Source organism: Lactuca saligna, chromosome 9 (assembly GCF_052625555.1).
Source record: "Lactuca saligna cultivar CGN05327 chromosome 9, ASM5262555v1, whole genome shotgun sequence".
Lineage (NCBI taxonomy): Eukaryota > Viridiplantae > Streptophyta > Magnoliopsida > Asterales > Asteraceae > Lactuca > Lactuca saligna.
Window position 1 is genome coordinate 157,530,762 of NC_136425.1, and position 72,089 is coordinate 157,602,850.

Sequence of the window (72,089 nt, forward strand, 5' to 3'; positions counted from 1 at the left end):
GTTCATCTTCGAAGCAATTCACAACCCTTGAGGTATTAGCAATCGGCACAGCGATGGGGTGAGCCTCAGAGTGAAGATTAATTCTATGTTCATCAGAATTAGTCTTGTATTTAACACCAAAATTTTCTTCTAGTTTCTTCTTCAGATCAAAGTAGCTGGAGGTCAAAAGATTGAAGTGAGCTTGCAGCTCAGAAATCTGCTTGGTCTTGATAACTCCATCTTCTTTGAGATCAGAGACTTGAATCTTTAAATTTGTATTTTCACTTAGAAGATCTTCAACTTGGATGCTAAGTTCAATGTTTTTCTGATCAAGCACATTGACCCTTTTCTGAAGTTCGTTGATTACAAAATCTTCATCTCTAGACTGACCCTCATTAAAAACGATCCCTTTCGATTTAGAAGTAGCAGTGGTTTGCTCTTGAGCCAAAAATTGAGCCAAGCGAATTGAAGCTTCTTCAAGATCTGCCCCTCGGGGAGAGAACCCTGGTGGTATAAAGGAGCCATCAGTTTCAAAAACAGTACTGGGGCCTTCACTGAATGGTTCTATGGTTATAATAGCTAGAGTAATAGTTGGAGGAGTAGGCACGCCTTGAGAAAGGCCAGAGTCCAAAAGCCCAACCCTAGGATCTCTTTTTCTTCTTTTTGTTGGAGGTTGCACAGCCTGGTCTGTTTATTGATTATCTTCAAGTGGTTCAGATATAGGCAATGCACTGTCAAGGGGAGGAAACCCTGACAACGTCGCCATCAGAATTGCAGAACCAACCACTTGTGCTTGATAAATGGGGGTTGAATTAAAAGCGTCTTCCTATTCCCTTGTCTCCGTTGCCGGGATAGCAACATCACTGACACTGTCTAGCAAGCTATTGAGGTTTACACTTGATAGGAAATCATCATTTCTTCCAAAAGTCTCAGGAATGTCATCTTGATCAAAGCCGGTAAGATCAAGATCTGCAAATTGACTGGGCTCGGCAGTATTCTTAGATGACCCTTCATTATAATCTCCCTCAACTTGAATATTTTGTAGATTATGCTCTTCTGCAACTGATACATCATGAGCATCAGTTTCTTCCTCTTCATGATCCGATACTGTTACCACATCACCCTTTGAGATAACTTTTTCTGATGAAGTATGTTCTGACGAAATCTTATCTGACGATCCATTAGATTCGGCTGCTTCGTTTGGTTCTGCGAATCGTCCAAACTTGACCAAAGGATATAACCCCTGAAATACCACATTCCCCTTTCTGTTTTGCTTAATGAATCCAATGGTGTGAGGACCTAAAGACTTCATATCTAATGTTTCTCCATCCTTCACCATATTAGGAAACTGGTTGTTGATGAATAGCTGAATAAATCGCGAATACATTAGAAAAGTATCCCGAGTAGTAGCATTAATATTCACCACAAACTCATCCAGAATAAATCTAGAAAAGTTAAAACCTATCCCTGCAACAAGAGAAACAATCGCGCCAGTGTTTCTCAGGGATATCTCATCGGCACCTGATCTTTTGCCGGAGATACAGCTCACGAACACGTGGACTAGAAATCTCCAATAAGGCGACATAAGTTTCTTCATAGTTGGTGGAGAATCGCCTTGGTATCCCATCTTTCATAGAATTCTCTGAGCATCACTAATACCAATCTCAGTAGGAAAGGTCGGAAGGTCGTTTATCATCAAAGTCTCTCTCACAAAGGTCTCGTCAGTAACAATCTTGCATCCTTGAACGATCGCATTTACAGTTACAGCTCCATTATCGTCCCTTGTCGTCTTTGCAGTTTGCCAGAATTCCCGAATGATTTTTCGTATACAACCGTGTTCATTGTGATAGCAGAAGCTAGACAACACTCCCGTAACCCGTGAATCATCGACTTGAAATCCCCATGAGTCAGTGGAAGATCACTAAGAACTATAGCTAGATTGTGCATATCTTCAAATTTTAAAGCTGTCATTTTATCTGCACTGAAACACACCAAGTAAGACAAATAGAATTTTGAATAAATTAATGTTAAACCCAATAATTAATTAATATTTTTTTTATTTAAAATTGAAATTCTGGTCAAAGTCCAAGTTTGCCGTCAAAGAGGGTTTACGACCGTAAACCCTTGACCGTATGCTAATGGTCATTTGGGGAGTTTACGGCCGCAAACACCTTACGGCCGTAAGCTTCGACCGTAAAATCTGAAACTCATTTTTCGTCGATTTTAGCCTTAAAACTCGGTTAATCACAGAATGAGATGCATATTCCTGGTCGAAAACACAATACCTTCAAGACTATCGGATTGATTTTGCAAAAATCGATAATTTTTTTTTTCCGAGGAGAGAGAGAGTATGGGAGAGTTTGCGGCCGGAATCAAGAAAGTGATAAAGATTCCGGCCGTAAACCATCTTTTATACCAACCTTTCATTTACCCGATAACCACACAGTATAAGGTAGGATCCAACCCAGTCCAATATTTTTCAAAAAATTTAAAAACAAATATTTTTGAGGATTAATATTAAAACTAAAAATAAAATAAAATAAATTTAACTTTGCAAATTTAAAATTAAAAATAATTGTTAGATTTTAACAGTTAACAAAATAAAAAAATAAAATTAAAAATAAAAATAAAAGTAAAAATAAAAATAAATTAACTCCAACTAAAATATACAACTTAAAGTTTAATTACTGAGAATGAATTTGTGACGTTGGGATTAAAGTTGTTGGACAACCTTATTCCACTTGTTGGTACCATTATCTTCACATCTTCGTCTGATCGATCACCAATATTGTGGTCCACTTAAACACGGAAAATTTGTGACAATATTTGGACAATTTACCAATGACATGATACACACTCATATAGATGATTATAATTTTATTATCATGATTGGCCCTAATTCTTAAATAAAATTTTCTTATGAGCATTTAACTGTCTACAACCAGGGATATTATTGTCCACCTAAATTGAGCAGCGAGATCTACATACAACCTGTATGTATTCAATTTTAATTGTACTAGAACATTTTTCCCGCTTCTTGCCATGCCCCAGCCAGTAAGGACTTCCAAAATACTCCTTACACCGGGTGAGCAAACAATTATTAAGAGAGAAGATAGATTTAGAATGCATATGATGTACATCCAGGTCGGATCTCTTCCAATCACGCAAAGGATGAAACATATGATTGACTGAAGTTTTAGAGGGATTGAGAAGAGAACGTTGCATATACTGTGTACCAGGTCGGATTATGAGTCACACAAAGGAGACAGTATATGGTTAACAGATACAAAGAATTGCATATATAGAAGATGCAGAGAGATAGAGTTGCATATGTTACAGTCTAGGTCGGATCTCTCGATCACGCAAAGGAGGCAACATATGTCTAACAGACAGAAAGAACGAAAATAACCTTCTACAGACCTAGTTTATCGGAATTCCCCAGTCACCCCATCCGACCGGAATTAAGGACAGAATCCGCACATCGAGGAAATTTGAATCCACAGTTCTAGATACGGGTTATTTAATGTGACCGGTAGATTCCCATGTATATCTCCCTGCTCAACCTATCTGAGCGTCGTGATGTCAGGTTAAACGGATCTAACTAGGTCAAAGTTTGTCAAGTCCTTAAATTCATTAAGTTCAACTCTCCTTATTCAAGTCCATTTAAAAAATTTTCATGCCTACCAGCGCATCGATTACAGAGTGTAGACGATTCAACTTAGGTACGTTACGTAGATTCAGATTCCCGTTATCACTTGGTAATTTCATTTCCCATCACAACACCTGCAAACATAACTATCAACAATATATATATATATATATATATATATATATATATATATATATATATATATATATATATATATTTTTTTAATTTGCTGGATTTTTTAATGTTTTTGGATTTTTTTAAAATTTTTTTTGATTGTTTTTGGATTTTTTGGCAATTTGAATGGCGGCCTCATTACCACAGTAAATGGGGGTTTCTAAATAATTCAAACCGTAATCCAACAGCTGATGTTGGATCGAGATAACTTGAGAACAACAGGCCGATCCAACACGTATTTCGCCTCCACTGTTGAAGTTGAGACAGTGTGTTGCTTCTTTCATTGCCACGAGACTAGTCTGTCACCTAGGTATTGACACCCTCCTGAGGTTGATTTCTTGTTAAGCTCACAACCTCCATAATTATTGTCAGCAAAAGCATATAAATCAAATTCAGAATTCTTCGGATACCAAAGACCCAATTTTGGGCTGCCTTTTATATACCGAAAAGTTCTTTTGACAACAATAAGATGTGAAAGTTTAGGATTAGCCTGATAACGTGCGCATTGACAAACTGCAAACATGATGTCAGGTCAGCTTGCAGTAAGATACATCAGCGATCCGATCATTGATCGATAGTGAGTCTGATCTACAGATTCACCGTCAGGATCTGGAGTTAGATGAGGTCTTTCAGCCATTGGTGTTGAAGCAGATTTAGTGTCGTGAAAACCGAACTTCTCAAGAATATCCTCCACATACTTGGCTTGATGTAGCAGGATTCCGTTTGAATTCTGTTTAACCTGAAGCCCCAAAAACATGGTCATTTATCCCAACGAACTCATCTCGAACCGCTTCTTCATTACACCTTCGAATTCTTTGCAGAGCTGCGGATTGGTCGACCCAAAGATAATGTCGTCAACATAGATTTGCACAAGTATCTGATCATTTCCGACATGCTTGATAAACAAAGTCTGATCGATAGTGCCACGAGAGTAACCATGCTCGAGCAAATGCTTTGTTATAGTTGCATACCATGCTCGAGGAGCTTGATGTAACCCATACAATGCCTTGTCCAACTTGTAAACATGATTAGGAAACTTTGAGTTAACAAACCCAAGGGGTTGATCAACGTAGATTTCTTCCCTTACCTTGCCATACAAGAAGGCGATCTTGATGTCTATTTGATAAATGGTAAAGTTCATGTAAGAAGCATATGCTAGGAAGATACGAATAGCCTCCAGGCGAGCTACTGGAGCATAAACTTTAGTGTAATCAAGACCCTCGACTTGTCGAGACCCGCGAACCACCAATCGAGCTTTATTTTGCACAATTACCCCTGAATCGTCTTGCTTATTGCGATAATCCCAATGTGTGTCAAGAGACTTCTTGCCCTTTGGTAACTCAACTAACTTCCAAACACCGAGTTTTTCAAATTGATGCAGTTCCTCATGCATTGCATTTACCCAGCTGGGCTCATTCAGAGCCATTTCAACATTCTTGGGCTCTATTTGAGAGATAAAGGAAGAGTAAAGACAAGTATTAACATCTCCACTCTGAATTCTGGTTTTAACACCATCGCCCAACTGACCAATGATGTTATTGATCGGATGATTGTGTTGAATCCTTGAAGGTGTCTCTTGGTTGATATCATTGAGAGAGACAGGAAGAGTGTGAATGTTGATACCTCCTTCATTTACTAATTGAGCCGCTCATAACAACTCTGCTACAAACTCATTTGAGATAATTTCAGGAAAGAGTAGTTCCATAAAAGTTGAAGAGACAGCGGAAGCATCATTAGGCATGAACTCTCTTTCTATAGGAGTAAGTGGCGTAGTTTCAGCATTAGGAGTATCATTTTGGGCTGGAGATTTAGGACTATCATGTTGCACAGATGACTCCCTCAGGCGTAGTAGAGGACTCCCCCTCAGGCGTAGCAGAGGACTCCCCCTCAGGTGTAGCAGATGACTTCCCCTTAGATGATGAAGAGGATGTAGATGGAGGTCTGTAGACAACTTATTCACCTTCATCTACAGAAGTATTCTTCAAACCAGAGACAGATCCTAATGAGCCACTCGAAGACACATTTATTGATTTGAATAGTGATGTGTAATCAAACAACAAATCCGGACCCACTCCAGCGTCCGTCTCATTTTCTTCCAACCAACGCACGTCATAAGATTCGACAATCTGCTTTGTCTTCTTATTGTAGACCCTATAGGCGGTGCGATCAACATACCCTACGAAGTAACAATCATTGGCCTTGGCATTAAACTTCAGGTTGGTTTCAAGGTGAAGAAGGGTGCAAGGGCAGCCAAATACACAGAAATGACTGACTGAAGGCTTGTGACCATATAGAATCTCATACGGGGTCTTCATCTGAGCTTTATTGATCAACACACGATTCTGAATGTAGCAGTCAATGTTTATCTCCTCGGCCCAAAAGAAAACTGGAAGTTTTGAATCACACAACATCGTCCTTGCGGCGTCTTTTAACGTTCTTTTTCTCCTTGCAGCAACACCATTTTGTTGGGGTGTGTGAGCAGAGTTGTATTGATGCATGATACCCTTTTCTATGCAAAAATGATCGAGTACAGAATTCTTGAACTCTGTTCCATTGTCGGTACGAAGCACCTTCACCCGATTGTTAGTTTGGTTCTCAATTAATACAATGAATTTCTTAATCAAATCAGCAACTCCAGCTTTGTTGGATAGAAAGAAAACCCATATAAACTGAGAGAAATCATCAATCACAACCAGACAATAATAATTTATGTTGATGCTGAGAACGTTTACTGGTCCAAAGAAATCCATATGTAGCAATTGAAGCACCTGGCTAATAGAGTTGACCTGTTTTGGCAGGTGTGGTTTTCTATGATGCTTACCTTGGGCACACGACGCACACTTTTCAAACGTGATGAAGTCTTTGACAGGTAGATCACAGACCATCTCATTTTTGGCAAGACGATTCAAGTTCTTGGCATTAGCATGACCAAGTCTTCTGTGCCACAACATTGCAGTTTGTTCGGAGATCTTGGAGAAAAGGCACGTAACTTATTCCGGAAGATTACTATTGATATCAATGATATAGGCATTCCCATCCCCTTTATATTTTACAAGTATCCACTCTTCTGGAATGACAAAGCCTAGCTTGAGAATCATGCATTCCTTATCAGTGAAATGCGTAGAATAGCCTCGATCACATATCTAAGATACACTCAATAAACTATGCTTCAACTCGGGAGCAAAGTTGACATTTTCAAAACTCAACACCCCATTTGTAACAGTTCCTTTTTGCGTGATCTTGCCTCCATCTCCACCCTCAAAGGAGATATACCCCCCCCCCCCATTAAATGATTGAATGTTGTGTAGTTGGGCGATATCTCCTGTCATATGCCGGGAGCAGCCGCTGTTGATGAACCAAGGTCTGACGACATTCCCCCGTAACTATCCCTGTAAAATGTGCGGGTTTAATTAGATTTGGGAACCAAGGTCATAATTTTCCTGGGTGGTCCCGATTCCTTCTCAGATTTATTATCATTTAAGGATTTTTCAGAGGACACGAATGATAATTTGGAAGCTAGTTTGGGCAACCATTGATAATTAGGTTTTCTAACAGTCCCGGGTGATTTTGAAATTGAATGATTATCAGTTTTCTTGAAGCATGTGGGTTTTCTACCAGAGTTGGTTGAAGACCCACTGCTGTTTCTTAACAAAACCGACCCTGGCTTCGCTATGCTCAATTTTGGCAAACTGCCTGGGACTTTGTTATGAAAAACCTTTTTATGCTTTTGAAAAACAGCCCGTTTTCTACTCCGATCGTCTTTCCAATCATCATTCCGAAAACGATTTCTAGAGGGCTTTCTAGTTAAAGACCTTCCTCTGAATTCGTTCTTTCCTCTTGAAGATTGAAAGTGTATAAACATACGATTTTGACAATTTCTAGCTATATGACCACCAGTACAACAATTGAAGCAAATCTGTTTGTTATTGTTATAACTTGTACTACATTGATCATATTTGTTTTCCATACTAATACCCTTGCTTCTCTCACAAGAGCAAGAATTATTATTAGGTTGTGAGACAAGTGAGGGTACATTAGATGGAGAAGCTTGTGAAACTGGTGGTATTTTAATATTTTCATCACAAACATCAAAATCGTCAACCACATTATTCAAAACATTATCAGACACTTGAAAACCATTCAAAACAGTATCAAAAGAAACAGAAACACCACAAAAACTATTGTCACTTAAAACATTAGAAAAATTATTGTGTTTATTAAAAACTAAAACTTAAGGTTCAGATTCAGTTTTATTTTCAGAAACAGATGCTTTAACTTTGTGCTTTGACTAATTCAAGTATTGATCTGCAAGAGAAGTAGAAATTTTAGTATTTTAAACATTAATAAATCCTCCCAAAACAAAACCAGATGGCTTTCCATAAACCATGAATGATTCATTGGCAATCTCTTCTTTGGACAAAGGTTGAAACTAATATGTATGGTTGAATGGAGGAGGCACTTGATTATACCCTAGACCCTTTGACTGATATCGTTTAAATTACATGTAGCGGTCTATCATATTTGTAACTACCTCACTCGATACATCAAATTTTCTAAAGTCAAAATTAGCGGTTTCAAATTTGCCCTTTAAAGATTCAATTTCATCCACTAGTTCAGCGTTCTGTTTCATTATATAGTCATAATTTTCGCATTTATTACTGTAGTCTTCTGAGTTGGTAAACTTCATATCTAAGATCCTCTACTTCCCTTTTTAGTAAGTCATTATGTTCACGAAGGGTTTCAAGGTTTTCTACATCTCTACCTAATGTCTCAATTTTATCACGCAACATTCTAACATAATCAATACAAGCTTGAGAGCATGAGGGTAGACTTACCTCATTTTTATTAGGTTCATGAGAAGAAGATACTATCAGTGCAAACTGCAGCTTCATCACTTGATCTTCAACTGTAACAACCTCTGCTGGAGCATCATCACCAACCTGTGCCAAGTGGGCATTTTCGGGTCCAGATATGTTCAATGCCTGCATCTGATCCTCCCAGTCAAAATATTGTGCAACCATTGCCTTCTCACTATTGACATGTGCACCCCTTTTATTGTTTCCAACTGCAACTATAGTTCTGTCATTATTTAATCTTCTATCTGGCTGTGGACAGTCACGAGCAAAATGCCCCAGCTCGTGGCAATTGAAACATCGTAGCTTCCCTTTGCTGAACCCAACCTTCTTATCAGCACTCATCCCGCAGTTGTTCTTTCCAATCTTCTTGGCAAATTGTTTTGCCCTGAAGACTGCCTTAGCAATTTGCCATGTGATGTCCATCTCTTCGACGTCTTCAGGGTGAATCTGATCGAGATCGGCAAATGACAGTTGGGGTAGAAGATCTTCAGCTACAAGTGGCAGTTGACAAGCCCTGTAGAAAGAGAAAGGTTTTCATCACCCTCCTTTCCTTTTGAAGAAGAATCCATATTGGAGGGGGTGGAAGTAGCTTGAGCACCCATGAACGATTGATTATGAGGGAGAGGCACAACTAATGCAGCAGGAAGAGAAGATGCTGATGGAGTAGAGAAGGATTGAACTTGAGCTTGCTAAGCAGAAAATGATTGACCTGCAGAAGAAAAAGTGGGAGATTAAAGAGCATTGTTAGAGACGATCCCAAGGTTCGCAGTTGAGTATGAGTTCACATGGTTTATCTCTTGCTGCTTGTCATCAATATCACATGCCTTGATGACAATCATTACTTCAGCAAGAGAGAGCCGACTAAGATCCTTAGTCTTCTTTATGACAGCTACATTCATGTCCCAAGACTTTGTGAGGGAATTTAGCAGCTTATTGTTTATCTCAGACTTTGTGTAGAAAATCCCGACTACAGTCATTTCAGTGTTAAGAAATGTGAACTGCTGTAGCTGTGCTACAAGAGTCTCTTGAGGAATGTAGTTGAACATATTGAAACGTTGTCGTAGCATATCTTGGTGACTCTCCTTCATATCTTCATTCCCTTCATATACTTCAATTACAGCTTCCCACAAAGCCTTAGCAGAAGTGTACTCTCTGAAACCTTGAGCAATGTTAGGAGATAGGGCCATGGTCAAGGTGGCCAAAGCCTTTTATTTCTCTTCAACCTTCTCGAAGTCTTCATCTGTATAATTTTCAATTTTCTTGTCAACCAATTGACCTCCGACAATACTGGTTATTCTGAAAGGATCTTTTATTATGCTTCTCCAGATTTTAAAGTCTTCCATCTTGATGTACTTTTCAATTCTATACTTCCATTCTGGGAAGCCTTCAGCAGACAGGAGTCGAGGAATTCGGGTGGTTGTGCCCATAACAAAATCCAGCTCGTGGTGGTGTGTTTGACTTTGAGAATCCATTATTATTATTATTAAATTAATATGAAACAAAAATTAAATTATTTAAAATTAAATTAAGTTTCTGGTCAAACACAGTCAAAACACAGTTTGCGGCCATAAACAATGTTTACGGTCAAGGCTGAGTTTGCGGCCGTAAACTCTGAGTTTACGGTCGTAATGAGTTTACAACTTGAGATTTACGGTCCAAGAACAGTTAGTTTCCGGTTTATGAATACTCTTTATTCACGGCCCAAGAAAACACTTTACGGTACACGAACTGCAAAGAGCTTGCGGTCGTAAGCTAAGGCCGTAAGCTTCGAAAAATTGCAGATTTGACGAAATCTAAAACCTTTTTCCAACAATTACCAACTCTAGTCGCAAACAGATGAGAACCCAGTTTGTTTTGAGAACAAGTAAGCTCCAATGCATGCTTCCTTACTCAAACTATCATGAGTTATAAGGATCATACGGTTTAAGTATGACCTTGACGAAAATCTTCCAATGTCGATCCTAATGCTACAGTTGCTATCGGTTGCTATCCTCAAAAAAATCTTCGTACCCTCATGGATATGGTCCTGAGGCTTTTGAATGATATAATTAGAGGGTCCCTTTCGGACGTGCAGATTGAGGTTGGTAGGATATAGGCGTTAGGCTCTTTCGATGGTACTGAAAGGCCTGTTATCGTACTCTTTCGTATATAGTTGTCAAAGACACTGGAGAGAACTAGTCTCTCGGGCTAGGGGCTCTCTATCTATATACAAAAAACTGGATTTTTAGCGAGCTTGTACTATTAGAACAAGGGCATAGTTTTAGGGACACTCAGATTGTAGAGTGCCTTTGATGCTGGTTTTGCTCTGATACCAATTGTAAGGTCCTAAAACGGATCTTACTAGTGATCAAATAGCAAACACAATCAGTAAAACAATTAAGAACGAGTAGAATAAAGAATACGCTTTTCTATTAGAATCACGTCTGGTACAACTTGTGGTTACATGAGCTGAGAATACCGAGGCATCAACAACTACAAAAGACCTAGCAACCCCCTATTTATACAATACTGGGCCGGCCCTGGGTTTACGGCCGTAAACAGCTTACGACCGTAAACTCCTTGACAACCGTAAACTCCAAGAAAACTATAATAAATCTATAAAATAACCAAAAGGACCTATTACATAGAAATCCTAGACCAAACCACTAATTAGACCCTTCATATGGCAAATATGGAAATGTTTCCATAATTGTGAGTTGGAAATTAAGAATTTATGTCTAGATTAGAAAATTTTATGCAAAAAGGATGTTCAAAGGAATGTACTTTGAGTGAGAGATATCACATCTATAAAATTGTTTTGTAACAATTTGATAGAGTACCTTGTGATTTCATTGGCCGAGTCTTTGTGACTTTTGTGTCGTGACTTCACGAAAAGATCATTGCATAAAATGTCAAAATCTGACATATTCTAAAAGTGGCAAGAATTTGGTATTCTTACACTAATGATAAGGATTGGGGATTATGAAATGAGTTTCATTGGAAAATTTTTTCAATCGATCTATTTCACAAAGTATGGACCATAGGAAACCAAAGTGTGCATGCTTGGAGCATGGGATAATTGTGGTTATAATTCGAGTAATAAAGTTGATTTTCCGAAACATTAAATAATGAATAATGAGTAATCAATATGGTGACTAAGTAAAAGATGTTTTACTTATACTCAAGAGTTTGGGGCCATATAGGATTGAGTATTGTCGTTGTGTTTCACTTTGCATGTTTTGACTTCCAGAATAACTAGGTTATTCGAACCTCCACAGTCGGTCATACGTTGGAAGTAGGTGTGAAGGAAGACTGTCATGAATTTGTCTGTAGATTGTCTAAAGTGTTTAGACATAACACAAGTTTGCTGCAGAGTTCATGAGTGCTTTGATAAGATTAAAGTTTTGGATTAAACCCACGCTCACTTGAATCACTTCATGGTTTTATCACGGGTGATTAGTGAGATGATAACATTGTATATTCTTGAAACTGATACGTGTGAGTTGTTATTTGCTGGTTGGTTGCACATTGATGATAAGTAAACACACTAGTAACTTGGTGTTATAAAACTTATTATTGTGTGTGATTCGATTAGTAGGTGCAAGCAAGCATTTGAGTCGAAGTTTAACTATTCCTTTTACCCACAGTGGGATAAAAGCGATATATGTGGGCCCCTCGATGATTTAGTGATGACACCTTAAGCGCTTGGCCAAGCAGGGACTAAGTTGATGTGTTCAATTGTAGTTTGTTATCAGTCGTCATAATTCAGATGTCGGGAAACAATACGTAGACAGAGAAATGATTTAAATCCATGTCTTGTTTCTATAGAATATCTTGAGAATGGAGGAATATATGATCCCTTATCTAAAGGACACGTTACTGATAAGATTAGAGTTCGACAGCGGCTTTTGGTAGCTAAAATTTGCTAGTCATTTTTTGAAGTCATACTTGAAACTACAGTTATTAGACTTATCCAAGCGGGAGACTGTTGGATTAGGTGTCTAAGCCCATAACTATAATTGGTATGTACTTGAATTGATAGTAGCAATGTCCTTTTGGGTTGCCTTCCAACCTGGCAATGGAATAGGATACTTGTTGGAGAGAGAAGAATGATTTATTAATTTATTACTTGGTTAATAAATTAATTTGAAATAAAGATAAATGATTTATTAATGTATTATGGATATAATATATTGATTAGAAATCATATTTTTTAATTAATATTTAATCAGAAATTAATTTGGAATTAATTTTTGGATTAAAGGAATTAATTGAAACTATAGGGACTAAAGGTGATAACGTTCAAAAGTTGAGCATTGAAGCATTGTAGAACCTCCCTTAGAGGCGGGGAACGAAACCTAGAGTGTCCTAGGGTTACCTTGGGCTCTAAGGGTGCCTTGGAAGCCTTAGGGAGGAAGTTAAGGGATTCGGGCTATTTAAGATACACCTGCCTTATCCTAAACCTTCCTTATCACCTATATAAACCCCTATATGGTTGGATTTCATCTAAGGAACTCCAAGAGAGGCTTAGAGACGAATTTTCCACTTCCAGTAATCCTTGGTTGCTAGGTTTGTTTGTGAGCCATTAGAGGCGCGACACTTGTGGCACATGCTACCAAAGTTCAAGATCTTCAAGGATTTGATTGTTATTACAATATAACAATCAAGGTATGTATCCTAACCCTAATTATATGTTAATTTCGAAAATTACATGTGCCTCCTAGGATTTCTAGTTTTTGTGTTCAATGCTTGTATTTTTACTAGTGAAAAACATAGATCCTCAAATTAGGGTTGCATGCACACATAGGATTGTTTGCTGTTTATAAAACCCTTCAACTATTTCATACCTCTCTTGAAGGACACTCTGAAGGTACATTTTCATCAGATCCTGGTGCATCTCAAAAGGGTAGAAGTCCTCATAGGAGTTTTGGAGTTAGGTGCCATGGTGGCAAGCATGATACAAGCTACCTTGGTGGCATCTTTCTCATGTGCCCTAAAATCAGCAACCTCCTGTGGAGTTGCAGACGAATCATGAAGTTCGTTAAACTCCTTATCAAGGATATATTCCTTATTCTCATAGCGTGTGACCATTCTGATGTTCCTAATCTAGTCATTGAAATTAGTTTCATCAAAAATGACCCTCCTACAAAGGTTCATGAGATAGAAGGAGCCGATAGGGTTTGAGCCTAAAGCATTGTTGGAAGACATCTAAAAAGGAAGAAAGACAAGTTTAGATTAGATAAAGAGTCCTTAGTTAGACACCCAAATGTAATATTAAGGCTAGGACCCAACACAATATTTTATAACTTAGAAGATGGATGCCGTAATCCAAGCTATATAATATTTGAAGGGGGGTGAATGACGATTCATCAATTTCCACCATGAAAAACGAAATGTAAATTAAGTTTAAATGAATTGAAATTCCTAGATTCTTTTGAGATTCATAGAGCTTTTTAATGGCATGTTTAGATCTCGATTATCCCTTTCAAGTTTGTGACTGGGATGCTGAGGATCACAAAACAAGGTGTGAATAATCATGCAAATTAACTTGGTACACTTAATTTTATCACCTAATCGATGTGTCGGTTAACCACACACGCTCCACCAATCTATGATAAACATTAAGCTACCCTTTGCCACTCTTACTAGGCCATGTTAGTGTGTAGGTTAACCACACATGCTCCACTAACGACTTGGTAATGTACAAAGTGTAATTTCATGGGTTAGAGCCAAATTCACATTTCCTAAAATAACTACGATTGGGAATTTATAAAACATTCAGTTACTTTATAGTAATCATTATACTTAATGAGAATTAGTGTCCCATCATACCCGTTCGGCTAACGACCCTCCACCAGTCAAGGAAGCGGCGGGTGAGAGTGGACACCCATTAAGCTGCCATTTTATAGGCAACAACCTTATACCCCCCTTATAGACTGGCTTCGTGAATGAGGCATGCTAACGGTATGACTGACTTAATCTTACACACACACACATACACACACACACACACATATATATATATATATATATATATATATATATATATATATATATATATATATATATATATATATATATATATAAACTTATAATACTATAAAGTATAATGGTTGAATTTTAACTTTTAAAACTCTAGGGGTTGGAATCAAAGTGTGTGTGATACTTTACAAATTCCTAAACTTGAGGGAAAGTTTTGAAACTATTCAAAACCTTTCATTTCTATAACTTATGAGTCTTAATGGTTTTAAAGAAAAGACTTTTGGAATTCCATAACTTAAGGACAAGTTATAGAGTCCATTAATTGGCATTTAGATCAAGAATTATACTGACAAACAATTTCTAGATAATTCCTATGATATACCAAAACTCATAAGTATGGATATACATATCAATAATTTTCAAGAATCACATAAACATATATAAAACTTGAAATTTTGATAATAACCTTTGAAAATGGATTATCATAATCATTACCAAAACTTGAAATTTTGATTAGCATATATCTCTTTACAAATTCCAAACCTTTAAAATTCTTTGGACTAGCATATATGTAAGTGCCAAAAAGCTGACTATACTCCTACTAGCTCTGACTATAAAACTTGAAATTTTGATAATAACTTTTTAAAATTCTAGGGATTGGATTTAAAGTTTTCTAAAGTGACTTTACAAATTCCAAATTTTGAGCGCAAGTTTTGAAACTTTTCAAAACCTTTCGACTTCATAACATATGAGTTTAATGGTTCTTGAAAAAGAGACTCTTCATTTTTATAACCTATGACTTTTAATTATCCATTTAAAAGAAAACTTTTGGAATTCCATAACTTGAGGACAAGTTATGGAGTCCATTAAAATCATAAATAACAACAATTCAACTAACAAGAATGTTATAGTTCTTTCTTAAACTCATATGATTAAGGTAATTCAAATCAAACAAATTCCATGTAATTTAGATTAATCATATAAACTAAAATAAAGTATGAAATTTTGACAATCGCCTTTCAGTTGGACAAGTAAGAACATTACCCTCTAGAAAAACAGGTTTCTAGGTTCAAAAGCAGTTTAGGGTAATGATCCTTATCCAATAGCAAGCAAAAACTCGAAATTCTACACACAGGTGCATCACCATGTCATGGTAAAGACTGCCATGTCGTGGTGAGCAGTCAGATGCAAACATGGTAGAATTTCAACTTTGGAAAAACATGTAGCATCAAGTATAATTGAAAACAAACCTAGGCTCTGATGCCACTGATGGGTTTTGAGCATCCTAACAACCTTAAGGTGCACATACAACCCTAAGTGCTTTGGCAAAATGTTTTCTCTATTATACATGCAAAATCGATTTCCAAAGCATTATCCTATCTAGCATGCGATTGTAGGTTCTTGTATAGTAAAAAAAACTAGATAGAAATACATACCTTTCCTTGTAGTTGATTGCTTGGAGCTTTAAGAGCCTAGAACCAATAATGTGAATGTCTCAAGTGGAATCACAAATCACCACAACAACTTGGAAGTTCTTGAGAGAGTATACTAAGCTCACAAAATCAGCTATGCTTCAAGTCTCACACACTAGTGTCGAATTCTAGAGCTAGTGACACCTTTATATTGTATGGAGGATTAGGGTCACATCCATCTAAACCCTAACACCCATGACCATTCATTTACCGAGGACCCATAAGTTAAAACTCCTTGGACTATCCATGGACTTATGTACAAGCTTAGCCCATCCAAAATAATCCATTGGCCCATACTATTAGAATTTATATTTAACTAGTCTCTTTTGATCACCAAATTAATTCCAAATTAATTGTTAGTCAGTACTTATTAAATAATGTGATTTCATATTAATATAATATAACTTATAACATATTAATAAATCATGAATATACATACATATATATATATATATATATATATATATATATATATATATATACTCAAAAGTTCTCTCTATCTTTTGTATCCTATCCTATATATAGGAAAAGTAGAAAGCACACAAAATACAGAGGACTAACAATCTCCCCCTTTGTAAGCCGTGTCGAAATCAGGTTGTGGAAAGTTGAGTAGCTTGGTGTAACATCCTTCTTATCCCATAATACCAATTGACAATCTTCTTAATTTAGGCTTTCTCCTGGTCACTATTCTTCGCACAATTATTCATTTGAAACAACAACTTAGTGTAATGCGAAGAAGTGAATCTTTCAATTTCGTTTACTTGAAACAAAAAAATTTATCGATGTACCCTTCTTATTCTTTCCCACGAACATAACCCCCAAGGGCTTCAAGCAGATCTCGTCACCTTCGTAATCTTTAAAAAGAGACTGATTTTTGATCATCGACTTGGGAACCAAAATTTTCTTTCCCAACATCGTAGTCAGATCAATATTAGTTATGGCCAGGGCTACATAGTAACCATGAATGAATATCCTGAAATGTTCAAAACCTATAATGTAATCTTCCTTGTTAACTTGTTGCATCTTCAAATAATCAATTGACTTCAAGATCTTCGTAACAATTAAAAGATCATATAGGTTCATCACACGGAAATCAGCGACTGAGAAATCAAACACCACATTGTTCGCTCTAACTACAACATATCTGTAATTTTGTAACATTCCTTCGAACAATATATCTTTGGTAACATTCATAACTCAAACAATTTTCACCACAAACCAGACTGACTCTTCATTCCTCCCCAAAACTGCATGTAATCTATACTTCAACCGTAAGTACTCTTCTTTGTCATTGAACTCATTTCCAAGCTCGAATTTCTCATCACAAAACATCATTAGATTTATAGGAAAATCTAACTTATTGATATTTGTGTTATCAATATCATAACTCTTTGTAGGAACCTTGCTAAATGAATTCATTTCTCCAGAAAAAACCATGGCTTCAATGTATTCATAGTTAAATTACTTAGTAGGATCACCTTTGTTCATCCCACGAGGATCACTTTCTCTGACTCGAAGTATGACTTGAATATGCCTTTGCTTCTCCATTTCTAGCTCAATGATAACTTTCTTCTTCTCAGACTAAGGTTCATGAATGATAATCTTCCCTTTATTCTGCAATTCGTCTATGATAGGTAGAGGTTTCAAACTTGTCCCCCTAGAAACTAAACCACCAATAACAATCCCCTTTGTTATAGGCCTTGTAGTTGTTGTTGTGGATGTCGAAATTGTTGAAGGAGATATTAAAGAAATAGGAATTTGAGTCGAAGAAACCTTTCCCACTACTTTTTCATCTTCATCATTTGTCTTCAATGAAATACCACTACTTCCGAATAAAGAACCCTTGCCAACATCAATCCTCTCTCCCCCTTGCACCCCTGTTGAAACCGGTAGGGCTTTCGTTGGCAAAATAGTAAGCAATTTCGACAAAGGAGCTAAATCCTTTTGAATAGAAGATTCGAGGACAGAAAAATTATATGTAAGAAGCTCTAGAGTAATCAACGAATCGGACACCAAACTCGATATGAGCACCAACCCTTTCAATTCAACTAACAATTGATTGATATTCAAAAAACTGTTAACTTCGTCCACAGACATCTGCTCGACCTTCGGACCAAGTGCTTCATACAATTTAACAAACTTTGTAACTACATCAATGATAATCTCAACTTTCTGATGAAGAGAAGCATAATCTTGTTGTACAACTACAATCTCTTTGCTCATATCCTCCCCGATTTCTTGAATTTTGAAATTGACATCTTCACGAACTTTCTTGACATCTTGAATAAACAAGACATGTCTCTCCTTCGCCACAAACTTCAAATCTTTTAGGCCAGAAGAAAAAGTGGATAACTGTGCCTTCACCCTTTTTTCATTGTTCTGATCAACATCTTAAATGGCATCATAAAGACGGTTTTCTTGATGTTTTAACTATTGGGTTTTGAGCATTCTAACACTCCTATGGTGTACATGCAACCCTATAAACCGTGGATCTATGTTTGACTAAGATACATGCAAAATGATTTTCCAAGGTCTATAATCATATCTAGCATACATGGGGATCTTTTATTCTAATAGTTAGTAAGAATTACATGCCTCTTTGTAGCTTGGATTCCTTTGAAACCTTGTGAGCGTAGCACCTCAAGTGTGATGCCTCAAATGCTTCACACAACACCAAGTACACTTGGAATAAACTCTTAAGAGAATAAGACTTGTTGGATTTTCGGCTAGCCCTATTTGATTCACTCTAGTGGCCGAAAATGGTGAAGAATAGCTTCTTTATATAGGATGTTACAATTAGGGTTACACCATGTAAACCCTAATTGTCATGACCTTTCATTTCCATGACCCATGGGTTATGCAACCCCCATGGAGCATATTATGGGTTTAACCCAACTTGATAATCCATGGAGCCTTGGCCCACTATATAAGTTATGGATGATTGACATAATCAACCCATATATTTAGTTAGTCTTCTTTTAATCACATAATTAATTCTAAATTAATTATTGATCAATACTAACTAAATACTATTCTTCTTATTATTAATATATTAGAACTTATAATATATTAATAAACCATAAGTGTCTTATTTCTCTCATTCAGTCTATCCAAGTGCATGATCCCATGCAACCCAAATGGACCATGCCGGGTCGGGTCAAGTACATACCAAATATAGTTATGGACTTAGACACTATATCCAACAGTCTCCCACATGGATAAGTCTAATAACTATAGTTGCAAGTATGACTTCAGGAACCGATCAACAATCATAGCTCTTTCAAGGTCTCTTGGAACTGAGAAAATGATGGTGTGCCATTTTAGATAAGTGATCATATAATCCTTTGTTCTAGATATTAGCCGGACAAACACATGGAACAATGTCTTTCTATTATCTAGCAGTTGTTTCCTGATTTCCGATTTGTTTGACATAGAACTTTATTGAACACATCAATTTAGTTCTGACCGAGCCGGTACATGGGTCAAAACAAAATCATCGAGGGGCCTAGATATCGCTTCTAATCCAAGAAGGAACATATAAACTTCGACTCATATGTTTGCTCTACTACTTGTTGAATTAAACACAAAGGTACCAAACATCGATCTCTATGGAAAGAGGACCAAAACTCGAGAACAACGATATATTCTTTTTTTTCGAAAAAATGTGGCATAAATTTTTTTTTAAACGGAAGAAAGAGGTGGCTTTTTTCGTAAGGAGATGAGTTTTTTTGTGTAATCCAGTGTGTGTGTGCGTCCAACGTACAAGTGTACATCTATTTCCTTGACCGTTGATCATTGTGATTTCTGACACTTACGATTGGTTCATTGGTTCTTTGTTAATTATGGTTCTCTCTTGAACCTCACCCTATATATATATATATATATATATATATATATATATATATATATATATATATATATATATATATATATATATATATATATATAGGTTTAGATTATTTTGTTTTTACTAACTATTTTGGGCCAAAATGCACAGATCTGGACCACCGGATGGAATAAATTCAAAGGTCATGATATGAGGGTCTATGATATTAGAATAGGATAACATGCACCATATAATCACACAAATTTCAGCATAAGAGCATTTTAGTCAATTAACCTATATTAAAAAAGGAAATTTTCAGATTTTTATGGATAATTAATTCCTTTATTTTAAAAAATACGAATATTTTAAATTAATTCAAATTGAAAATTTCGATTTTATTCTGTCAGAATGATAGAGTACCAACCATAAATTAGTAAATATATTTTCGATTTTATTCTGTCAGAATAACAAAATGCTAATCATAAACTAGTAAATACATTCTGAAAGAATACACAAAATAGATTCTTGCCCTAATAATATACCAAATAATTAAATTGTATGATTGTGAGTCATTGAATAATAATAACATTCTGAAAGAATAACAAGTGTAATTCTTAAAAAATAACAACATTCATAAATAGTGAGTGTGATTATTCTTTAATTCATTGTTCAAGCCTTTCCCATCAGGTCTTCAAGCCATTCTTCAAGCCATTTCTATCACAAATTTATTGCCAAATATTTTGTAGTGATACACTTGTAACAACTGCACATTAAACATATAAATAATTAACTACAATTCTATTAGAATACAAAAATAATATTATTACAGAATAAACTATTTTTGCAAAATGGTTTTGAATATTCTTAAAGAATTTGTATTATCAAACCCAACAAACAAAATATTTGAAATATAAATGCAGGAAAAAATCATGTTAACACACAAGGTGACAAGAAAAAAACAATTAGAATATATAAACCATCTTCGTAAAAGAACAATAAGTAGGAAGAAGACCCTCAAAGGGTAAATGAAGAGGGGAATTAAGGTCAGAAATTTGAACTTAATAACAACTTACAGAATAATGAAATAAACAAAAATATTATAAAAATGTAAACAAGGTCTCAGGAAGAGAGTCTATCAAACAAGATGCATACCATTCTTCTAACCATCAATGGTTAATAAGCTTTATCCTCTTCATTTTCTTTGCAAGCAGGTACTTCTCCCCTATCAAATTGAAAATTAATAGTTTTCACTTCCAACCATAACAATATAGAACAAGGCATACAAATTACATAAACATGTGACAATGAGGAACTCAGAACATCTAACCTGATAAAACCTCAATAACCTTACACAATAGGCATGCCAATATAAATATGCAAATGTTGGAGGACCATTCATAGTTTATCAACGAAAAAAACTTGATCTTTCATCTAAAAAGATAACCAAAAGATAAAAAGAATGAAGTATAGCCAAGAAGAGAACCTGACACCTTCAAATTTGTAGCATATAAGATGAGTAACCTTGTTTGCTATCAGTGGTTTTGAAAACTGCGCACCCATTAAACCAACCATAGTCTATAAGTTATAACATGGGATAATTTTCACGTTGATATACTATTTAACATATAACTAGCGACCTTCCACCTAGAATCCCATTCAAATCTCTCATTAGTCTGTACATTACCTGTGGTTAGAACCAGTATCAGTGCTGTCACACCCCAAAACTGGAACCGCGGAAACGTTCTGGGGTGGATGACGTCATGTCAAGTGTCACAACATATGCAGTATAGAAATCAAACTACAACAACCATCGCATTAATAGTAATAGTTTTACATGGTTTACATTACATTACATCATCAAAGTAATACAAGTAATAATATAGGTGCAGCTTGGTACTAAACTGTCTTCACCAAAAGCTCCTGGGATGTACCTGTCTATTGCTGGTCTGAGAATACAAGTTATTTGAAAAGCGAGTATAAACATTTTTACAATGCTGGTGAGTTCATAAGTATTTAGTGTCATTTTATGTAACGCCCGTGTTTCTGGGCTTGCAATTTTTAGCAATGTAATAGTCTAGGTTAACCTTTGTAACTAAATTTGAAATAATAAAAATGTATTATTTGTGAATTATGTGATTTATGTGTTTATTTCTTGATTTTTATAATTTAATGAATTAAGAATAAAATAAGCATCAAAATTAAAGTGTGAGATAAGCCTGATATCTTTGCATAAAGTTGTAGTGGTCGAAACAAGGATTCCGGAGATATAAGGAATGCCAAAATCCGAGTTATAACGAAGAAGTTATGACCTGTTGAAGTTTCGCGACAGAACCGACACGACGCCGAGTGTCAGTGACGTAAAATATGAATTTAAGATAGAGCGATATTTAGCCTTATCAATATAAACGAAAGTCGTAGATTTCGTTAAACCGAGAGCGTGCATAAAAGGAACGCCCAAATCTGACTTCGTATGAGGAAGTTATGATTTTTCTAAGTTTCGACTTAACAGTATGTAGCCCGAATACTCGATTTGAGATCGAGCGGTTTTTAGCCGAAACAATCTAAATGAGAATCGAAGATCTTGTTGTTACTAGCGAAACGATGAAAAGTTAGGCAAGAACGGACGTCAGACGAAGAAGTTATGAATTTATAACGGAGTTTTTCTGTCCCGGTCTTCTAAAAATAAATAATAAAAATAAAAGTCAAAATTAGCCGACAGAGTCTAAATGAAAGTTGTAGAGTATGGTCTGACTTTCGCGTGGATATAAGGAACGTTGAAAATGGAGCTCGTATGCAAAAGTTACGCAATTTAGAAGTTCGACGTGTCAATTACGCCCAGCGTAATTTGAGTACGCCCATCGTACTTAGTCGGATGCAACTTGTCTGACCAATACTCGAGTGCCACCAGTCGACGCACGCAGTGACGTCAAAGTACGCCCCGCGTAACTCGAGTACGCCCTGCGTAATTTTAGATTACGCCCCGCGTAATCCCAAACCCTCAACCTATAAATAGAACTCGAAATCAGCCATTTTCTCTTGTTCAAACTCTTCCCTCTCTCTAAGTTTTGCCTCTATTTGCATGCCAATCATATCTCGAAGCCCTGGTATCATTCCCGAGCCCCGAAGCAAGATCCGAAGCCCCGAGGATCCCGAAGAACGTTATTCCCGAGCCGAAACGCTGCTCGCGAGGAGCCCGGTTTTGTGAAGATCTTCCAGATCTACGGAGAAACACCTCTTCTACAAGCCGTAGTGCTGCCCGATCATCTTCTGATCAAGTGAGTGTGTAGTTATTTTCATTCCAACACAATATTATGAAGTATTTTATAAAATACGTGTTATGTGTATATATTTTGTTGTTATACGTGTGAGTGTATATTCACTCCCTTCTATCTCATAGATCTGACTTATTCCCTATGAAATACGCATTATGTGTGTATGCGTCATCTGTTATGTGGAATATGTATTGATTAAAGCATGTTATACAGGTTTTTAAACTATGTATAAAAATGTATATTTTTATCTACTAATATGTTGGGTAGAACATGGGTAGATAATTGGTGTGTAATAAACAGATGAGAGGCCTCGGTGTTACTGGTGTTATTCTAGTCATTCAGCAGAGTATGGATGGAGACCACAGACTATTCTAGATTGTCCTGTGGAACACTAGCAGGCTCATTACCTGTAGGTGTTGTGAACGACGTGTTCACCAGTGTACTCTATCCCCCACATGGTTACCTTTAGGATACTTATTGTTGAGGAAGCCCCTCTTCAGTAATGTCTGTCCCAATGAAAATCCTGAAATAGGTTCCTTATAATAGATGTTATTATTAGGGACGTAAAGTGAGGATAACGGGAATAGGTAATCGGGTTTATTGTGGAGTGTTGAAATTAAATATAATTATTGTGGGTTTGAAAACCCTATATGCTCAGCAGGCTCCCAAGCCTGACCCACTCAGTTTATTTGTATTACAGGAAGTGGCGCAAGAGCTTAAGATGGGCGAATCATCAAGTTGTTTTGTTTACAAGTCTGTATATGTATATATTTGTTGAATGACTTGTAATGCTATCGTTTATGCTTTATGATCTGTATCAGAACATGACATCCCGACTTTTGAATATGAAATGAAATCATATGTCTTATGAAATGTTTTGGTAAATATTTATTTTATCATGTTTTGTTTTTGGGAACAAATTCCGCATCTCTTTTAAAATTAAAAGGATTTACTTTGAAAATGTTTAAAAAGCATAAATGAAACCGGTCTTTTCTGGCCGAGATTTTGGGGATGTCACAGTTGGTATCAGAGCGTTAGTTTAAGCGAACTAGGAATTTGTAGGATTTCTAGACTTAAACTTAGTATGCTAAGTGGAGATTGTGAGATGTGTGTCTGATAAATTTTAGACACGAGCACTAGTTTATTTTAGGAAAGTTGCCTAAAATGCTTTTATGTGCTAAATGTTATATGTTGCCATATATGATATTATTTGTTTGGATCTACGGTTTGTTGCCAACCGGATCTGAAGGTTTATGTGTTTAGGATTCTAAGCGTATATGTACGATATTAGAACTAGCAGGTAATCGTTCGGAGTAATAAGGTGAAATTATTCGGTGTGTAGATCAAAAATGGTGAGAACAAGAAGCGGAGTTGGAAATGCTGATGAAAACAGGAATCAACCGCCTGTAAATCAACAAGTACCTGTCGTAGCTGCTGCACCTGAGCCGATAACAATGGCTGGTGTACAAATGATGATTTAAATGATGTTGGATCGTCAGATGGAAGAAACAAGATGCCTGCTTAGGCAGAATCGTGAAGAACCGTCAATTCAAGCGGAAGAGCCCGAGGAGAATGGAGGGCAGTCTGAAGGAGAAAACGTTAGTGGGAGCATTGGTCAAGACGAACAACCAGTGGTTAGACGCAATAACCAGTATGGAGGAAATGATGGTCGTGGGTGCAAGTATAAGGATTTCATGGCATCCAAACCACCATGCCTATCCGGAAGCCCGATGCCGGTACAAGTTATGGACTGGGTCTCAGAAATGGAGACTATGTTTGAAAGTTGCGAATGCAGCAACAGGCAGAAGACCGCTCTTGCGATCCCTCTGCTAAAATCTGTCGTGTTGAGTTGGTGGAAGCTGTTAGCTGACTCTATGCCCAAGGGAGAAGCAAGCAAAATGTCTTGGGAAGACTTTGTGGAACAACTAAAGCTACAATACTACTCCGAGCAGGACCTTCTGGAAATCAGTAAAGAGTTTCAGAATTTGAAGAAAGGGAAATTGAGCATTACTGAATACGCTACAAGTTTCACGGAAAAGATGAAGTTTATCCCATATTTGGTGCCTACAGAACTCTCTAAGGTCAACAAGTTTGCCCTTGGACTACCAGCAGACTATGGTCCAATGGTTAAACAAGCAACCACATTGAAAGCCGCCATCTGGGCTGCTAGAAATGTTGAGACCCAGATCAGGGAAAAAGGTCTGGAAAGGTCAGAGGTTGGTGAGAAAAGGAAAATCGATGGATTTTCAGGGTCCATCAAGAAAAGTAAATTCTCGAAGTCTAGTTCGAGAGGAAGTGGAGGAAAGGTAGAGGCGAAATGGTGTGACAAGTGCAAGAAGAAGCATCATGGGAAGTGTGGCGGGGAAACCACATGCTTCAAATGTGGAAAGCCAGGGCATTATGCCAACGACTGCACTTTCACCAAGAATGTTTGTTATGGTTGTGGTGAGGAGGGTCACATCTCAAGGGATTGTCCGAAAAAGAAGGAAGCAGCAAGACCCAACATTCCGCCAAATCCAAAGGCGAGAGCATTCCAGATGACACTGGAAGCTGCTAAAGATGAAGCTGATGTCGCTTCAGGTACCTTTCTCGTTAACAAATTGCCTGCCCAAATTTTATTTGATTCTGGAGCCAACTACTCCTTTATATCGCATGAATTTGGTAGAAAACTAGCTTTGCCTATTGTGAGACTAGATAATGCTTTATTAGTTGAAGTTGCTAGTGGCAAGTTTGTACCTGTTAGCCATTGTATGAAAAACATTTTAATTGATTTGAATGGGAATAAGTTCCACGAGGAATTATTACCTATAGAACTTAATGGTTTCGACATCATTTTGGGAATGGATTGGCTTAGTGCCAATGATGCCAAAATTTTATGCAAGAAGAAAATAGTGAAAGTGAATCTGCCTGGAAAGAAATCGTTTATGGTGTATGGAGATAAACGCAGAGTAAATTCTGGAATCATTTCTCTAATGAAAGCCAGAAAATGTTTGACCAAGGGGTGTACATCATACTTAGCATTCGTGATCGATGCTAAGAAGGAAAAGAAGGTGATGCAAAATATTCCTGTTGTGTGTGATTATCCGAAAGTATTTCCCGAAGATCTTCCTGGATTACCGCCCGATTGACAAGTAGAATTTCGTATTGAGTTGTTGCCCGGAACAACGCTAATTGCAAAAGAACCTTATCGATTAGCACCGACGGAGATGAAGGAGCTGATGATGCAACTTCAGGAGTTATTGGACAAGGGTTTCATTAGACCTAGTTCATCACCTTGGGGAGCTCCGGTGTTACTCATAAAGAAGAAAGATGGAAGCATGGGATGTGCATTGATTACCGAGAGCTGAATAAGGCAACAATAAAGAATAGATATCCATTGCCGAGGATCGATGACCTATTCGATCAGCTACAAGGTTCAAGTTATTTCTCAAAGATCGACTTGAGGTCAGGATATCATCAGCTAAAAGTAAGAGAGCAAGATATAGAGAAGATTGCATTCAGAACCCGATATGGACACTATGAGTTTTTGGTTATGTCGTTTGGACTAACCAATGCTCCAGCAGCAATCATGGATTTAATGAACAGGGTTTGTAATCCGTTCCTTGATAAATCTGTGATAGTGTTCATTGATGACATTCTGATTTATTCGAAAAGCCAAGAGGAGCATGGCAGACACTTGCGAGAAGTGTTAGAAGTCTTGAAGAAGGAGAAGCTATATGCAAAGTTCTCCAAATGTGATTTTTGGATTCGTGAAGTCCAATTCTTGGGTCACGTGGTCAACCAAGAAGGTATAATGGTTGATCCAGCAAAGATTGAAGCTGTAATGAAGTGGGAACAACCAAAAAGTCCCACAGAGATCCGAAGCTTTTTAGGATTAGCCGGATATTACCGAAGATTTATCCAAGGCTTTTCTTCGATCGCTAGTCCATTAACAGCTTTGACCCATAAAGGAGCTACTTATGCTTGGAATGATAAGCATAAAGAAGCATTCGAGAAGTTAAAGAAGAAACTATGCGAGGCACCGATACTTTCTCTACCCGATGGAGTTGAAGACTTCGCTTTTTATAGCGATGCGTCTGGGGTTGGATTGGTTGTGTTTTGACCCAAAGAGAAAAGGTGATAGCATATGCATCTCGACAGCTGAAGGAGCATGAAAAGAACTACCCGACTCATGATTTGGAGTTGGCAGCGGTAGTTTTCGCTCTGAAAATATGGAGGCATTACCTCTATGGCACGAAGTGCAAACTTTTTACTGATCATAAGAGTCTCCAATATCTCTTTGGTCAGAAAGAATTGAATATGAGGCAACGACGCTAGCTAGAATTATTTAAAGACTACGACTGTGAGATACTTTACCACCCCGGTAAAGCCAATGTTGTCGCTGATGCTCTCAGTCGGAAAGTCAATCTTGAAAGGAGAAGGCCAAGAGTGTTGAGAATTGAAGTTGTCTCGATTATTTTGGAAAGTATAAAGAAAGCTCAAAGCGAAGCTTCTAAGAAGAATGACCGAAAGGTGGAACGTTTGGGCAAAACGTTGGTGTTCGGTGTAAACAGTCACGGACTGAAGGTGTTCCAAGATCGGATTTGGATACCTAAGACAAGAGGAGTCAGAGATCTTCTGATGGAAGAAGCTTACAAGACCATGTACTCGATTCATCCCGGTAGCACTAAAATGTACAGGGACCTGAAACCCTACTACTGGTGGCCGACGATGAAGCTTGACATTGCGAAGTTTGTGGCAGAGTGTGTGACTTGTGCGAGAGTCAAGACACAACATCAGAAACCGTACGGGAGTTTAGAACCATTGCCTGTGCCCATGGGTAAGTGGAAAGACATTGCTATGGATTTTATCACTAAACTGTCCACAACAAAGAATGGTCACGACATGATTTGGGTGGTCATCGATCGATTCACTAAGAGTGCGCATTTCATAGCAGCCAGGGAGAAATGGGTAATGGAAAAGCTTTCGAATTCTTATGTGAAGGAAATTGTGAGACTTCACGGTGTTCCGCTAATAATTGTGTCGGATCGTGATAGTCGTTTCACCTCACGATTTTGGAAAAGTCTACAAGAGGAATTGGGTACCAAGTTGTGTTTAAGTACAACTTACCATCCGCAGATTGATGGTCAGAGCGAACGGACAATACAAACACTTGAAGATATGATGAGAGCGTGTACCTTGGAATTCCTAGGTAATTGGGATGAACATTTACCTTTGGTAGAATTTTCCTATAATAATAGTTTTCACTCGAGCATAAAGACGGAACCTTATAAAGCTTTGTATGGACAGAAGTGTCGTACGCTGTCTTGTTGGCTTGAGGCTGGGGAAAGCAGTTTATGGGGCCGGAGATAGTCCATCAAACTGCTGAAAAGTTGAAAATAATTAGGGAGAGAATGTTAGCATCTCAGGACCGTCAAAAGAGCTATGCTGACAAAAACCGAAGACCGATGACTTTTGAAGTTGGAGATTCGGTTTTGCTTAAAGTCTCTCCGTGGAAGGGACTTATAAGATTTGGTAAATGGGGAAAATTAAGTCCAAGGTTTATTGGACTGTTTAAAGTTCTTCAGAGGATTGGGAACCAAGCTTACAAGCTCGAACTACCAGAAGAACTGAATGGAATTCATAACACTTTCCATGTGTGTTATTTGAGGAAGTTCACGAGAGAAGTTCCCGACATAATTCCACTTTCGGAGTTGAGGATCGATGAGAACAAAAGGTTGATTGAGGAACCGGAGGCAATTGTTGACCGAAAGACTAAGAAATTGCGACGTAAGATGGTGGAGTTAGTGCTTGTCCGATGGAAACACACGAATGGGCCAAATCTCACCTGGGAGACGGAGAGTGACATGAGGAGTCGCTATCCGCATTTGTTTGTTGATGTGTGATTCCGGGGACGGAATCATTCTAAGGTGGAGAGATTTGTAACGCCCGTGTTGCTGGGCTTGCCATTTTTAGCAATGTAATAGTCTAGGTTAACCTTTGTAACTAAATTTGAAATAATAAAAATACATTATTTGTGAATTATGTGTTTATTTTATTGATTTTTATAATTTAATGAATTAAGAATAAAATAAGCGTCAAAATTAAAGTGTGAGATAAGCCCAATATCTTTGCATAAAGTTGTAGTGGTCGAAACAAGGATTCCGGATATATAAGGAATGCCAAAATCCGAGTTATAATGAAGAAGTTATGACCTGTCGAAGTTTCGCGACAGAACCGACACGACGCCGAGTGACGTAAAATATGAATTTAAGATAGAGCGATATTTAGCCTTAGCGATCTAAACGAAAGTCGTAGATTTCGTTAAACCGAGAGCGTGCATAAAAGGAACGCCCAAATCTGACTTCGTATGAGGAAGTTATGATTTTTCTAAGCTTCGACTTAGCAGTATGCAACCCGAACACTCGATTTGAGATCGAGCAGTTTTTAGCTGAAACAATCTAAATGAGAATCGAAGATCTTGTTGTTAGTAGCGAAACGATGAAAAGTTAGGCAAGAACGGACGTCAGACGAAGAAGTTATGAATTTATAACGGAGTTTTTCTGTCCCGGCCTTCTAAAAATAAATAATAAAAATAAAATTCAAAATTAGCCAACGGAGTCTAAATGAAAGTTGTAGAGTATGGTCTGACTTTCGCGTGGATATAAGGAACGTTGAAAATGGAGCTCGTATGCAAAAGTTACGCAATTTAGAAGTTCAACGTGTCAATTACGCCCAGCGTAATTTGAGTACGCCCATCGTACTTAGTCGGATGCAACTTGTCTGACCAATACTCGAGTGCCACCAGTCGACGCACGCAGTGACGTCAAAGTACGCCCCGCGTAACTCGAGTACGCCCTGCGTAATTTTAGATTACGCCCCGCGTAATCCCAAACCCTCAACCTATAAATAGAACTCGAAATCAGCCATTTTCTCTTGTTCAAACTCTTCCCTCTCTCTAAGTTTTTGCCTCGATTTGTGTGCCAATCATATCCCGAAGCCCCGGTATCATTCCCGAGCCCCGAAGCAAGATCCGAAGCCCCGAGGATCCTGAAGAGCGTTATTCACGAGCCGAAACACTGCCCGCGAGAAGCCCGGTTTTGTGAAGATCTTCCAGATCTACGGAGAAACACCTCTTCTGCAAGCCGTAGTGCTGCCCGATCATCTTCCAGATCTACGGAGAAACACCTCTTATGAAGTATTTTATAAAATACGTGTTATGTGTATATATTTTGTTGTTATACGTGTGAGTGTATATTCACTCCCTTCTATCTCATAGATCTGACTTATTCCCTATGAAATACGCGTTATGTGTGTATGCCTCATCTGTTATGTGGAATATGTATTGATTAAAGCATGTTATACAGGTTTTTAAACTATGTATAAAAATGTATATTTTTATCTACTAATATGTTGGGTAGAACATGGGTAGATAATTGGTGTGTAATAAACAGATGAGAGGCCTCGGTGTTATTGGTGTTATTCTAGTCATTCAGCAGAGTATGGATGGAGACCACAGACTATTCTAGATTGTCCTGTGGAACATTAGCAGGCTCATTACCTGTAGGTGTTGTGAACGACGTGTTCACCGGTGTACTCTATCCCCCACATGGTTGCCTTAGGTATACTTATTGTTGAGGAAGCCCCTCTGCAGTAATGTCCGTCCCGATGAAAATCCTGAAGTAGGTTCCTTATAATAGACATTATTTTTAGGGACGTAAAGTGAGGATAACGAGAATGGGTAATCGGGTTTATTGTGGATTGTTGAAATTAAATATAATTATTGTGGGTTTGAAAACCCTATATGCTCACCAGGCTCCCAAGCCTGACCCAATCAGTTTATTTGTATTACAGGAAGTGTCGCAAGAGTTTAAGATGGGTGAATCATCAAGTTGTTTTGTTTACAAGTCTGTATATGTATATATTTTTTGAATGACTTGTAATGCTATCGTTTATGCTTTATGATCTGTATCGGAACATGACATCCCGACTTTTGAATATGAAATGAAATCATATGTCTTATGAAATGTTTTGGTAAATATCTATTTTATCATGTTTTGTTTTTGGGAACAAATTCCGCATCTCTTTTAAAATTAAAAGGATTTACTTTGAAAATGTTTAAAAACCATAAATGAAACTGGTCTTTTCTGGCCAAGATTTTGGGGATGTCACGTTTTATCCAAATAACTTTATGTAAGTAGTAGTTTTAAAGTATACAGTGAATTAGAGTCATTTCCAGAAAATCCTATATTTTCTAATTAAAAGAAGTTTTCTACCAAGACTGGATAGAGTTATGTGGTAAAAGTAATTTTTCCTTAACACTATCATTATCATAATGTGGTATTAATTTTGAAAGAAAGTAGGAGAATATCAGGGAAAATAACATATGCCTCAGTAGTGAAGACTACTGACCAAGGCAAAAGAAATCATAGACTCTAGGGGAGTATCGAATGAACGGTACGTCTGGCTCGGTCTAACAAAAAGGGATACACAGACCCAAGATAGTATCAAATGAAAGATACGTCTAGCAAGGTCTAAAAATAGTGAACACAGACCCCAGACAGTATCAAATGAATGATACGTCTAGCAAGGTCTAAATACAGTGAACAGAGACCCCACACAGTATCAAATGAATGATACATCTAGCAAGGTCTAAATACAGTGAATACAATGAATACAGTGTTAAAACCCGTTACCTTAAGGCCATGAATTATAAGGTAACCCCGAGATACTCATAACCATACTGATAAACACTAGAGAACTTGACGCCCTGCAAGCGTCGGTATGAATATGACATTTGTCACCATTTGGCTTGGTAGGCCATGGACTGTAGCTAGCAGTCTGGGTGTGGGGGTGTCAATCCCGTATAGCTATACACAATGTCCACTCTCCCTAGAAGAGACTCTGGTTACTATCCTGACAACGGAGAAGGTCGTGTACTGAAGATGTATCTCGTGTAGTGAAATCTGATGTGAATAACTAATGATCAAACGACCTTCGGACGGACATCCGATCCCACCAGACCACATCTCAACGAAGAAAAGGAAATAGGGCGAACTACCCTTCCTAAGTCCTTTAAACATTATTTATATAACTATACAAGCATAGGCATACATTTAACTAAGTAGAAGCATTTAATGAAGTTTAAGTGTTTAACGAAGTAGAAGTGTTTCACAAAGTATAAGTGTATTGTGAAGTCTAAGTGTATCGTGAAGTATAAGCATATCGTGAAGTATAAGCATATCGTGAAGCGTAAGTGTATCGTGAAGTATAAGCGTATCATGAAGTATAAGCATATCGTGAAGTATAAGTGTATCGTGAAGTATAAGCATATCGTGAAGTATAAGCGTATCGTGAAGTATAAGCGTATCGTGAAGTATAAGCGTATCGTGAAGTATAAGCGTATCGTGAAGTATAAGTGAATCGTGAAGTATAAGCGTATCGTGAATTATAAGCGTATCGTGAAGTATAAGTGAATCGTGAAGTATAAGTGAATCGTGAAGTATAAGCGTATCACGAAGTAAAGGTGTTAACAAAGTAGTAGCATTAACTACGAGGAAGTATAACGAAGCAGTAGTATCTAACAAAGTAGGAGTATAGAATCATGGAAGAAAACTTTGATGAAATATGTGGAAAACCTTTATAATTTAAGAAAATCATTCATAAACAAGTTTTGATTATAACCTTAATAAAGTAGAGAAAACCTTTATTTAAAATGCTGATGTAACAGAATTTGAAATAAAACATACAGCACGAGAGGCAATTTGAGAAAAACTTTGAACACATAAAGACGTTTTAGAAAACCATTTCTAGTATCATACTTGGTAAAATAGTTGACAGTGTAATGAATCCTTGTGCATGCGGGTTATCAATCACATGTGATTGATATGATAACTGGCATATTTTACTTGTATTCCCCCCATAAAAGCATGTAAAAACATTTAAAAGGTTAATACAGGGGTATGAACTCACCTGTTGTAAGTGGATCCGACGAAGGTGTCGGTTGGGTGCTTGGTGTCAAGTAAAGACTTGAACACACTTAGTGACCTATTAACATATGATAACATATGTTTACATACAATTAGTAAATATAATACTAATTAAACACGTATACGCATCCTAAAGTGCGAAAAACACTCTGATCAAGTGCTAGGGTGCCCTGGGTAATATCTATGGGTGCGTATGGCCTAGATGGGGAGTTTACTCTTCAAGAGCAAACTCTTTATAGAGTTCACGGCCCTAATACCATGTCCCCAAGAGTTTACGACCATAAACTCATGGTAGAGGTGTTCTAGGATGCTAAATGGCCTTATATCATTCATAGAATTAGGCTAGGTCTAAATAAAATGCATATGAAGGGGTTTAAGGATCTTAAGGGACCATTTGAGGAGTTTACGGCCCTAAACAAGGAGTCTACGGTAGCATTAAGACAGATAATACCAAGCCCCCGCTTTGCAAGAAACGTAATTTGAGTTTCTTGCTAGGGGTTCCAAAGGTTCCACCAGTTTCCCCGACGAAAGTTCTTCAAAACTAATGGAGGGAGCATACAATAGGGTGACTGAACTGCCCGGTATTAAAGAGAAGAAAACTACCGATGTGACTGGCCCCGATCCTGCTGCTTAGAGAGCCAAGGCGAAGGCTGGATCTGTGCCTTCTTGTAGTCATGTGTCAACTTCTCCTGGTAAAAAGGGATCTTTCCATCTGCCTTCAAGGTGTCACTCGGGCATCTATAGGCCGTCTTGGAGCTTGACCCCTTAAGACCTTGTATCCGACCACGACACTGCTCTTGAGTGGTGTCGGCATGCTTTTCCGCCCACCACAACTGAGGCTTTGACCATTCTAGCAGATGAGCATATGGTTGACAACCTTCGTTATGATGTCGCCCAAGTTTCGTCTTACTTGGTATCAACTTCCGAGAGTATTTCTGACATAGAGGCTATCCACTCTTATTCAGACAAGATGAACATTGAATGTATGGAGTTGAAGGCTCAGGTGGTGAAGATGGAGGATGATACGTGCAAGTGAGAGGCCCAACAAGAGCTAGTGTTGTGTGAGAAGGTGAGCTTGGAAGAACATGTGGCAAGGCTGGACGAGGAAGTGAAGTGCTTAACTGATCATGTAGGGCCCTAACCCTGGAGAACACTGGCCTGAGCGAACTAGCGGTGAAGCTGGAGACAGACCTGGTTGAGGAAAGTGCTACGATGGGTGTGTTGGAGAAGGACATTGCGTGGATCCTTCGTGATGGGCTCTTCCTGATTGTGGACAAGGTGATCAAAAGCCTGCAGTGACCCATGTTCAAATCCTGGCACCACTCAGCCCTTGTGGCCATGGAGGTTCGCCTGCAGTGACTCCAGGGCATGAGGCAAAGCTTTATGTTTGCAGTGGGGGATTAGTCGGTGCGCGAAAGCTGGCCCGGAAACCCTCGTTAGGGAAGTTCCCTTTCCAAAAAAAAAAAAGGTGATCAAAAGCCCCCACTTTCTGAAGGGCTTGGTGTACGTGCAGGCTGCTTACGTGGCAACGGGTATGGAGCAGGGGAAGGGAAATTTGAGAGAATTGGTGGTTGTTGGGAAGTTCAACCCAGAAATGGAGGTGGATGTGGCCACCAAGACTCGGGAGATGGAGGACGTCATTGTTACGTTCACAGAGACATATTTTGTTGGCTATCTTCATCTTGGCGACATAGATTAGGCTGGGCTCCATGTTCTCTATCAGGATGCTCAAAGTGATGAGTTGGAGCCTGGCTCAAGTTCTTCACCTGGTGGTGGTACTACCCCTGCTCATGAGTAATGTCATTTTCTTGATTTGGTTTATGCAGATTTTGTGAACAATGTTTTTTTTTTCTTTTCTGCCCTTCGTGGCAGCTTAAAAGTCCAGGAGTCCGGCAACTGACAATGGTTATTTTTATTTTATGAATATGAATGTTTCCTGTTATCATTTTTTATTGATTCGTAAATGATTTATGTAGTATTTGTGCAGGGCTTGCTTAAATCCCTGGTGTGAGTCCTTTTACTTGTGAACTCTTTGAGCTTTGCTATACTGGTCTTTAAGAAATCTGTTCTAATTTCCTTTTTAGAGACCCTAGGTGTAGCCAAGATCATTATCTTGAGGCTCACATGGTTGTGCTTTTCTTATCAATGGAAGGTTATGACGCTTCTACACTTATGTTACATGTTATTTTGTACAATTGTTTTTAGTAACGTTTGCTATAATATGTGTGGTGAACATGTTTTGGGGGATAGGTTATGAACCTTTTTAACCCCCTAGCTGCCTTCTTGTAACGATTTCGCTCATGTGACGTTGGATGATCAATCCTTTTTGTTACATGGTAAATGTACAAAGCCTCTTTATTTTATTTTTCAAGCTTGAAAATAAGGCGCATTTGAATTGCTATTTCCCTTTTTTTTCTTTCTAATTCATTTCTTGTTAGAGTGTCACAAAACTGTAAATAGTAAACTAATTGTTACTGATTAATTTTGCATTCCAAGACCAATAATCAATTCTTTTTCTAACGTTTAATTTATCTATAACACTCGTTTAAGAGTAGAAATTGCACATGCTCTGCACATTCCAAGTTCTTGGTATTGCACACTTTTCTTGGGCTTCTAGTACGTAAGCGCCATTCTTATGGGCTTCTACAATTTTATACCGTCCCTCCCAAATGACGATGAGTTTTCCTAATTGTTCGACGTGGTTGTACTCGTTTTTCCTTAACACCCATTTTCCAATTTTGAAGTTCTTGACACGGACTTAGCGGTTGTAACAGTTATTTGTATACGATTTATACAATGCTTGGCATATCTGTGTAGCCTCACATTTTTCATCTAGCATGTCTAAGTCTTGGCATCGCCCTGCTTTAATGGTTGTTTCATTGAAACTCTCTGTACGCAATGAGATAGCTTCTATTTCCAATGAGAGGATTGCTTTCGTCCCATATGTAAGGCTGAATGGCATTTCTCCCGTGCTCGACCTTGCGGTGGTACGATATGACCACAACACTATCGGGAGCTTGTCTACCCAGACAAACTTTGATCCGAGTAACATTTTATTTAAACCATTAACTATCGTTTTGTTCGATATCTCGGTTTGTCCATTGGCTTGAGGGTACGCCACGGACGTGAACCGGCAGTGGATCTTCTTGTCTTTACACCACTTTGTGAAGGGGCTCCCTTCAAATTGTGTGCCATTGTCACTTATGAGAACTTTGGGTGTGCCAAAGCGAGCCAAGATATTTTTGGTTATGAACTTTATCATTTGCTTTCCCGAGACGCTGGCCAGCGGTTCTGCCTCTATCCACTTTGTAAAATAATCTACAACAAATAACAAGACTTTCACACCCCAAGCGCTGGTGGGAATGGTCCCACTATGTCAATCCTCCATTGATGGAAGGGGCAGGGGTTGGTGATACTAGTCAATGACATGGTCGATTGATTCTGGAAAAGAGAGAATGCCTGCCATTTTTTACATTTCTTGGTTAGGGCTGCTGCCTCATTGTATATGTCTGGCCAATATACACCTAGGTAGAGTATTTTGCCTATGAGTGCTCAAACCCCTTCGTGCGCTGTTGTATCTCCGGAATGACTTTCCTCCAGGAGCACCTGTCCTTTTGTCTTAGAGATGCACTTTAGCCATGGGCTTAAATACCCGATTCGATACAACTGGTTGTCTCCAATTGCGAAATATGATGCACTGACCTAGACTTTTCTTGCTTCTTTCGATTCGTCTGGGAGTACACTGTGGCACAACTAATCGACGTATGGTTTGGTCCATTGTGGGGTAGTCAAGACTATATTAACCTTTTAGTTATCAATGTTTCTCTCTGGGAGCACTTCGACTAACACTTTCTTTGTAGGTGATCAAAGGAAGTTGAGGCTAGCTTGCTGAGAGTATTCGCCCTCGCATTTTTTCCACGAGAGATTTGCTTTATTGAAAAGTTTTTAAATGTGCTTGTTAAGTTGCAGACTGCATCTACGTACTTCTGCATCCTTGGATCTTTGGCGTCATATGTTCCGTTTATTTGGTTCATGATGAGTAATGAATCACTGAGAGCTACTAATCGCTTTGCGCTAACCTCTCTTCCTAACCTCAGGCCTGCTAGGAGTGCCTCATATTCTGATTCATTATCAGATACTTGGAAATCGAATTGCAGTACGACAATGATTTCTTCGCCTTTGGGGTTTTGAAGGATTGGGCCTGCCCCTAGGCCTTCCTTACTTGTTGCGTCGCTGGTGTATAATTTCCATAGCTCTTTGCTAGCTTCAAGCTCCAATGGGTCGATGGAGATTGTTGTTGATGTTCCCTGGATAGCATCTGGGATTTCGACTAGGAAATTTGTGAGGGTCTGGGCCTTGATGCTAGTCCAGGGGTGGTAATTGATATCATGTTCGCCTAATTATATGGCCCACTTGGCCAGACATCCAGACTTTTCCGGCCTTAACAAAACTTGCTTTATCGGGTAGCTAGTTAGGACATCCACCTTGTGAGCTTGGAAATACCATCGTAGCGGCCTGGTAGCGTATACTAGGGCGAGGACCAGTTTCCCTAAGACTAGGTAACTAAGCTCTGGCCCTTGCAAGGTCCTACTTACAAAGTGGATGGGGACATGTTTGCCTTCCCTTTCCACCATCAACACGGATGAGATAGATTCTTTCGATGTTGCTAGGTACATCTATATCGTTTCTCTTGGTAACGGGCAAGCAAGGGACGGTAGCTGGTGTAAGGCATCTTTCAGTTGTTGTAATGCCTCGTCTTCTCTTTCTGTCCATTTGCATTGTTTTTTTATCTAAGCACCCTTTGAGGGTTTGGTATAGGGGAAGCACCTTTTCTGCTGATTTGGTAATAAATCTTCATAATGTCATTAGCCGACCATTGATCTCTTGCACACCTTTGAGGTTGTGGGGAGTTTACTATGACATCCCCATTTAAACGGCCAGAAAAGACCGATTTTGTTTCTGCTTTATGAAAATCAGAGTACCTCTTTTAATAAAATGTTGCGAAATTTGTTCCCAGTAAAACATGATAAATACGTTATCAAAGCATTTCCGAAGAAAAGTATTTTTATTCATTTTAAAACATTTGGGATGTCATCGTCAATACAGAAACATAAGCATAAATAGAACTTACATTCATTATCACTAGTGATTTATATCTCCTTAATCTCTCAGTGTAATGTGACTTCATAACAATACCTGTGATATAAATAAACTGAGTGGGTCAGGTTTGGAAACCTGGTGAATACATAGGGTTTTCAACCCACAATAATATAATTATTATGTTTAAACAATCAAACAATCGACCCAATTATCCATCCCCATTATCTTCTTTACTCTTAAGGATGAATCCTAAGAGTTATCTATCCCGCATTTGTTCATTCTGAAGTCCTTTGCTTCCAGAGTTATAGGACTGGCACTAAATCCATAGCTGCTAATGCTCATTCATAAAGCACTAATTCCATAGCTGATGGGTACTAAATCCATAGTTACCAGTGTTTATCCAATAGGTACTAAGTCCATAACTACCAATTCCTAACAGGTACAAAGTCCATAGCTACTAGTGTTTGTCCAATAGGCACTAAGTCCATAGCTGCCGATGTTATTTGTTAGGCACTAAGTCTATAGCTGCCAATGTTTACTCACATCATCTTTTATCTCTCATCATTCATCTACCCATCTCATACCCAACATACTTGTATATTTGAAATACGTATACACTTCAAATCATTTAAAACATGTATAAAAAAACGTTCATCCAACATAGACAGCAAGTATTCAGATAATATGCACACATGGCACGTAGTTTATATAAAATACTTCATATCTATGTGTAAGATGAAAGTAACTATGCACTCACAACACGTAATTTATATAAAATACTTCATATCTATGTGTAAGATGAAAGTAACTATGCACTCACAACACATAATTTATATAAAATACTTCATATCTATGTGTAAGATGAAAGTAACTATGCACTCACAACACGTAAATTATATAAAATACTTCATATCTATGTGTAAGCTGAAAGTAACTATGCACTAACAACACGTAGTTTATATAAAATACTTCATATCTATGTGTAAGCTGAAAGTAACTATGAACTCACAACACGTAATTTATATAAAATACTTCATATCTATGTGTAAGCTGAAAGTAACTATGCACTCACCTAAGAAGGTGGTGACTCGGTACTCGGACAATGCTTCGTTTACTTTAAAATAATTTCTATCGACGAAGCCTAGTATTATTAGCACTAGATTTTAGTCTAATATTTACAGTGACTAATTATTATTATTATTATTATTATTATTATTATTATTATTATTATTATTATTATTATTATTATTATTATTATTATTATTATTATTATTATTATTATTATTATTATTATTATTATTATTATATAAGCGTTTAAACAATACTTTCCAACCACTATGTACAGATAGGGGCCAAACACAAAAAACCGGAGGGCATGACCATTTTGGCGTATAACACTTCTAAAATCCAACAATCCTATGCGGCCCTTTAAACCAGATTCCTTGTACCGCGAGTAGTTAAAAAGATATTATAAGGACACTTATATAAGTCTCAATAATAGCTCAAATATTTATTATAAGTTTATAATAACAATACTAATTTTAAATATAAACTATATTTAAAATAGGGTAAGCATAACTTACTTACAAGGGGATTTTAGCAAGGAGTCGGGCTCTGCAGGGGCAGAACTTTGTCGCTGAATCTTTCTAAGAAAGATTCGTGTAGCGCTTCAGTTCTCACCTTACTATACTAAAAACTACAGAAAGAGAATTCGAATCACGAGGGACCGAAATTCTCGGGGGATAAGGAGAGAAAGACTCTTGAATCAAGAGAATGGTGCAAGAAATATGAGAGCCTATGACTCTTATTTATACTAATTGAATTTTCAAAAACTACCCTCCATAATTATTTAATGACCTTTTAGTTCTATAAACAACTAAACACCCCTCCATAATACTATTTTAAATGGATTTAATGATATTTGTACCAAACTAACGTCGAAAGAACTCAACATTAGTCTTATAATGATTGCATCGTCGATACCTTTCTAATGATATATACATATGTATATATATGTGTACGTATATATGATTTCTACTTTATTTTAATACGTAAATATGATATTATAATTTGTATCTCGTTCATACGAACTCCGTTTTGACGTTCTTTATATTAACGGTTAGGTGGAGACCTACTCTACAACTTTCGTTTAGACTCTGTCGGCTAATTTTGATTTTATTTTTAAAGTTATATTTTTAACTGGCCGGGACATGATTGGTCCGTTAAAATCTCATAACTTCTTTATCTGATGTCCATTTTCGTCTGTCTTTTTATCGTTAAGCTACTAATAACGAGATCTTGGATTCTCATTTAGGTTGTGTCGGCTAAAAACCGCTTGATCTAATACTCGAACTTCGAGTTGTACACCGCTAAGCCAAAACTTCGAAAAATCATAACTTCCTCATACGAAGTCAGCTTTGGGCTTTCTTTTTATAGACGTTCTCAGGTTAACATATTCTTTGACTTTCATTTAGATTACTAAGGCTAAAACCCGCTCTATCATAAATTCACTATTTACGTTTTCGCGGTGCCGTGTCGGTTCCGTCGCTAAACTTCGACGGGTCATAACTTTTTCGTTATAACTCGAATTTCGGCACTCTTTATATGTACGAAACCCTTGAGATATATTCTACAACTTGGTTAAGATTATTTATTCTAAATAATCTTTTGTCAAAAAGTCATTTTCAACCCCTATTATCTCTAAATTGACTAGCCCGGATCTACAGGCGTTACATTTTCGATTCGCGAAACTCTTGGATTTTGATGGAGTTGGGAATAATCTCTTCCTTGGATATCTGACACCCAAGGAATTGACCTTCTTTTACGTTGAAAGTACACATGGATGGGTTTAACCTTATATGCACTTTAGCTAGTGTTTTAAGAGTCTGTTCCATATCATGGAGTAATCTTTCTTCGTTATGGATCTTGATTACCATGTCATCAATGTAGACCTCGATGTTTCTACCAATTCGATCAGTGAATATCTTGTCCATTAGTCTCTGATATGTAGCACCCTTATTTTTGAGTTCAAAAGGCATTTTTTGGTAGAAGAAAGTTCCCTTCTCGGTGTGAAAAGCTATTTTTGCCTTGTCCTCTCGTTTTATCTGTACTTGATGATAACCTTTGTACATGTCAATGAAACATTTAAGCGGAAACCTTTCAAGCTATTGAAATTTCTAATCTATCTCTAGAAGGGGGTAATAATCCTTTGGACAAGTGTTATTAAGGTCTGAGTAGTCAATGTACATTCGCCATGACCCATTGGCTTTCTTACCATAACAAGATTTTCTATCCATGTTGGGAACATTGCTTCCCTAAGTATGCTGACATTCACTAAGTCGGCTACTTCTGCATTTATAGCCTTGTTCCAGTCTTCCGCCTAGCCCCTCTTCTTTTGTATGTCAGGATTGCTTCCGGGTGTGATGTCGAGACTGTTCTCTATAACCTGTCGATCTATGTCTGTCAGATATGTTGGCTTCCAGGCGAAAATAGCAGAATATTGCTTCAGGAGTGCTACCAGTCGTGCCTTGGTCTCGCCTAATAGGTGAGCACCAATTCACACAACCCGCTCTAGGTATTCTGCGTTTACCTTGTGCTGTTTTGTGAAACAATCCTCCTTCAACTTTTTTGGAGCTTGCACCAACTCGGGAGCAGCTATGATCTGATGGCAGTGCTGCTCCCTGGTGTTTGTGGCAATAATTTTTCTTTATCCCTATCATGTGCTAAATTTAACTATGTCATGTATCTTCGATGGCACGAACTGTAGTAGGGAGATTGCTGATCGTCCAAGTAGAATATTGTGTTTTGTTGGAAACTGAATCACAGAAAATTCGATTGTTCTTGTGATTTTGTCCCTTTCGTCATGAATGACCAACGTTAAAGGCAATTGGATAGTGCCCAATGACGACAAGCTGTGACCGGTGAATCCCACCAATGGTCCTCTAGTTGGGGGCCTTATCCCCTCCTTCTAACATCCCAAAAATCATGACCAAAAATTTCATTTTTAATTATTAAATAAAATAGTCATCAAAATCATTTCATCCAAAAACATAAGCTATCGTATCACATCAGAGTATCTTATCAAAACACATGTAAAAATATCAAAGTAAAAAATACCAGGCTAAACAAATGGTGTGTGCACTGCAGTCATCCCAAGGTTTTCCCCTTGCTACCGGAAGTACCTGAAACCAAAACTGAAAACTGTAAGCATGAAGCTTAGTGAGTCTCCCCAAACTACCACATACCATACACATAATCATACTACTAGGAGATACATACCCCACCCACACTCAATGAGATACGGTCCCCACCCACACTCAAGGAGATACGGGCCCCACCCACACTCAACTAACTAGAAGATACGGGACCCACCCACACTCTATTGATTAGGAGATACGGGCCCTGTCCACACTCTGCTGACTATGAGATATGAGCCCTACCCACACTCAGATAACTAGGAGATACGGGCCCTACCCACACTCTGTTGACTATGAGATACGGGCCCGACCCACACTCTGCTAACTAGGAGATACGTGCCCCAGCCCACACTCTGCTAACTATGAGATACGGGCCTTGCCTACACTCGGCTAACTATATATGCATACAAGTATCATACAGACAACAAGTACAATTAAATCTATCAGTTAGTCCAATATCCGTACTCTAATACTGCTATGAGATACGGGCCCCGCCCACACTCGGCTAACTAGGAGATACGGTCCCTGCCCATACTCCACTGACTATAAGATACGAGCCTTACCCATAATCGAAGATACAACAAGTACAATCAAATCTATCAGTTAGTCCCATATCCGTACTCTAATACTGCTATGAGATACGGGCCCCGCCCACACTCAGCTAACTAGGAGATACGGTCCCCGCCCATACTCTGCTGACTATAAGATATGGGCCCCACCCATACTCGGATAACTAAACATACACATACATACATGGGTTGACATTGGTGCCTTCGGCCCGTTCAAACCAGGAGGAAACTCCACTTACTATTGGATAATGCTGAAACATTTCTGCCCGGAATCAGCCCTACTCACTCCCTGAACCAAAACAACCCTTTAGATATCATTTGGGTCTCATAACCCTTAAGGTTCAACTTTGGTCACATCAAAGTCAAATTTAAGTCAAAGTCAACGTTCCGAGTTAACTTAACTCGTCGCGTTCTCATGAATCACAGAATCACGAAGTTGCGATCCAACTAATCGAGTTTTCCTCCAACTCGCCGAGTTCCTCCTTCTGAATAGATACGAGACTTTCTAAGTGTAACTCGTCGAGTTCCAGTGTGGACTTGCCGAGTTCCATTAACAGAATCGGGAATGATCAACCCAAATCGTCGAGTTCCTATATGAACTCATCGAGTTCCTTTCATTTCTAGTCTATTCAGCCCTTTCCTCAGATCTAAGGTTCCAAGATATAGATCTACATTGTTTATGTGGCATATGTCTGTAAAGTTGATAACTTTATGGCTTTACATGCCTCAAATGGTCCCAATCTCAAGATATAGCAACCTACTTCTATAAGCATGGTCTTTCCTTGGACAAGAACAGGTTTAGGACCCTTTTTATGAATCTAAGGGCCAAATAACACTAAGAATGGGAGTTTGTAGCCTCAATACTATGTAGGTTATCATGCTTCCAACAATGGGGCCAAAAAGGCCTATAAAGCAAGGTTAGTAGAGATCTAAGCAATGAATCATCAAGTTAGGGACTTTTTACCTCAGAAAGTTGCCAAAGATGGACGAGATCCTTGATCGAGTCCTTCCCCTCAAGCTCAATGACCTTGTAGTTCTTCCAAGGCCTTCATCAAGCTCAAAAACACACACATATATATTCGAAACCTCAAGTTTCTCACCAAGGAGCTCACAATACGGATTAGGATTTTAGTGAGGCTGGTGATGGCTGGTGGGAAGAGATTAAGTCCTTTAAATAGGGTGAAAAACCCTAGAAATGAGGGTTTCATCCCAGCCGATCTACTCATCGAGTTGAGGCCTCTCAACTCGTCGAGTAGATTTCTTAAATCACGCGGTCCTGACAATCTCTAATCGATGAGTTTGGGGCTACCAACTCGTTGAGTTGCTCTGCAAACAAAATTAATTTATAATTTAAATGCGTACCAGGAACCAGGCGTTACAATTCTCCCCCACTTGTTTCAGACTTCGTCCTCGAAGTCAGCTGTCTCAAATAACTCTAGGTAATGCTCTCTCATCTCCTCCATGGGTTCCAAAGTCCATTCTGACCCCTTGTGGGGCATCCACAACACCTTTACCAACTTTACCCTCTTATTCCTCAGCTCCTTCATCTTCCTGTCGAGAATGGCCGTTGGTCGCTCGATGTAGTTCATGTTGTCATCCACCTGAATATCCTCTAAAGGCACAATAGCTGAGTCATCCACTAAGCACTTCCGCAGCTGAGAGACAAGAAAATTGTTGTGGATCTATTTGACCTCTGCCGGAAGATCCAAACGGTAGGTCACATGGCCTGCCCATTATGTAACTCTAAAAGGACCGATGTACCTAGGGCACAACATTACCCTATTCCCGAACCAGATGACACCTCTCTAAGGTGACACCTTCATGAGGACCATATCCCCTACCTGAAACCCTAGGTCTGAATGGCGCCTGTCGGTAAAGTTTTTCTGCCGACCCTGAGCAGTCTGGAGCCTACTTCGGACCTGGTGGATCCTTTCCATGGTCTTGAGTACCATGTCAGTGTTCCCCACAACTCTCTAACCAACCTCGCCCCAACAGATTACAGTCCTACACTCTCTCCCATAGAACATCTCAAAGGGAGGTTAATCTATGCTGGTGTGGCAACTGTTGTTATATGAACATTCCGCTAACGGAAGATATGTATCCCAACTATTGCCAAAATCCAATACATATACGTGCAACATATCCTTGAGAGTCTGGATCATCCTCTCACATTGCCTATCAGTCCGAGGGTGAAAAGTTGTGCTGAAATGAATACGAGTACCCATCTTGTCATGAAACCGCTTCCAAAACCTGGAAGTGAATCAAACGTCTCGGTCTGACACAACCGAAACTGGCACTCTGTAACGTGCCACCACCTCGTAGATATAGATCTCAGTTAGCTTCTCAACCTATATACTCTCTCGGATTGGGATGAAATGAGCACTCTTGGTCAAACGATCCACAATGACCCAAATCCAATCTACTCCACGTGCGGTCATAGGAAGCTTCGTAATGAAATCCATAGTGATGTCTTCCTATTTCCACACGGGAATATCCAACGATTACATGTTGCTATGAGGCCACTGGTTCTCGTCCTTGACTTTCCTGCAAGTCAAGCACCGCTCCACATACCATGCTATGTTCCACTTCGTGTAGGGCCACCAATAATCATAGCGAAGATCCCGATACATCTTCGTCGCCCGAGATGGATGGAGAATCTTGACTTAAGAGCCTCATCCATCAGAACCTGACATACACCACCCTAGTATAGAACCCAAACACTCCAATGCAGGGTCAACAACCCACGACTATCATAATCGAACGAGGCCATCTGGACTATGATCTTTTCACCCTTCTGATACTCCTCTTTCATACCCTCAACCTGTGCCTCCCGGATCCACTCCAGCAATGGAGTGATCACTATCACCCTGAAACATATATCTTGAATCAGAGCTGCCACTGCCTTGCGGCTCAGAGCATCGGCCACCACATTGGCCTTTCCCAGGTGATAAAGGATTTCACAGTCATAATCCTTCAGCACATGTAACCATCGATGTTGCCTCATGTTCAGATTCGGCTAATCCATCAGGTACCTGAAACTCTTGTGGTTCGTGTAAATGGTGCAAAGAACCCCATAAACACAGTGTCGCAAAATCTTGAGGGCACAATAGTTGATTCATCCACTAAGCACTTCCGCAGCTGAGAGACAAGAAAATTGTTGTGGAACTGGTTGATCTCTGCCGGAAGATCCAAACGGTAGGTCACATGGCCCGCCCATTCTGTAGCACCTGGTTCCTGGTATGTAAATCTTAATTGAGTGTTTTCCATTTTTTAGCCTTGGACTCGGCGAGTCATAGGCCCGACTCGCCGAGTGAGCCGGGACCTGGGACACGTTATAAGTTGGCGACTCGGCGAGTCCATATCCTGGACTCGGCGAGTCACCGCTGTTGGATGAAACCCTAAGTTTCAAGGGTTTGCACCCTATTTAAACTCTCATTCTGCCCTAATCTCACCCCCACTCACCCTCAGAACTCTATACCTTGTTCAAGAGTTGTTTCCTTGTGAGTTTGAAGCATTTGGGTACTCTTTTGAAGTTTTGAAGTGGGAAAAAGAGTAGATCAAGAAGAAGAAGAGGAGATCAAGCATCTTTGAGTTTTCTCAGTGTGTTCCCTAAGGTATGACTCGATTTTCCCCTTTCTTTCATGCTTATAGTCGCTTATAGCTCCATTAAAGTCTTTCTTGATCCATTTCCAAGCTTGTGTATGTGTGGGGGTTCGTAATAAGCTGAGTAACCTCTAGATCTAGGCATGGTTGAGCTTTAGGAGCTCAGATCTACTACCTTTATGGACCCATGTTGCATGAATACTTAGATCTACTCTTTCGGTGCAATTTGAACCCTAAAACCCTCATAGATGGATATTTACATGTAAAGTTGGAAACTTTACGTGTTATTCATGCTCTAGGAGCCCAGATCTACGAATGGCATGGACTGGATTCGAGAAAAATCACATTTATGGCTCTTGCATGAAGCAGACTCGCGCGAGTCGCTCATCTGACTCGGCGAGTCTGGTCGCGAGTCTCCGAGATTGTCCCCTTTTACTTGTGTCGAGTTGTGTGGTGAGTCCAGGGTGGACTCGGTGAGTTGGAAGCCAAAACTCACCCATAATTAAACTCGGCGAGTCGATTCCTAGACTCAGCGAGTTCAAGGCAATCTCCTTAGATCAAGAACAGACTCGGCGAGTTGTTCATGCAACTCGGCGAGTCACTGTATAAATTGTTCATCGGATGAAGATGAACTCGTTGAGTTGTTCATACAACTCGGCGAGTAGGCTGAAGGACTTGAACATCAGTTTGGAAGAAGAAATCGTCGAGTCAACGCCTAACTCGACGAGTAGAAGCAGAATTCAGGTTAGTCGTTTGGACATGGACTCGGCGAGTTGGCGAGCCAACTCGGCGAGTCGGGTCAACTGAAAGTTGACGTTGACTTTGACTTAGGGCATGATCAGGGGTAGAATGATCATTTTACCCAATGGACAGTTAGCAATATCTGACTAAGTGTTTGGTGGGAATTTCAGCCGGAGGATTTCCGGAGCAGCAGCAGCAGCAGACAGACTATTCCCACATAGATTAGCAGCTACTACGAGGTGAGTTACCTACCAGTAGCGGTGGGTCTAAGGCCACAATGCCGGGCCATTAGTAGGAGATATGTGGTTAGATGATTGTCTTTGTGATATTTATCTAGGGTTGCTACTACCTGTGTTATGTTATGTGTTAGTGACAGTAGGGGGAGATAGTCCCCTAGAATACCGATTGATAGGGCCGAAGGGGAGGTCATGCCCAGCCATGCTATATAGACTATATGATATATGTGTTATGTGGTAGCGGTAGGGGGTGAAATAGTCCCCAGTACCCGGTCGAGAGGACCGAAGGGGAGGCCAGCACCCAGATATGTTAGGCAGTATCCGGTCGAGAGGACCGAAGGGGAGGCCAACACCTAGATATGCTAGGCAGTATTCGGTTGAGAGGACCAAAGGGGTAGGTAGGGAAGCCATATATGCCTAACAACTTATGTATGTTATGTGATTGTATGGTATGTGGTACAATGGGGGAACTCACTAAGCTTTGCGCTTACAATTTACAGTTTTGGTTTCAGGTACCCCTTAATCGAAGGGGAAGGAGTTGGCACAGTAGTGGCACATTATGCACACATGCTGTTTTCCGCATCTATTAGATTTCCCTGGGATTTATACTCTGATATTTTGATTGGTTGTATGATTTGGCTTTTAGACATGATTTACGATGTGATGTGGTTGATCAAATAATGTTTTTAACTATTAACGTTTTCTAAAGTAATGTTTTAAAACGAAATTTTTGGACGTGAAAATTGGAACGTTACAAGTTGGTATCAGAGCCCTGGTTTGAGGGATTCGGACACACCTTCGGGGGTGTTTGAACTCAAATCGAGGGATTAAAAGATTTTGGAAAGAGAAAATGTTTTCTAAAAGGTTAAGTAAAGGGTTTTGAGAAAGAACAATGTGTGTGATGTGCGCGACCGGCCAAGCTCAAGTAAGTATTCCCCAATGTACCCATACAAGTTTATTTATGTTTATCAGTTTATGTAGAACAGCAAGCTAGAATAGGACTAAGGATCTAGGAGTGATGCCTTATGTGTCTGCTTTATATGCGTCAGTATATGAAAGAGTTGCATGCTAGAGTTGAGTAGACAGCAGTAGGGTAGCCTGTTTAGGTTATTCCTGATAGTACGAGTTTAGCATTGTATGCTGGTTCAGTTCTCTCTTCGAGGATAGAGTTGCTTGAGACTGTCTTTCTTTCGTCCAAATGTTGTTTGCTTTGTGCTATGTGGGCCTTGAAGTGATGGGAGTTAACTGTTAAGTGAATGTGTTAAAGTCACATGTGATCAGGGTTGAATAATCTCAGAGTGTCGGATTTGACTCTATTGCGTAGCTCTCGTTTGAGTCTTAACCGTGGTAGAGATGAGTCCCTTACTCGAAGGATTATCCGTGTCTCAACACATGTGATTGTATTCATATAATAGTTAATTGGCATCACCAAGAGGCCTTCAACAACTGAGGACTAGGTTGGGTGGAGTCAGAGGTTTCCTAGGGTAAGCCTAGGATAAAGAGTAGCAGTGATCATCGGTAGGGTAAGGTACCTGGTGGAGTCGAGGTGGTCCTTGGGGAAGGTACGGATAGATGTGGAAGGTAGTATGGGCCCGTACTACTGAAAGCAGAGGATCCATACCCGAACCGAGGAAGGCTAAGATAAGACTAGGGAACTTGTAGTGGGTGGGATCCCTCCAAGGGTATCAGTATCGCTAACAGTTGTTATTTCTTTGTATTTCAGAATGGTGGTACTACGCCCGAGGCCAGCAGTTAGCAGTTCAGGAGAGGGATCGGGTTCGGGATCAGGTTCCGAGCTAGTAGATGAGAGGCTGCGCGAGTTCATCTCGTCAGAGGTCACCATAGGTATGCTTGAGTCGACCCCCATTATCTTCGGGTCGATCAAGGAAGGGATCATCGATTTAATGGAGGATCGCCTCAGGGCGTTCAGGAGCGACATGGCATCTGGCCAGTCGGGATCTCGCATGCTGTCCTTTAAGGACTTCAGGGGCAGTGGTGCGCCGGATTTCCACGGGGTGAAGGACCCCATTGTTGCCAGGCGACGGATTGTAGACATCGAGTCTGCATAGTTGACTAGCTTCTGCCCCGAGGGATCAAAGGTGAGGTATGCAGCAGGGTGTTTACGAGACCGAGCTCGAGATTGGTGGGAGTCAGTGGGCGACTCTTTGGGAGCCTCAGCTATCAAGGCTATGACCTGGTCGGACTTTGTGACCAGGTTCACGGCAGAGTTTGCACCGGCTGTCGAGCTTCAACAGCTGGCCAGGGAGTTTTTGGAAATGAGACAGATGACTGAGACTGTGGCGGAGATCACCGCCAAGTTCTGGGAGAGGGCATTGTTGGTGCCCCAATATGCGGGCGATGAGGACATGAGGAGGACCCGTTATCATGACATGCTCCGGGCTGATATCCGGGAGCACGTTAGTTTTTCAGCTTGCCCCACCTTGGACTCCATGATTGCCAGGGTGAGGGAGAGGGAGATAGATTTGGAGCACATCCAGAAATGGAAGGCGGAGGAGGGACAACCAGGAGGGGATTCAGGGAAGAAGCCCAAGGGATCAGATGTGGGGCCGAAAGGCCAACCGGGACGGGGCCGCTGCAGGAAATGCGGCAAGACGCACAAGGGGGCGTTCAGGTTGGGATCATCAGGCTGCTACAAGTGCGGCAAGTCTAGGCACTTTAGCAGGGATTACACTACTCCGGCAGTAGTTATTCAGATGTCTGAGTTGTTGTGCTTCCACTGCAACCAGATGGGCCACAAGAAGGCCAATTGCCACCAGTTGACAGTTTCAGCGCCGGTAAAGGCGCCAGCTCCAGCAACCCTGCGGATCACAGATGGCCGGCAGGGCAAGGCAGAGGCTCCAGTGGTGAGGAGCCGAGCATTTTAGCTGACCACCAAAGAGGCACGCGCAACACCCGATGTGGTGACGGGTACGATTCTTTCCCTCTCGTTTATTTATATGATGTTATGATATTGATATGTGCTCGGTATATGTATATATGTTAGGATCGTTCCATGTGAACGGTATCCCAGTTCAGGTGTTGTTCAAATCGGGTGCATCCCGATCGTTTGTGTCCCTTGCGCTTAGCAAGAAGTTTCCTGAGTCTTCAGGCATGTTGGATTGCCCTGTGGAAGTAGAAATTGTTGATGATCGATTGGTGCGAGCATCAATGGTATTTCAGGACTGCGTATTGCGTTCGTTCGAGGAGCGCTACTTGGTGGATTTGGTTCCCATCCCATTGCGTGGGAACAAGGTGATCATAGGCATGGATTGGTTGAGCCCTAATGGGGCGGTGATAGATTGCGCGTAGCAGCTAGTGCGATTCAGGACCCCAGGTGGGGGAGAGTTAGTGATTCATGGCGAGAGGCCACAGCGCGGACCCACAGTATGTTCAGCAGCGAGGGCTAGACGCTACCTTCAGCAGCGATGCGTAGGATATGTCGTGTATGTGATGGATACCCGGGAGGCGGGTAATGCAAGCATGAGAGAGATTCCGGTGGTGCAAGATTTCACAAATGTTTTCCCAGAGGAGCTTCCCGGGGTACCTCCGGAGCGACAGGTGGAGTTTACGCTTGACCTCGTTCCTGGTGCGGCTCCGATAGCCAAGGCACCATATCGGCTGGCTCCTCCTGAGATGCAGGATTTGTCTACGCAGCTGCAGGAGCTGCTAGACAAGGGATTCATTAGACCGGGCAGTTCACCTTGGGGAGCCCTGATTCTGTTTGTGAAGAAGAAGGATGGGTCACACCGGATGTGTATAGATTATCGGGAGTTGAACAAGGTAACATTGAAGAACCGTTACCCACTCCCGAGGATACACGATCTCTTTGACCAGCTTCAGGGAGCATCTTGGTTCTCCAAGATTGATTTGCGTTCGGTTTATCATTAGATGAGGGTCAGGGAGGAGGATACGCAGAAGACAGCGTTTCGGACGCGCTATGGCCACTATGTGTTCATGGTGATGCCGTTTGGGCTCACCAATGCCTCTGCCGCGTTCATGGACCTCATGAACCGCGTATGCAGACCGGTGTTGGATCGGTCTGTGATAGTCTTTATCGATGACATCTTGGTTTATTCCAAGATGCAGGAAGAGCATGAGGAGCATCTGAGAGAGGTATTGGAGACCCTGAGGAGGGAGAGCTTGTATGCCAAGTTCTCCAAGTGTGAGTTTTGGTTGCGCGAGGTGCAATTTCTCTGACACCTTATCAACCAGAACGGGATTCTGGTCGATCCGGCCAAGGTCGAGGCCGTGATGAGATGGGAGGTTCCGAAGTCTCCATCTGAGATTCGGAGTTTCCTAGGATTGGCAGGCTACTATTGGAGGTTCATTCAGGATTTCTTAAAGATAGTTGTACCCCTAACACGGTTGACGAAGAAAGTCGTGGTCTTTCGGTGGGGACCCGAGCAGCAGGCAGTGTTTGAGACACTGAGACAGAGATTGTGCGATGCGCCGATCTTAGCCCTGCTAGAGGGTGTAGAGGATTTTGTGGTTTATTGTGACGCGTCTATTTCAGGGTTGGGCGTGGTATTGATGCAAAGGGGGCATGTCATTGCCTACGCTTCGAGGCAGCTCAAGCCTCACGAGGCGAACTACCCGACGCATGATTTGGAGTTGGGGGCGGTGGTTTTTTTTGGATTAATGTCTAAGTCCATAACTATAATTGGTAAGACTTGACCCGACCCGGCATGGTCCATTTGGGTTGCATGGCATCATGCACTTGGATAGACTAAAATGAGAGAAATAACACTTAAGGTTTGTTAATATATTATAAGTTCTAATATATTAATAAGGTTATTTAATTAGTATTGATCAAGAATTAATTTGGAATTAATTAAGTGATCAAAAGAAGACTAATTAAATATATGGGTTGATTGTGTAAATCATTCATTCTTATATGTGTGGGCTTGTGATCCAAGATTCCTTATGTTGGACTAAGTCCATGGGGTGACCCATGGATACTCCATGGAGGTTAAAATCCATGGAGCATAAGGAATGGGTAAAGTCATGAGTTACATGGTGTAACCCTAATAGCCACCATATAAAATAAACCCATGGCTCAAGAAATTGGACTAACACTATGTGTATGTATGAGGGCTACACGATTTCATGAAGTGTTCTAATTTCTCTAAGTTATTCCAAGTGCTTATGGTGTTGTGTGAACCATTTGAGGTGTCACACTTGGGGCACTAAGCACTCAAGCTTCATGAAGACAAGCACTATCAAAGAGGTATGTATTCTATCTTGTTATATCCATTATTTTGTATGCTAGATTAGGATAATACCTTGGATGTTCATATTTGCATGTATAATAGAGAAAACATAGATCCAAGGTATTTAGGGTTGCATGTACACTTAGGAGTGTTAGAATGCTCATAACCCAACAGTGGTATCAGAGCCTAGGCTTGTTTTCTTGTTATACCTGCAATAGAAGCTGAAAAAATCGAGTTTTGATGCTGTCAGCCCAGCTGACTCGCCGAGTCCATGAAGGGACTCGACGAGTCCAAGGCAAAATGCATCCAACTCGCCGAGTTGTGTTCATGCACTCGACGAGTTGGACCCCAGACAGCATATCTTCGAGGTTTTTGGCTAGAAATGGACTAGGAACATTACCCTAAGTTGTTTTGAACTTATAAACTTGTTTTTTAAATGTGGTAATGTTCATGCTAATCCATTTTCAAAGATAATTGTCAATAGATTCACGTTTTGTATTAGTTTAAAGGTTAGACTAATTACATGAAAAAGTTTGATTTGAATTATCTTGTTCTTATGAGTTGCTTAGATTAATAGAAAAGTTGAGTGAAAAAGTTGTTTTCAATCCAAATTAATCTAAGAGTTGAGTATAAAATGTGTTTGTGTAACTTATCCTTAAGTTACATGAAGAGTCACATTAAAGACTCATAAAACTCATAAAGTTGGCAAAGGTTACAAAAAAGATGAAGAGTCTTGTCCTTAATAAATAAATAAATAAAATATGTAACCTTAATTAATTCCATAAGTTATAAAATAAAGAAAAAGGTTAATTCTTTATTAGTTTAAAGTATTCCATAATTTGTCCACAAGTTATGGAACTTGAAGAGTTTTTGGATTAAAACTACTTTAAATACATAAGTTATGGAATTAATTAGTTTTGAATAGTTTCAAAACTTGCCCTCAAGTTTTGGAATTTGTAAAGTTTTCTCTTATGAATACTTTAATTCCAAGTTAGCCCTTAGAATTTTAAAAGTTAAAATTCAACCCTTATACTTTATAATATTATAAGTTAATAATATTTATATATATGTATAAGAGTAAAGTCGGTCTTACCGCTAGTACGCCTCATTCACGAAGCCGGTCTATAAGGTGGGTATAAGGTTGTTGCCTATAAAATGGCAACTTAATGGGTGTTCACTCTCACCCACCGCTCGCTTGACTGGTGGAGGGTCGTTAGCCGAATGGGTTTGACATGACTATAATTCTCCCTTCATTAAAAGTATTAATGATAAATACTAAGTAACTAAACTTTTAATAATACCCAATCTTAGTTACTTAGAAAAATGTGAATAAGGTGCTAATCCACGAAATTACACTTTGCACTTTGTTTGAGTCGGTTAGTGGAGCGCGTGTGGTTAACCGGCACACTAACTCGTATTTAACAAGGTAGGCAAAGGGTAACTTAATGTTTATCATAGTATCGATGGAGCGTGTGTGGTTAACCGGCACATCGATTGAGGGATAAACACTTAAGGGTACCTAGTAATTTGCATGGTTACTTCACACCTTGTTTTGTGATCCTCGGCATCCCAGTCACAAAACCTGAAGGGCACACTCGAGATTGAAACATGCCATTGAACAGTTCAATGAATCTCAAAAGATCTAGGAGTTTCAAAACCAATTAAAACCTAATAATACATTTCGTTTATCTTGGTGGAAATTGGTGAATCGTCATTCACCTACCTTCGAATTGTTTTATAGATTGGATTACGGCATACCTCTTCTAAGTTATAAAATAGTTTGTTGGGTCCTAGCCTTAATATTTTCATATTGGGTGTCATATTAAGGACTTTAGATCAACTATCTTGAATATCTCCCAAAAGATGTCTGGTTTAGACATCTATGATCTTCCCAAATCTCTTGAAACAAGCTTTCCTAAATGAAAATGATGTCCCATGGATATCATACTTCTCTCTCCTCCTCCAATTATTCTCCCTAACCCACAAGTTCTTGAAAAATTTAAGGTCACTCGAACCCTATTGGCAAGACAAGGTCTAGGTGTGATCACATCTTGGAGATGTAGTCACATATTGACAAGCCGGGAGAGTTGGGTGTCAATGTCTTGAGAAAGTTGGTGGTTCAATCACTTTCTAAGTCACATAGTGAGTTCCTTTGGAACACCTATGAAATAGACTATGACAAGACCCTTAATGATCTTGTCTAAGATCAACTTCCTGAAACTTTATGGACATTGACAATGGTGACACTGGAAATACAGGAAAAAAAAAGCATTCTCTTCCCAATGGAAAGGGATCGGCCATAGTCAACTCGGTTGAACAAATGGTAAAGAGAAAAGCTAAGTCTGTGATACTCCCGTGTACCATTATCAAAGGGTCCATATGTTTATATTGCCAAAGTAAGGGTCATTAGTTGCGAAGCTGCCTAATTTACCTAAGGATGTTAAAGTCAATAAGATTGACTCTACTTCAGGTAAAAGTCCACTACTCTAACTCTGTTAAGTTTCTATTCTGAGATTCCTTATACATGATGTGACTGGGTCACATGGTGATGTTTTAAGAATCAAAGAAAAGTAAAGGAACTTAAAGAAAGAATATGCTGAATCTGATCGCATAGATGGATTTCTATCGCGTAGTTTGAAAATCGGATTCTTGAGCTACTTCTTAGGAGTTATGAGATATTGCTAAGGAATAGATAACAACAAATTTTCATATGGATTGTAAGGATAAGTTTTTCCGCATAGTTTTAAAATAAAAGAAATTTTTGATTTTATTTATTTTAAATATCCTTACAATGGCATTTGAGGAAAAATTGTTGCTTATATGATTCCATTAATAGCAAGAGTGGAAATATGAAATTGATTCTTTCATTTGTGGTAATGTCTAAATTTACCAAATAAGGAAAGATTCTCATCATCCAAAGTCTCAATTGGACCGGGACTTGGAATCATGCAAGTTGTATAGCATGATGAATGAGAACTTTCAAGTATTGGAAAAATTAAGACTAATTACTTGTTCACATGGATGTGTGAGTCAAGTAATGGACTAAGGGATCGAGTACATTGTCATGTGCACTGATTAAGTCCACCACAAAAGATATAAGGCTATTCGTCATAGTTTACTAAAGCTCAGTAAATATGATTATACTTACAAGCTTAAGTGTAACTCTGAGACATTGGAAAAGGTTCCAATGTAAGGCAGAGCGAATAAGAAGAATCAAATTAGGCAGAAGGATAAAAGTTTCTCAAATCTGAAAAGATGGGAGAGTACTTTAGTATTAGTTTTGTGATCATCTTAATGATTAAGAAACCATATCAAAATTAGTTCTCTAAGGAAGTCTTAGTGCATTCTTATGACTAAGAAGAAGGGATCTTGAAATTGTTGAAATGGTTAAGTCAAGAAGATAAGTCATACGTCGTTCCAGTACAAGTCTTAGAGTCATACTCCAAGAGTGTAATTTGAGTGACAAGTCTTAAAGAAGGTTTAAAAACACTTGACAAATGTAAGAGTAAAAGTTTTCTACTCTTGTACATTTGAAATTGGTAAGTTGTGATGTTTTGGATAAAACAAAGACCAACTTCGGCCAATTGTGTGAAGTGTTTGTCTTGACTAGAATCCACACTATCTCTTGAATGTCCGACAAGGAAGTCTTATATGTCAAGAGGACAGTGGGAATCTTAAAGGTCTTGAAATTCTCAAGAACTAATCAAGAATGAAACCCGAAGTTCTTCACTAGCACACGACTTGAGGTTTATAACCTATCGTGTTGACATATTCTGTGCCCATTCTAGTTAAAGTTGGCTTTGCATATGAGTTCTTAGAGTTCTCAATGTGTTGCACAACAACTTGGAAGCAATGGTAGGCCCTTGAGCTGCCAGGTGGCAAGAAATTAAGATTGAGTTCAATCCATATGGTTTTGGATTTGTCATTATCCTTGTCTTGTGATTATGGTTTTGACAAATTCATATGGGTAGGAACTCATACACCATTAAATCTAAGTGTCATAAGGTTTCTCTCCGATTCATGAAAATGATGGTGAGGAAACACTTCCACTAAGTAGATTTTAGCTAGATAGCAATTGGGATATTTGCATTCTCAAAGTCGTTAGTGGAGCGTGTGTGGTTTACCGGCACACTAACTTGGACTTGTGAGAAATGGCAAAGGTCAAAACGATCAAGACTATGATTACGGCATCCTTTTTCATAGTTCTTAAAATTGTTTTGACACACCCATGAGCTATCTAAGGGAAGGTGTATGTTTTTGATAAAGTCTTATCAAAACAATCTAGTATCAGAAATCTGAACTTTGGTCAATAAAGTATTGATTTCTAGAAGTCCAGCTGATTTCTGAATACATGTCAAAGCTAGTGGGAGCATAAGTGTTATGCTAATAATCATCATGTTAGTGGGAGCATGATAATTACAATAAGTATTGCAAGATAGCAATGTTAATTATAGAAAACAAAAGGTTTCAATTGGGAAAAATTTGTTTTGCTATAATTAAGGGAGAGGAAATTATACTTCATCTCAAATCTATAAGCTTAGATCGTGAGGTTTTAATCATTTAGTCAAGGATATATATGAATTTCATGTTGGAATGGCTCAACATAAGGAAATTCTGTATATGGGTCCATTATTTGCGTTCTTAAATTCGATTATGATTACGGCATCCCTTTTCATAATCTGAATTATGAGAACTTGGCAAATTGAAATGGAAATGTTATAGCAAAAGATTGGTTTAGTATTTATGTGAGACATCATGAATCGTGTCCCATATGCTTCGGATATAGGATCGATTACATGTGCTATATTCATCTTTTCAAAAAATTTCCAAATGCCTGGGGCATTAAGAATGGAAAAGGTTTAGAACTGGATATGACTAAAAGGATTAAACAATTGTCGAGGACAATCTAAGGTTTACCAAAGATTGGTTGCTCAAGGACAGTTGGAAGTATAGTGATAATTCTGGAAGGACCATATTGACATAATCTGTAAGGAGGCAACTCTTGTTCAGAAGTGATAGTCGAAATGGAATCTGGAAATGTTTCAAAGTTAGAATTTTCAATCTGTGTAAGATTAAGGAAACTTAATGCAAGAAGGATGGTTCCAAGGACTTGATCTTCTTTGGAATGCTCTGTAATGATTGTTGTTAAGTCTTTCTGACTTTGTGCATAATCATTACAAGAGGATCGATGCATATAAGTTTAGAATCTAACAGATTTCAGTAAATGACATGAATTTGGAATTCTTGCATTTGCAGTAAGGATTTGGGAGTGTGAAAAGAGAATCATTGAAGTTATGTTCATTTGATCTAGTTCACAAAATAAAGATCATAGTCAAACATATTATGCATACTTGGTGTATGGCATGACTATTGTTTAGAAAACATAGTGTGCATGCTTGGAGCATGGGACAACTATTGTTTTAAATTCAAGAATAATGTTGATAGCTGAAACAATATACAATGAATAATGTGTAATCATATGGTGATAAATAAAAGGAGTTTTATTTATATTCATAAGTTCTGAGACCATATTGGATTCAATTATTATTGTGTTTCACTTTGCATGTTTTGACTTCCCAAATAAACTAGGTTATTCTTCCGGAATGACTAAGTTATTCAAACCATCCACAGTCGGTCATATGTTGGAAGTAGATATGAATTAAGACTGTCATGGGTTGGCTTGTAGAGGTCTAAGTTGTTGGACAAAGGGCTACAACACTCATGAGTGCTCATAAGTTCTGAGTATTGGATTCAACCCGCGCTCATTGGAATCACTTCATGGATTTTATCACGAGTGATCATGAGACGATAATATCTTATATTCTTCAAACCTAGAGATATGAGTTGTTACTATGAGTTGGTTGTACATTGATTGCACGAAACTGCATTTGGTAACTCGGTGCTATAAAACGTGCCTTTGTGTATGATTCAACAAGTAGTAGAACAAGCCATATGAGTCGAAGTTTATCCATTCGTTTTACCTTCGGGATAAAAGCGATATCTGTGGGCCCCTCGATGATTTGATGATGACAAATGGAAGTGCTCGGCCGTGCCAGGACTGATTTGATTTGTTCAATTAGTCAGTCGTCATAAATCAGGAAATCGGGAAACAACTAATGGACAGAGAGAATGATTATAATCCATGTCTCAGTCCATATGATATCTAGAATGGAGGAATATATGATCCCTTATCTAATGGACAAGTCATTGACCAGATCAGAGTTCATCTACAAGGTCAGAGTTCGACAGAAGCTTTTGAGAGCTACGATTGCTAGTTGGTTCCTGAAGTCATACGCAATAATAGTTTTAGACTTATCCAAGTGGGAGACTGTTGGATTAATGTCTAAGTCCATAACTATAATTGGTAAGACTTGACCCGACCCGGCATGGTCCATTTGGGTTGCATGGCATCATGCACTTGGATAGACTAAAATGAGAGAAATAACACTTAAGGTTTGTTAATATATTATAAGTTCTAATATATTAATAAGGTTATTTAATTAGTATTGATCAAGAATTAATTTGGAATTAATTAAGTGATCAAAAGAAGACTAATTAAATATAGGGGTTGATTGTGTAAATCATTCATTCTTATATGTGTGGGCTTGTGATCCAAGATTCCTTATGTTGGACTAAGTCCATGGGGTGACCCATGGATACTCCATGGAGGTTAAAATCCATGGAGCATAAGGAATGGGTAAAGTCATGAGTTACATGGTGTAACCCTAATAGCCACCATATAAAAGAAACCCATGGCTCAAGAAATCGGACTAACACTATGTGTATGTATGAGGGCTACACGATTTCATGAAGTGTTCTAATTTCTCTCTAAGTTATTCCAAGTGCTTATGGTGTTGTGTGAACCATTTGAGGTGTCACACTTGGGGTACTAAGCACTCAAGCTTCATGAAGACAAGCACTATCAAAGAGGTATGTATTCTATCTTGTTATATCCATTATTTTGTATGCTAGATTAGGATAATACCTTGGATGTTCATATTTGCATGTATAATAGAGAAAACATAGATCCAAGGTATTTAGGGTTGCATGTACACTTAGGAGTGTTAGAATGCTCATAACCCAACAGTTTTCGCCCTCAAGATTTGGCGGCATTACCTCTACGGGGTTCGGTGTACCATTTACACGGACCACAAGAGTTTGAGGTACCTCATGGATCAGCCGAATGTGAACATGAGACAGCATCGGTGGTTGGACGTGGTGAAGGATTATGATTGTGAGATCCTTTACCACCCGGTAAAGGACAACGTGGTGGCCGATGCGCCTAGCCGCAAGGCGGCATCGATCAGGGATATTTGCATGAGGATGACTGTAGTGACTCCCCTGTTAGAGCAGATTCAGGAGGCTCAACAGGAGGCTATCAAGGAGGAACATCGAAAGAGCGAACGTGTGGTGAGTTAGGTTTCCTCCTTCGATTATGATAGCCGAGGACTATTGACACTACACCGCAGGGTGTGGTTGCTGTATCACAGAGGCGTGCGTCAGATCTCTATTCATCCTGGGGCGACGAAGATGTATAGGGATCTTCGTCTAGACTATTGGTGGCCCTGCATGAAGCGGGATGTGGTATGGTACATCGAGCGGTGCTTGACCTGCAGGAAGGTCAAGGCCGAACATCAGAGACCGCATGGGAAGATGCAGCCGTTGGACCTCCCGTTGTGGAAATGGGAAGACATCACGATGGATTTTATCACAAAGCTTCCCAGGACTGCGCGTGGAGTAGATTCGATTTGGGTCATTGTGGACGGATTGACCAAGAGCGCCCATTTTATTCCAATCCAGGAGAGCATCTCGGCCGAAAAGTTGGCCAATATCTACATTCGGGAGATAGTAGCGTGGCACGGGGTGCCAGTGTCAGTGATATCAGACCGAGACGTATGTTTTACTTCCAGGTTTTGGAAGAGATTTCATGACGAGTTGGGCACTCGTTTGCATTTTAGCACCGCCTTACACCCGTAGATGGATGGTTAGAGTGAGCGGACCATCCAGACCTTGGAGGATATGTTGCGGGCATGTGTGTTAGATTTCGGGGGTAGCTAGGATACCTATCTTCCCTTAGCTGAGTTCTCATACAATAACAGCTACCACGCGAGTATTGATCGACCCCAATTCGAGATGTCGTACGGACGGAGGTGTAGGACCCCGATATGCTGGGGTGAGGTTGGCCAGAGGGTCATGGGAAGCACCGAGGTGGTTCTCAAGACGACAGAGAGGATCCAGCAGGTTTGGAGCAGGCTTCAGACTGCTCAGAGTCGGCAGAGAAGTTACGCCAACAAGCGTCGATCCGACTTGGAATTCCAAGTCGGGGATATGGTTCTCTTGAAGGTGTCGCCTTGGAAAGGTCTCATTCGATTCAGGAAGCGGGGCAAGTTGGGCCCGAGATTTATTGGACCATTCAGGGTTGTAGCCCGGGTGGGCAAGGTGGCGTATAGGCTGGATCTGCCAGCCGAGCTCAGCCAGATCCACTGCATTTTCCATGTCTCTCAGCTGCGGAAGTGCTTAGTGGATTATTCAGCAGTGGTGCCGTTGGAGGATATTCAGGTTGATGACAGCCTGAACTACATTGAGCGCCCAGTCGCAATCCTCGACAGGAAGTCGAAAGATTTGAGGAACAAGAGGGTGGAACTAGTGAAGGTGCAATGGCAGCACCGCAAGGGTTCGGAGTGGACTTGGGAGCGGGTGGAAGAGATGATGGAGCATTACCCCGAGCTGTTTCAGGATCGAGCAACAGACATCGAGGACGAAGTCTAGAATAAGTGGGGGACATTAGTAGCACCTGGTTCCTGGTATGTAAATCATAATTTAGTGTTTTCCATTTTTTAGCCTTGGACTCGGCGAGTCATAGGCCCGACTCACCGAGTAGAGCCGGGACTCGGGACACGTTATAAGTGTTGGGTTTTGAGCATTTTAACACTCCTAAGTGTACATGCAACCCTAAATACCTTGGATCTATGTTTTCTCTATTATACATGCAAATAAGAACATCCAAGGTATTATCCTAATCTAGCATACAAAACAATGAGTGTAACAAGATAGAATACATACCTCTTTGATGTAGAAAGTCTTCATGAAGCTTGAGTGCCTAGCCCCAATAGTGTGGAAGCCTCAAATGGAATCACAATCATCCAAACACTTAGGATAACTTGAGAGAGTTCTACACTTCATGAAATCGGCTAGCCCTCTTCTTCACTTTCTAATGTGATTCTAGTGGCCGATTTTTGTCAAGAATAAGATCTTTATATAGTGTTACAATTAGGGTAAATTCTTAATTGTCATGGCTTTCCATTTCCTTGGATCCATGGGTTCAAACACACCATGGAGCATCCATGGACCATCCTATGGGTTTTAGCCCAACTTGATTATCCATGGAGCATTAGCCCACTATATAAGTATGGATGATTTACACAATCAACCCATATATTTAATTAGTCTTCTTTTGATCACTTAATTAATCCTAGATTAATTCTTGATCAATACTAATTAAATAATCTTATTATTCTTATTATTAATATACTAGAATTTATAATATATTAATAACCATAAGTGTCTTATTTCTCTCATTATAGTCTATCCAAGTGCATGATGGTATGCAACCCAAATGGACCATGCCGGGTCGGGTAAAGTGTTACCAATTATAGTTATGGACTTAGACATTAATCCAATAGTCTCCCACTTGGATAAGTCTAAAACTATTATTGCGTATGACTTCAGGAACCAACTAGCAACCGTAGCTCTCAAAAGCTTCTGTCGAACTCTGACCTTGTAGATTGTCACACCCCCAAACCAGAATGGCGGAAACATTCGGGGGTGGATGACTTCACGTAGTATCACAACGATTGAATATTGTAAAGAAAGTAACACAACCATCATATATATAAAAATGAAAACGTGTATTGTTGCGTTATACATGTTATCAAAAGAATATTACAATATGATGAATAAATGTTTAATGATAAAATCATCCTTTGTGTTCATTCTTCCAAAAGCTGGTAGTTTACCTGTATCACTGATTCCCTGAGAAATACAAGTGGTTTTGAAAAGTGTCAACAATTAAGTTGGTCAGTTCATGAGTGCTCCGAGTTGAAAAGTATATCCCTTTTGGTAGTAAATTGGTAAACGAGGTTTTTAGAAAATCCAATATTTTCTTGTAAAATGAAAAAGGTTCCAAAGCTGGAAATGTATTAGTAACTTTTATAAATAATAATGACAATAATTTAGTATGAAATTATAATGTAGGAAAACTGCGATGCACATATGAATCTCGTAAATCAATCTTGTTTTATACTTTTTATGTGAGTTTTATAACCATACTATTGACACTGACGGCCTGTAACAACATTCTTCAAGTGTTGCAGTGTTATGACATTTGTCACCCCAGACCTGCCGGTCTAACTATAGCTAGTAGTTTAGGTGCGGGATTGTCAATCCCGTATAGATCTATACACAAGTATCACGCTCTCCCTCCAAGAGATTATGGTATATAATACAGGACTTGAAATGCATACAAAAATGTACGTTGAAGTTTAAATGTCTCTTATTACCTAGTATAAATAGATTTACAATGAAATGACCTTACTTCTTTTGAAAGGGTTTCGTTTTTCAAATTGTATCAAAATGTAGGATTGACTTGCTAACTATACCCATTATAGTTTTTCAGATAGTATGTTTCATTTCGTAGACATAACTTAGTGATATAATCGCCCTTGTACACGTAAGATGTTTGTATCGATATTCGAAGTTAGAATTTGTATTTATGTTTAGAAAACGATACTTTTAACGTGTAATGTACTTGTATTTCCCCCCTAAAACATGAAAAAGGATTGAAAAGTAGGGGTATGAACTCACTCGTTAAGTTTGAAGAGAGGGGCTAGAGTTGAGCAGAGTTTCCATCGCGGATAGTTGCGTCGTCGGGCTCTTCGAGGACCTCTGCAACGCAAATCTTTCGTCGGGGGCTCGAGTGTGGAAACCGAGGCAATGAAATGGTCTCTGGAACTGGGAGAATGGCTGAGAAATGGTGAAGGTGTGCCTAAACTCGAAGCTTATGCCTTCCATTTATAGGGCTGGAAAACCCCGTACGCGGCGCGTACTTCCGGAGTACGCGGGGCGTAAAGTGGCGTCATGGCTTACGACTCGGGTCTAGCCAGTGTAGCTTGGGCGGGTCGATGGGACTACTGGGTCTAGCCGAGCGTAGCTTGGGCGGGTTGATGAGACCTGACTCTGGGTCTAGTACGCGGGGCGTAATCCCTGCTCCCGACTTCTAAATTCCGTAACTTTCGCGTACGAGCTCCGTTTTTCGCGTTCTTTATATCCACGCGTAGGTGAGATTATGCTCTACAACTTTCATTTAGACTCCGTCGGCTAGTTTTGAATTTATTTTTAATGATATAATTTTAATAGGCCGGGCCTCCTAAAGTTCGTTAAAATTTCATAGGTTCTTTATTCGACGTCGGTTTTCGTTTGTCTTTTGATTGTTTTATTACCACCGAGGAGATCTTCAACTTCCGTTTAGTGGCGATAGCTAAATAACACTCGATCTTTAATCCGAGTTTTTCGCCCTCTACTACTATTACGAAACTTTGAAAATTCGTAACTTCTTCATACGAGGTCCAATTTGGGCGACGTTTTTATGCACGCTCATCTTTCAACGAGATCTACGACTTTTGTTTAGATACTTTAAGGCTAAAATGTATTTTATTGAGATTCCACTTTTTACGTCAAATTATGTTTTAACGTCGTGTCGTAATTATACGAGTGGTTATAATTTCTTCAATATAACTCGGTTTTGAGTGTTCTTTATGTTTTTGGAAACCTGGGCATGATATCTAATATTCGATGCATCCCAACTTAGATACCTGAACACTTTATTTTTTTTTTCGAGGTTAATTTCGTTGTTTTTAGCTTTCGAATGTTTACAATGCTTTTGGGAAAAATAGGGTTGTCACATCATCCCCCTGTTACGGGAATTTCGTTCCGAAATTTAATCTAAGATAGATATTACAAATTTAGAAAAAGATGCGGGTACTTTTGTTTCATTTGATCCTCTCGTTCCCAGGTGTATTCAGGTCCTCGCTTGGCGTTCCAGCGGACCTTTACGATAGGTATGCGGCTTTGTTTAGTCCTTTTGACTTCCCGATCCATGATCTCTACCGGTTCCTCTACAAATTGGAGGTTTTCGTTTATTGCGATTTCGTCTAGAGGGACGACAAGGGTCTCGTCGGATAAGCATTTCTTCAGGTTTGATACATGAAAGGTAGGGTGTACGTTGTGGAGTTCCTAAGGTAGTCTAAGTTTGTAAGCCACTGGACCGATCCTCGCAAGGATCTCGAATGGTCCGATGTATCTGGGGTTCAGTTTCCCACGTTTTCCGAAGCGTATCAATCCTTTCCAAGGCGAGACTTTTAGTAGGACACGGTCTCCAACTTGGAATTCCAAGGGTTTTCGTCTCTTATCTGCATAACTCTTTTGTCTATCCCTTGATGCCTTTAGACGTTCTCGGATTTGAACAATCTTCTCCGTAGTTTCCCGTATGATTTCTGGCCCAGTAAGTGTGTTGTCAGTTGCTTGTCCTTTTGCTAGTTGGGTGTCTCCCACTTCGGCCCAGCATAAAGGTGACCTGCACTTGCAGCCATAGAGGGCTTCGAACGGAGCAGCTTTGATACTGGTGTGGTAGCTATTGTTGTACGAGAACTCGACCAAGGGTAGATGTGTGTCCCATGCTTTGCCGAAATCGATTACGCAGGCTCTCAGCATGTCTTCTAGGGTTTGTATGGTTCTCTCGCTCTGGCCGTCGGTTTGAGGGTGCTAGGCGGTACTCATGTCTAGTCTTGTCCCCAAAGCTCTTTGTAGCGACTGCCAGAATCTTGAGGTGAATCTACTATCTCGGTCCGAGATAATGGATACGGGCACACCGTGCAGTCGTACAATTTCCCTAAGGTACGTCCTTGTTAACTTCTCCAATTTATCCGTCTCTTTGATCGGTAGGAAATGCGCTGATTTAGTTAACCTGTCGACAATTACCCAAATGGTGTCGAGTCCGTTTGTCGTTTTGGGTAACTTGGTTATGAAATCCATAGTTATCCGCTCCCACTTCCATTCGGGTATTTCTGGTTGTTGTAATAAACCTGAAGGCTTTTGGTATTCTATTTTGACCTTAGCACACGTCAGACATTTACTCACGTAGGTAGCAATTTCGGCTTTCATGTTCGGCCACCAGTACAACTTCTTGAGGTCGAGATACATCTTGTCGGAGCCGGGGTGTATGGAGTATCGTGTTTTATGGGCTTCGTCCATGACGATTTCTCTGAATCCACCAAACTTTGGTGTCCATATTCGATCCATGAAGTAACGAACTCCGTCGTTCTTGGTTTCAAGATTCTTATCCATTCCCCTTAGGGTTTCTCCTGCCACATTTTCAGCTTTCAAGGCTTCTATTTGGGCTTCCTTGATTTGCGTGGACAGGTGGGAATGGATCGTCATAGTTAGGGACTTCACTCGGCGACCTGAGTATTCCTTCCTACTGAGTGCATCCGCCACTACATTAGCCTTTCCGGGGTGATATCGAATTTCGCATTCGTAATCACTTAGTAGCTCTACCCACCGTCTTTGTCTCATGTTGAGTTCTTTTTGGTTGAGAATATGTTGAAGGCTTTTATGGTCAGTGAAGATCGTGCATTTTGTGCCGTAGAGGTAGTGTCTCCATATCTTTAGAGCGAAAACGACTGCTCCAAGCTCAAGATCGTGCGTTGTGTAGTTCACTTCATGCGTCTTTAGTTGTCTTGAGGCATAGGCGATCACCTTCCCTCGTTGCATCAGGACACACCCAAGTCCTTGGTTTGATGCATCACAATAGACCACGAAGTCCTCCGTCCCTTCTGGCAGGGTTAGGATGGGCGCACTACATAATGCTCGTTTTAGTGTTTGAAATGCGGCATCTTGTTTTTCTCCCCAGTCGAAGGTCACATTTTTCTGAGTTAGTGTGGTGAGTGGCTTGGCAATCTTGGAAAAATTCTGTATGAACCTTCGGTAATACCCGGCGAGTCCTAAAAATTGTCGGATCTCTGTAGGGGTTCTTGGAATCGTCCAATTTTCTATTGCTTTGATCTTCGAGGGATCCACGTGTATTCCTTCCTTGCTTACTACGTGTCCTAGAAAATCCACCTCTCGAATCCAAAATTCGCACTTGGAAAATTTTGCGTAAAGTTTCTCTGCCCTTAATGTTTCCAGAACTTGGCGGAGATGTTGGCTGTGTTCTTCCTGGTTTCTAGAATAGATGAGTATATCATCTATGAACACGATCACGAATTTGTCCAGGAAGGGGCGACATACTCGGTTCATCAAATCCATGAACACTGCTGGAGCGTTTGTCAATCCGAAGGGCATCACTACAAACTCGTAGTGACCATATCGTGTTCGGAAAGCCGTTTTGGGGATGTCTCCTTCTAGTACTCGTAGCTGGTGATAACCGGATCTTAGGTCGATTTTCGAGAAGTAGCTCGCTCCTTGTAGTTGGTCAAAAAGATCGTCTATACGTGGAAGGGGATATCGGTTCTTGATTGTCAGTTTGTTCAGTTCTCGATAATCGATGCACATGCGAAAAGATCCGTCCTTCTTTTTCACGAACAGGACTGGTGCACCCCATGGTGAGAAACTTGGCCTAATGAATCCCTTGCTCAACAGCTCGTTCAATTGACTGGACAGTTCCTGCATCTCGGCTAGAGCTAAACGGTAAGGTGACTTTGCTACTGGGGTGGCTCCGGGGATCAAGTCGATTCTGAATTCGACTTGACGTTCCGGTGGGATTCCTGGGAGATCTTCGGGGAAAATGTCTGGGAAGTTGCAGACTTCTGGAATATCTTTAATGTTCTTTGGTTCTTTCTTCTGGTCTACTACGTGGGCTAGAAAGGCATGGTATTCCTTGCGAAGATATTTTCGTGCTTTAATACAGGAGATGATTTGTAATTTTGCACTAGGTTTGTCTCCATATATGATGAGATTTTCACCATTGGGAAGATTGAGACGGACGGCCTTTTCATGGCAAAGAATGTCGGCATGGTGAAGACTCAGCCAGTCCATACCGATGATTATATCAAAACTTCTTATCGAAATGGGCATAAGGTCGATTTGAAATAAGTGTTCGTTTAAATTTAATGTGCACCCGACGTACATATCACTTGTGCTTTCTGTTTTTCCATTAGCCATTTCTACAGTGAATATTTTATTAAGTGGTTGGGGTCTCTGGTTAAGTAGATGTTTGAATTTATGGCTCACAAAACTTCTCTCCGCACCGCAATCAAATAGTATGCATGCATAAATGTTGTCGAGGAGAAACGTACCCGTAACTACTGTTGGATCAGTTATTGCTTCATTTTGACCTATCGCCAGCACTCTCCCAATACCACCAACATTCCTTGTCTTGGGGCAGTCCCTCTTGAAATGCCCGGTTTCTCCACATCCATAACATGCTTGGCTTACTCCAGTACCAGGAACTTGAGTGAATGGCCGCGCTGGTGCCTTACAGAAACGGGCTGTGTGCCCTTTCCTGTCGCAGTTCTTACAGTACATCTCGCGGCAATTACCGTGGTGATGGTAGTTGCATTTGCTGCACTTTGGCAAGTTCCCTGCATATTGTTTTGTTGGCGTCGAAGTTGTAGGAGTTGTGCCGGGAGTAGTAGCAGCATGAACCGCCACCATTTGTCTCTTTGAAGGTTCTTGCGAGGTTAGTCCCTTCCTCTTGTTCCAGTATTTCTTCTTGCTGTTGTTATTGTTGTCATTGTTCCCTTTGGTTGGTTCAGTTGTGATAGTCGTGACTCCTTGGCAGACGCCATGATCCACAAGAGATTGCGCCAGTTCATTGGCACTGTCGAAGGTCATGGGCTTGGAAGCTAGCACACTTCCTCGCAGTTGGGGTGATAATCCCCAGATGTACCTCTCCACTTTTTGGCTTTCTAGAATCAACATCCCAGGACAAAGCGTTATCAAATCGCTGAACCTATTGGTGTAGCCTGCGATGTCCGATCCTTTCATCGAAAGGTTCCACAATTCTTGTTCCAGCTTCTGAATCTCGCCCCTTGGGCAGTATTCCCGTAGGAGCATTCGCTTCAAATTCTCCCAACCCATGGAGTTTGCCACCATCAGGGTTAGTGTCTTGACGTGGCCGTTCCACCATGTCAAGGCGCGTTCAGAGAATGTACAGGCAGCAAATTTTACTTTGCTTTCTTCCGGGCATGCGCAAATTTCAAATACGGCTTCCGTTTTCTCTATCCATTGGGACAGAGCCAATACTCCTCTAGTTCCATAAAAGGGAATAGGTTTTCCATTAGTGAAGTCTTTGTAAGTGCAGACTCCAGTACGGCCTTGGCTTGGGCCGTTGGTAAAGCTATTTATTCCACCTCCCGACCCATTGTTGCTCATTTGAGCCATCACCGCGGTTACAGCGGCCGTTACAGCAGTTTGGAACATAGCTGCATCCATAGTTGGAGGAGGTGGTGGAGGTGGTGCTGGAGTTGAGTTTCTGCGTGTTGTTCTACGAGGAGGCATGTTCTGGTAGAGAAAATAAGAATGAATACTATAAGTTTCTAATGTTTTGACAATCGTGTGGTTGAGGGTTAGTCGTATCTTGTAATTTGTTTTGACTTTAGTTTTTGGTTTCAAATTAGATATAATAATTTTAATTAATTTCGAGAGGTATATAAAGAGGCACTGCATATATATATATCACACCTAAGGTGTGTTTCATTAGGCTTCTAGGAAAATTTGACCTATTTAAGAGGTCTCCGTTTTACAGATACAAAAGAAAATAAGAGAAAAACTTTATCCGCGGTCCTAGTCTATATCAAAATTTGTTGGAGCCTGAACAAACTCTACTTGTGGCGTTTGGAGCTGGATTCGGCATCTGACCGTTTGACTCCCATCAGTCGCCTCTCGAATTCCGCTTGTTGTTCTTTCATCTCTCTTATATCATCTAGAGCTGTTATCATTTGGTTCTGTAGTGTCCCCGTGTAGATTTGGAGATTCTCATGTAGTTCTTCCAAACGGCTGATGTCGGAGGCGTTACCTTGGGTAGCAGCATTGATCTCTCGAATTCGGGTTGCTTGTTGGTCTGCCTGGTAGTTCTGGTTAGCTATAGCGTTCACGACAACGGGAAGTGCTCGATCAGCTGAGCCTCCTCCACTGACATTGTAAAAATCCCGACACATGCCAAATGGAGGGCGCACGCCTTGCTGACGGCTCCAGTAGTAGAGGTGGCTTCCCCATATGGGAATGGGTCCCGGTTGATGTGGCCTGATCACTGGAGGATGGGGGATGGGAGGGTCAATTACTTCTGGTTCGGAATCTGTTCCGCTAGAAATTTCCACGATCTCCTCGTCGACTTCGTATTCCTCTCCGACTTCGATTTCGAATTCTTCTTCGACTTCTTCTTCGATTTCTTCTTCGATTTCCTCTGGGTCTTCCTCCGGGTCTTCTTCTATCCAGCCGCCGTTACCTTGATTTAGGTAGTAGGGGTCTCCCAGTAAAGGAAATCCGGCCATTTGTCTGTACTGGGATAGAGGTATGAGATTTTTTTTTATAAGAAAAGAATTTCTAATTAACGACTTCCTAAGCCTATTTATATCTTTACTGAGCGCAATGTTTTATCGTTTAATAATAGACTTATATTATTTCAATTTAGCGAATTTAGATTTTATAAGTTTTTGGCTTGTTGACTACTACGACCATTCCTTGACGTATATTGGTCAAATCCAGGATAAATATAGTTAATCAGGCTATATTTATTCTTGATTTGATTACATACCCTAAGGCTCGATCGTGGTATTGCAACTTGACATACTACTTTTTAGAAAAACTTGTCATGACGCGAGACTGATACGTGCGGTAAAAATGTATATATTTAAAAGAAAATATATTTCTATGAAAATGTTGTTATCAGAGGGTTTTTGGTTCCCGTTGTATTTATAGTTTGTATATCTTATGTGGTTAGATATACTTAGTTCACTATAAACAATGCTCTGATACCAATCTGTCACACCCCCAAACCAGAATGGCGGAAACATTCGGGGGTGGATGACTTCACGTAGTATCACAACGATTGAATATTGTAAAGAAAGTAACACAACCATCATATATATAAAAATGAAAACGTGTATTGTTGCGTTATACATGTTATCAAAAGAATATTACAATATGATGAATAAATGTTTAATGATAAAATCATCCTTTGTGTTCCTTCTTCCAAAAGCTGGTAGTTTACCTGTATCACTGATTCCCTGAGAAATACAAGTGGTTTTGAAAAGTGTCAACAATTAAGTTGGTGAGTTCATGAGTGCTCCGAGTTGAAAAGTATATCCCTTTTGGTAGTAAATTGGTAAACAAGGTTTTTAGAAAATCCAATATTTTCTTGTAAAATGAAAAAGGTTCCAAAGCTGGAAATGTATTAGTAACTTTTATAAATAATAATGACAATAATTTAGTATGAAATTATAATGTAGGAAAACTGCGATGCACATATGAATCTCGTAAATCAATCTTGTTTTATACTTTTTATGTGAGTTTTATAACCATACTATTGACACTGACGGCCTGTAACAACATTCTTCAAGTGTTGCAGTGTTATGACATTTGTCACCCCAGACCTGCCGGTCTAACTATAGCTAGTAGTTTAGGTGCAGGATTGTCAATCCCGTATAGATCTATACACAAGTATCACGCTCTCCCTCCAAGAGATTATGGTATATAATACAGGACTTGAAATGCATACAAAAATGTACGTTGAAGTTTAAATGTCTCACATTACCTAGTATAAATAGATTTACAATGAAATGACCTTACTTCTTTTGAAAGGGTTTCGTTTTTCAAATTGTATCAAAAGTAGGATTGACTTGCTAACTATACCCATTATAGTTTTTCAGATAGTATGTTTCATTTCGTAGACATAACTTAGTGATATAATCGCCCTTGTACACGTAAGATGTTTGTATCGATATTCGAAGTTAGAATTTGTATTTATGTTTAGAAAACGATACTTTTAACGTGTAATGTACTTGTATTTCCCCCCTAAAACATGAAAAAGGATTGAAAAGTAGGGGTATGAACTCACTCGTTAAGTTTGAAGAGAGGGGCTAGAGTTGAGCAGAGTTTCTATCGCGGATAGTTGCGTCGTCGGGCTCTTCGGGGACCTCTGCAACGCAAATCTTTCGTCGGGGGCTCGAGTGCGGAAACCGAGGCAATGAAATGGTCTCTGGAACTGGGAGAATAGCTGAGAA